Genomic DNA, 71,771 nt, shown 5'->3' on the forward strand with positions numbered 1-71,771 from the left:
CAGTGGGCTTGTGTCTGAATTAGAGAAGAAGAGTGTTGTGATAACTCTCAGAAAGCACTGTCAATGTTCCTTTCAATCTGTCCCTAAATGAACACTTTTATCTTTGATCTTACAGCTTGGGTTGTTATTACCCTCAAGCTCTTTATAAACTTCTACATTTCCACTCTTCAGTCTAGGAATGTACACACAAGCACACTCAATCATTTTCATAAAACATTCGTGGAGCACCTATTGTGGGCTGGACACCTGCTGCAGTAGTGAAGTGCTAGATGCCCTGTTGAATAAAAGAAGCACGGTTGTGATAGGCAGTTAGGGAGGGTAAGAGTCAAGCCTCACTCCTGGACATCTGCTCTGAGACACCGGGCAGGTAGAAGTGCTGTTTACTAAGATGGAACAACCTGGGGAAGGACTGGTTTGAGAGAAAACGAAAAGTTCAGTTTTATACTCATATGTTGGAGATGCTTCTGAGACATGTAGAGCTGTCAGGTGGGCAGTTAGATGTCCAACATGGGGCTCAGAGGAGAGAGGTCTGGACAGAGGATATCCATGGAAGGGTTGCCAGCATGTAGACTGGGGTTTCCCCGGTGGCTCAAGTGATAAAGAATCAGCCTGCAATTCAGAAGACCTGGGTTTGATCCCTGAGTCACAAAGATCCCCTGGAGAAGGGCATGGCAACCCACTCCAGTATTCTTTATTTTATTTAATTTATTTATTTTAATTGGAGGCTAATTACTTTATAATATTGTAGTGGTTTTTGCCATATATTGACATGAATCAGCCATGGGTGTACACGTGTTCCCCATCCTGAACCCTTCTCCCTCCTCCTTCCCCATCCCATCTGTCAGGGTCATCCCAGTGCACCAGCCCTGAGCACCCTGTCTCATGCATCAAACCTGGACTGGTGATCTATTTGACATATGATAATATACATGTTTCAATGCTATTCTCTCAAATCATCCCATCCTTGTCTTCTCAAACAGAGTCCAGGGCCAAATAACTAAACAGACATTTCTCCAAAGAAGACATACAGATGGCTAACAAACACATGAAAAGATGCTCAACATCACTCATTATCAGAGAAATGCAAATCAAAACCACAATGAGGTACCATTTCACGCCAGTCAGAATGGCTGTTATCAAAAAGTCTACAAACAATAAATGCTGCAGAGGGTGTGGAAAAAAGAAAACTTCTTACACTGTTGGAATGAAAACTAGTACAGCCACTATGGAAAACAGTGTGAAGATTTCTTAAAAAACTGGAAATAGAACTGCCATATGACCCAGCAATCCCACTGCTGGGCATACACACTGAGGAAACCAGAATTGAAAGAGACACATGCACCCCAATGTTCATCGCAGCACTGTTTACAATAGCCGGACATGGAAGCAATCTAGATATCCATCGGCAGATGAATGGATAAGAAAGCTGTGATACATATACACAATGGAATATTATTCAGCTATTAAAAAGAATGCATTTGAATCAGTTCTAATGATGTGGATGAAACTGGAGCCTATTATACAGAGTGAAGTAAGCCAGAAAGAAAAACACCAATACAGTATATTACACATATATATGGAATTTAGAAAAATGGTAACAATGACCCTATATACAAGACAGCAAAAGAGACACAGACATAAAGCCCACTCCAGTATTCTTGCCTGGAGAATTCCATGGACAGAGGAGTGTGGTGGGCTACAGTCCAATGAGTAGCAAAAAGTCAGACACAACTGAGCAGCTAACACTTTCACTTTCTTTTTTTAGCATGTAGATGGCATTTAATACCACAAGTCTGAGCAGAAAGCAAACACAGGGAAGAGAAGAGGGTCCAGCTGAGTGATAAGGACCCCAGCACTTCAAGGACAGGCAGAGAGAAGAGGAGTAGGGATGAGGACTGTAATGGGGCAGCTAGGGAGATAGGAAGAAAACCAGAGATGAGGGTGGAAAATGTTGGTGTCTGCTTGTCATTCCCTCCGAGCAGCCATCTCCCCCGCCCTCCGCTGATGAAACTCTGCTTTGCTTGGGTCTTGGGGGTCATGCCCTTCATGAGAGGCAGGTCTCCTCCCCAGTTTTGTTGGGTGAGGAGCGGGGGCAGGTGTGAATCGTGAGGCCTAAGACATCCATGGTAATCACTGTCTTTGCTGGTTTGGGTTTAGTCATGAGCATGTGATACAACAATCAGGTGTGAGTGAAAGTCCCCTGGGTGGCTTTGGGTAGAGTTCCCATGCTTTTGAAAAGTGAAGGAAAGGAGAAAACAGAGTTCCTCTCCTGCCTCACATGTGGCCTCTGGATGGAGACTCTGCAGCCATCTTGCAACCAGGACAAAGGTGAGCCCCAAAGCCCAAACAATGAAGATGCAAAGAATATTTGTGTTAAGTGACATCTTTGAATTATTGGATTGACCAAATTTGGAGCTCTCCTTAGCAACAGATTTATTTTTCAAGATAATCATTTTTCTAAAGGTTTAGGCATGGTGAGTCTTCCATGACCTGTGTGTAGCTCTAAGCATCCTAGATAGTACTCATGGTTTCACACGACAGAGCAAGGTGACTCGTGCCCTCTAGTAGTATGATTATGCCAAGGGCTTGAGGGTGATATTCAGATCAGAACTTAATGGTTTCTTCCACCTTATTTGGGGGGAATAGCAATTTGCCAATCTTTTATGTGTAGTCTTTGTCACTCAATGCTAATTTAATATTATGCTTACAGTTTATTTCTTTCAACAGTCAAAAACCAAATTCTTCTGCCAAGCTAAAAGCATATTTTATCTCAGTCATCTCAGAAGAAATGGATCACTTTTAATTATGACATGTTATCCACACTTGGTCAGTAGGAAGGATGCTGAGAATAACTGAGCTGGAAATAGTCTAGAGTTTATTTACCACCTAACTTGGAAAAGATTCAGAATAGGGCAACACAAGGAAGGAAGAAATAGATACCGAAGGGTCAGGACAACAAGAAATGAGACAGAGATTTAAATACAAATAAAGTCCCCGAAGTCAAAATGTTTGATGACACTTAGTACCTTAATTAACCAGATTTTAAAATAATGACTGTAGATCTTCAAATGGTTTGGGCTGTCCTTTAAGCTCTTTGAATAGTGTTCTTTTTATTCAATTAATGCTTCTGAAAGAGCTTTAATTTTACATTAATCAAAAGCCCTCATGATATTCTCAGGATTTACTCAAATTCAAGGGTTTGTTTTTTTTTTTTTTTAAGTGCAATTAAGTTATCAAGGCAGAGAAGAAAAGTCCCTGCCTCTGATTGCAGGGACAAAATTCCATAGCAACAGTCAGTTGACTAAGCCTGGGGCACTGCTGCATCCCATGTTCATGCCAGGCCACGGGCGGGCATGTGGTCAGGCTCCACAATGAATGGGACCAACTTCCCTTTACCTTCCTTCCGAAGAGCAAAACCTGCTTCCTTGACAATGTAATTCAGTTCAGTTCAGTTCAGTTGCTCAGTCGTGTCCGACTCTTTGAGACCCCATGAATCGCAGCACGCCAGGCCTCCCGGTCCATCACCAACTCCCAGAATTCACTCAGACTCATGTCCATAGAGTCGGTGATGCCATCCAGCCATCTCATCCTCTGTCGTCCCCTTCTCCTCCTGCCCCCAATACCCATTTTTACCACAAACAGCTCTCTACCTGTACTCCCAAGCAGAATTCTAGAAAATTCTACAATATTTTAAAAAAGAGAAAAGCAAAGAACGAAGAGAATGTTTTCTTACCTGTCAGCATGAGATGTTCCTAACCTTCCCAAAGCAGTACCTGCTCTTTGTCTTCTCCAGCTCATGGTATCAGGCGGCCAAACCTGTCAGGGACTCCTGTACTGATTAGAATGATGTCTGCTTGGCCCCCAAGGGCAATTACTGATGATCAGTGGGATGCCAGGTGAAGAAAATCCTGCTACTTTCTTGCTGGGAGCAGCCAGTGCTGATGAGCTGCACCCGCGGTGCCGGCTTGCGCCTCACTGCCTGGATTTGTAACTGGAGTACCTGGGTACGTTCCTCCTCTCTCCCCTCCTCCCCGGGTGGGGAGACATGAAGCTGGGAGGTGGGGTGGGGAGACAATACCAGAGAGTGAACAAAGAGGAAAATAACTCCAATATTAAAAATATTGTCTTATCATCTTGCATGCTAAGTCACTTCAGTGGTGTCTGACTCTTTGAGACCCCATGGATTGTAGCCTGACAGGCTCCTCTGTCCATGGGATTCTCTAGGCAAGGATACTGGAGTGGGTTCCCATGCCATCCTCCAGGGGATCTTCCCCACCCAGGGATCGAAACTGCATCTTTTATATCTCATGTATTGCAGGTGGATTCACCACCACTGAGCCACCTGGGAAGCCCCTTATCATCTTGCCATTAATAGTAATTATATGTGGGTGCATTCCACAGTCCAAAATGGAACCCTTGATTACCCAATCTCACGCCCCCTCCAACTGCTCTATCTCAGATAACAGCTCCATTTTTTCCAGCTGTTTAAGGGAAAAACCCTTGGAGTCATCTCCTCCCCTACCCCTCCCAAACACACATCCAGTCCACCAACAAATCTTACTGATTCTACGTTTGAAGTGTCTCCAGATTCCAGCTACTCCTCACTTCCTCCACCAACACCTCTAAGTCCAAACCACCATGTTTCTCACCTGGACCTTGGCTATACATCCTGACTGGTCTCCCTGTTTTCATTTCTGCCCTGTTGTTCAGTTGCTAAGTTGTGTCTGACTCTTTGCAACCCCATGGACTGCAGCACACCAGGCTTCCCTGTCTTTCACTATCTCCTGGAGTTAGCTCAAGTGCATGTCCATCGAGTTTGTGATGCCATCCAATCATCTCATCCTCTGTCATCCCCTTCTCCTCCTGCCCTCAGTCTTTCCCAGCATCAGGGTCTTTATCAATGAGTCAGCTCTTTGCATCAGGTGGCCACAATATTGGAGCTTCAGCTTCAGCATCAGTCCTTCCAATGAATATTCAGGACTGATTTCCTTTAGGATGGACTGGTTTGATCTCCTTGCAGTCCAAAGGACTCCCAGGAGACTTCTCCAGCATCACAGGTCAAAAGCATCAATTCTTCGTCACTCAGCCTACCCAGTACAAAATATTCTATGTAGAGAGTGATCTTTTAAAAACAGAAATTGGACAATGTTAACCCTCGGCTCAAATATCTGTCATGCTTTTCATATCATCCAAAGTAAAAGTCATAACCTCAGGCTTCCCTGACCTGCCCTTCTCCCTGTCTGACCTCATCTCCTACTGCTCTCCCCTCGCTCCCCCAGGGCCACCTTGACCTTCTCTTAGAACACAAAGCATTTCTGCCCTTGCTCCCTCTCACCGGAAATCCTTTCTCCATACAGCCACAAGCTTCTCACCTGCTCCCTCACTTCTGTCACGAGCAGGTTCAGTGCAGTGTTGAGGCCTTCCTGACCACCCTCATTAAAACAGCAGCTCTCATGCCTCTCTATCCTCAGCTGGCTGTATTTTTCTTCCTACTCCTGAGTTCAACACCATATTATATATTTACATGGTGTATTGTATATATGGGAGACCAGGGTGGCTTAGATGCTAAAGAATCTGCCTGCAGTGCAGGAGATCAAGCTTCAATCCCTGGTCAGGAAGCTCCTGCAACCCACTCCAGTACTCTTGTCTGGAGAATCTCATGAACAGAGGAGCCTGGCGGGCTGCAGTTCATGGGGTCACAAAGAATCGGACATGACTGAGTGACTTTCACTTTTCATTATACATATATGAAACCCACTATATTATTTTTAAAACATTTATTTATTTGGCTGTGCCAGGTCTAGTTCCTGGACCAAGGATCAAACTCCTGTCCCCTGTACTGGGAACACAGAATACTAACCATTGGACAGCCAAGGAAGTCCTGTCTTCAGTTTAAAGTAATATTATTTTTCTACTCTTCTATTTGTGAAAGCATTTTTTTAATGAAACAGAACAAGTTTAAACTTATGTATAGAACAGCTTTTTCAAGAGGTTAAAAACAAAGAATGGATGTTTTGGGAAAGCATGGAAATCTGCCATATATACTTTTTTGGATTGGGGGTGTGTGTGTGTGTGTGTGTGTGTGTAGCTGGGGGCGGGTAGTGAGGTTTGCAGGAGGTTAGAAAGAATCAAAAGAGCCATCAGGGGATACCAGAAGAGAAAAAATTTCAGAATCATTTTCTGTGTTGAAACACTGCTCTCTTTGAAATACAATAGTGAAGGTAATGATGCTACATAATTAACTCACATCATGTACGTTGACTGATCTGTCTTGACAATCTGCTCTGAAAAAAGGAACCATATTAAAGCTCTCTTTCACATCCTTTGACACATTAGAATAAGCAGTGGCCGCTGGCCTCATGAGAACTTTTGTAATGTTCAAGGTTTAAAACGCCTTCGCAGATTTTAAAATACAAGAGGACCACAACCACTCTCTCCTGTCTTAAAAAAAACAATCTCTATTTAAGCACATGTGTCAGTGGTGATCAGATTTAATATTTTTAGGAGGGAAAATGGATTCTACCAAGCTTTTCATTTTAAGGGTTTCAGAGAAGTTTCATCTAAATAAATACTGTGCCCCTATCAGTTACCTCTGTGTGTGTGTGTGTGTGTGTCTGTGTGCGTGAGTGCGTGTGTGTCTGTGTGTGTGCGTGTGCTCAGTCATGTCTGACTTTTCATGACCCCAAGAACTATAGCCCGACAGTCTCCTCTGTCCATGGAATTTCCCAGGCAAGAATACTGGAGTGGGTTGCCTTTTCCTTCTCCAGGGGATCTTCCCAACCCAGGGATGGAACTTGAGTCTCTTGCATCTCCTGCATTGGCAGGCAGAATCTTTATCACTAGCGCTATGTTAGCTATTGCGATACTAATCTCAGTGGCATGCAGCAGAAAGCGCTTATCTCTCACTTTGTGGGTCACAAGGGTAGATCAGCTAGGGTAATTGTATTAGTCCATTTGGGCTGCTATGACTAAACACCGTAAACTGGGTAGTTCTTAAGCAACAAACATTTGTTTCTCATAGTTCTGGAGGCTGGAAATGCCAAGATCACAGCATGAACAGGTCTGGTGTTTGGTGAGCACTTTCTGCTTCAGATAGCCATCTTTTCTCTGTGTGTCCTGTGTGGCAGAAAGGAGCTCGCTGGGGTCTCTTTTATAAGGGCACTAATCCCAATCATGAGGGCTCTGCCTTAAGATCCAGTCACCTTCAAAGGTCCTACCTCCTAATACCATCACTTTGGGGATTAGGATTTCAACATAAGAATCTTTGTTATTGTTGTCATTCGGTTGCTCAATAATGTCTGACTCTGTGACCCTGTGGACTACAGCACGCCAGGCTTCCCTGTCCATCACCAACTCCCAGAGCTTGCTCAAACTCATGTGCATTGAGTCAGTTATGCCATCCAACTATCTCATCCTCTGTTATCCCCTTTTCCTCCTGCCTTCAATCTTTCCCAGCATCAGGGTCTTTTCTAATGAGTCGGCTCTTAGCATCAGGTGGCCAAAGTATTGGAGTTTCAGCTTCAGCATCAGTCCTTCAATGAATATTCAGAATTGATTCCCTTTAGGATTGACTGGTTTGATCTCCTTGCTGTCCAAGGGACTCTCAAGAGTCTTGCCCAACACCACAGTTCAGAAGCATCAATTCTTCAGCACTCAGCCTTCTTTATGGTCCAACTTTCACATCCATACAGGACTACTGGAAAAACTAAAGCTTTGACTAGATGGACGTTTGTCGGCAAGGTAACATCTCTGCTTTTTTAATATGCTATGTTTGTCATAGCTTTTCTAAGGAGCAAGTGTCTTTTAATTTTGTGGTGGCAATCATTTTCAGAAGAATCTTGGGAAGATGCAAACAGACCATATCAGCAGCTCTCCTCCCCACACCTCTCATCCTCCTCCTGGGACCAGTGGGCAGCCAGAACTTAGGTCTGCTAACATCTCTTTGGTTAAAGCAAGTCACATGACTAAATTCACAAAGTCTGGAGAAACACCTCCCATCTTTAGTAGGAGGGGTTGCAAAGTTACATAGCCAAGAATGGGAGACAGAGAGACATGAAGAAATGGGGGGTGATACTTCAGTTTACCATGGTGCCCAAAGAAAAAGTCTATCAAATAGTGCATTCCAATGCTGTGCTTAAGTAGCATTTGTGGCTCTAGGATGGCAGTCACTTACCCGTTCTGCGGTTCTGGAGGATGTAGGATGCTTTCCTGTCTCCAGTCACATGGATGGCAACCCATCTGGTTGTTGGCCAGCAGGTTGTCTGCTGCAGGCAATGGAGGTGATATAGGCTTTTCTTGCCTGTGCTGCCCTTAGACTACCAAAACTATCTCCGAAGAAGTAAAGGGAGGTTTGGGAGAAGGGTCGATTAGGCACAGATAGGGGATATTCTAGGCTGGCGAAACTATTCTGTATGATACTATAATAAGCACATGATACTATGCTTTTGTAAAAGCCCATAGAATGTCACAGCATAATGAGTCAACTTTAATATCTATAAATTTAAAAAAATCATTTACAAAGTCAAGGATCAAGAAATCACTAGCACGCCAGTGGTTAGGACTCTGCACTTTCACTGCTGAGGGCCCAGGTTCAATCCCTGGTTGGGGAACTAAGATTCCATAAGCCAGGCAACTTGGCCAAAAAAATAAAAACAAGAGGTCAGTGATCCCATTTGGGATTCCCAGGGGCTGGAGCCCTCTTCAATCTTTCCCAGCATCAGGGTTTTTTCTAATGAGTCAGCTCTTCACATCAGGTGGCCAAAGTATTGGAGTTTCAGCTTCAGCATCAGTCCTTCAATGAATCTTCAGAATTGATTCCCTTTAGGATTGACTGGTTTGATCTCCTTGCAGTCCAAGGGACTCTCAAGAGTCTTGCCCAACACCACAGTTCAGAAGCATCAGTTCTTCGGCATTCAGCCTTCATCTTTTTTTTTTTTTAAATCCAACTTTCACATCCATACATGACTACTGGAAAAACTAAAGCTTTGACTAGACAGACCTTTGTGGAAAGGAGGACAGTGGAAAGCTGTAGATCCAGCTATAACACATCTGGAGAGATGAAACCCTCAGCCTCAGGCGAAGCTTTGTTAGCACAGTCTGAGCAAGTGGGTTAACATAAAACCAAACCATGTTCACAGGGATACACAACTTGTACTAGCATAAATTTATTGACTATTCCGGAACACAGAAGCGAGAACAAGAGAGCCCATGCTGTCAGGAGCCAACGACACTCTCTCCATGCAAGATCTGACTCCCTGTCCTTGACCTCTTTTGTCTGACAGACCCTCTGCCCCGTGTCCCCAGCTGACTATGCTTCAGCCACTCTGCCTCTGACTCTTTCCAGAACACTTCAAGAAACATGTCAAGATATTTCTTACTTGGATGGCTTGCTGTTCCCCAAGCCTGGAAAGCTATTGCTCATCTTTTGGCATGGCTGGCCCTTCCTCTTCTTAATGGGTCAGCTTAAACCAGGCCTCCTTACAGGAGCCTTGGACTATCACAACACTGCTTACACTGTGTGTGTGTGCATGCGTGCTTAGTTGCCCAGTCGTGTGTGTGACTTTTCTGTGACCCCATGGACTGTCGCCTGCCAGGCTCCTCTGTCCATGGAATTCTCCAGGCAAGATTACTGGAGCCGGTTGCCATTTTCTTCTCCAGGGGATCTTCCTGAGCCAGGACTCAAACCCAGGTCTCCTGCATTGCTGACAGATTCTTTACCATCTGAGTGGCCAGGGAAGCCCCATGCTGTGTGTAGCACTTACACTTTGTAATTCTCCTGTTCACTTTCACTTGTTTCTGATCTGTCCCTCTCTCCACGATGCAAGCTCCATGCACGTCTTTTCACTACTAGTTATCCCCAAGACCTACAGCACTGCCTGGCACATAAAAGGTGTTCAATAAATATTCACTGAAAAAGGGGCTCTTCAGTGTTTAATATTTGGTTCAAGATCCTGACGGAATATGGGCCATGCTCTGGAGAGTACTGGGAGGACAGGAAGTCCCACTGCACACACTAAACTGAGACAGAATCCATATGAAATTACTCGTGGGCCACAGCCACAGTCCCCAGTGCTCCAAGAAAGACATAAACAGGAAAAAAAAAAAGAAAAAAGAGAGAGAGAAATTTGGAATTAAGTAAATGCACAGAAAAAACAAACCCAGCATGAATGGCAACATGAATATAAATTAACACATAATTCAAGGTCAAAACCATTAACATGGTCAAAGAAGAATAACATGTAATAGGAAAATGAAGAAGCTCTGTGTAAGTCATAAGCACTGATAAACAACATAGGAGACAAAAATGTGTAGCAAAAATCCCAGAAATACTAGGAGACATTGATGAAAACACTTCTATTGTGGAATGTTTTTAAGATTTTTGCCTCAGAATATGACAGTTAAAATATACAATTAAGACAAAGAAGTGGCTTAAAAATACAATTAACTCTACATTTTTTCTTCTGCTATTCATGTAATACACAAATCATTCTTATACTTGGCATAAAAAATGTTTGCTAATTTTCCAAAAGCAGAGATTTGTTTTTTAACTTTCAAATTCAAAATCAACAATAATGAATTTTTTAATCCCCTAATTATTGAAAAATTAAGAAACCTCTTCCACATAATTCCTGGTTCAAAGAGGAAACCAGAACTGAAGACACAAAGTAAGTATCCAAAAGAGAATGGTGAAAAAACATTATATCAAAACCCACTGGATACAGTTAAAATTGGGTGGGAATAGATTGGGAGGCAAGGGATGATTTTCAGCCTTAAATGATTTTATTGTTTAAAAATAAAACAAACAAAATTACACCAAGTCATGATGAAATTATAATTCAGAACAATTTGGATCTTATTTTTTCTTGATTATTGAGAAAAGAACTCAGTTACTTTCAGATGTTCTTCATTTGAACTATTTTTCTTTTTTATCCGTCCTTTGGCCCACATCACAGTAGGAGCGAATAAAGTGATCAAGAATCTGCCTTTCTGAAAATTATGAAGAAAAACGGGATGAAATTTTCCACTTAACTATTTCAGGGCTAAATAGAGAAATTTCTAAGGCGACAAATACCTGACAATAGTACTCTAAATATGAATTCAATGAGACCAAAAGAATCACGATAATCAAAGCTATTATGTCTAATAGCTAAAAAGACTCTTCAATATTCAACATCTCTTGAATGTAATTATTGACTAAAAAGAGCAAACAATATTCAAGGGATCAGCAAGACTTCCTGGAAAAAGCATGGATTGTGGAATGAAATAGACTTAGGCTTTTGTTCTGTGCAGCCACTCTAGTATTCTTGCCTGGAAACTTCCCTGGACAGAGGAGTCTGGCAGGTTACAGCCCATGGGGTTGCAAAGAATCAGACATGACTGAGCACACATTTGTCATCTCTATTTATTCATTGCCTCATCTCTGAATCAAGGTACTGACACTTACCTAGCACAGTTGTTGGAATGGATGAAGAGTGCTATATGTGAAGCACCTAGACAGTGCTTGTTCTGCGTGATGCGATGAGAAATAAAACAATAGAAACTATTGCTCCAAAAGTTTCATGAAAGCCAGGGTTGCTTTTCTGCCCACCAGTACTGGTAGGCTTTGCAGTCTTTGAGTGATAACTGACCATGGGAGGCCCCTCTCTCCCCTGCCTCCATTTCCTCATCTGGAAATTGAAGGAGTCTTGTCTGTTTATGAACATCTAAGGTCCCCTAATACTAACTACATATTTTTAAATTGTACATGATGGAGCTATAAAGCTTTGTCACTCCTAGAAATTACCATCTGTGCAGCCAAAACTCAGAGAAAGAAAGAACGCAAGTGATGTTTGCCTGTCCTTGTGCTCAGTGTGACAAATGCCGCCTGAGGGCTAGAGATCAGGGTGTGTGTGTGTGTGTGTGTGTGTGTGTGCACGTACCTGAGTTACTCTCCACCTAAGTTTGCATTTGTTTTTGTGATCTCACATTTAACTTTGAATGTTTTATAATGTACGTAACATGTTAGTTTGGTGATATAGGAATATGTGTCCTAGAAAGTGACCCAACCAGTCCTGAATGACATTTATCTCTTTGAGGATGAGGTACATGAAGATTTGCATGTACCCTAAGAAGACTGTCACACACACACACAAAAGCACCAAACAGGAAATAAAGATTACACAAACTAAAACAAAGCTATGAGGGAGTACAGACTTCCACTGGAGAAATCAATTAACCATAAGAAAAAGAGACGTCGCCCTGGAGCAGTTCAACCACAGCAAAGTGAGATCAGAAGTAAGTGAAAAGCTAGATGTTTTCTTTTTAATAAATGGGGATATATTCACTGGGGCTTCTTCGAATAAAAATTTATTTTCAATGGGTTGAGGTTTACACAAAACTATATATGTTGCATGCATGCTCAGTCGTGTCTGGCACTTTGTGACCCCACTGACTGTAGCTCTCCAGGCTCCTTTGTCCATGGGATTCTCCAGACAAGAATACTGGAGTGGGTTGCCATGCCCTCCTCCAGGGGGATCTTTCTGACCAAGGGATCAAACCTGCATCTCTTGCATCTCCTGCAATAGCAGGTGGATTCTTTACCACTGTGCCACCTTTTTGTAGTCACATACATATATATTGAACACCACGGGCTAGAAGTTGGGAAAGTTTCTATTTGGTGGAACGCCATGTATTATTATGACCCGTAATTTATGGAATAGTAACTTGAGACCTCATCTTACCTTTGTAGGAAACACCCTGAAGGTACTCTGTGACTTGAGAGGGGCTGAATGAGTTCAGAATTGTCAAGAAATCCAGGTAGGCTTTCCCATAATCACTTTGGTAGATGGACTGCTTCTTTGTGCGCTCTTGGCTCCTCATGTGGCTGAACAGCACAGAAGGGACTAGAGAGATGCAAGGGAAGGAAAGACAAGAAGCTGTCACTGGGCAGAGAATCCCAGCCTTTATTTGTGGGACTCGCCAGGTCCCACAAATGTGTTGTGGAATGTATTGAGGAACTCGGAATAAGAACAGTCTACAAAATTGTTTTAAAAAGTTACAGGTGTACTCACCTAGACCTTGAGAAGCAATGGGTAGGCTCGAGTAGCATCCATATTTGAAACTAAAATCCTGTAACTCAGGAATTTTAGCTGGAATTTGGTAATTCCGTCGAAATTCTGTGTCTGCTGATCGGGGAACTAACTTTTTCCATTCTAGAAACATCTGAGAACGCTGTTTATCCTTCTGATCTGGGGCAGAGGTACAAATGGAAGGCAATAATTACTCCTTGTAAGGTATTTCTAAATAGCATCATATTTTCATTCCATTTTGCTTGGCAGTAGCTTCCAATTTATCACACTCAGAACCCTCTCTTCTTGCATTTAGAGGTATGGTCAATGTATTTTTTATGGACATTTCAACCAAGAAATAATTTTCTGCTTTATCAGGCACAGGAAGCATAGGCTAAAATGATCAGAAGTAGTTTCTAATGAATATACTGTTCATCAGTTAGGAGTGTTCTTTGTTTCTGCTTCATGGACTCAGACAGCACACCTCACTCCAGTAGTCCTGCCTAGGCTCTGGGGCTGGGGTTAGGAAGCAGAGTGAGATATTTTAGATAGGGCTATGGTTGCCATATAAAATATAGGAGTTCAGTTAAATTTGTTGTAGTTGCTATTTTGGTTGCTGCACAAGGCCCTTGCAATGGAAATGTGGAGTTAAATTTGAATTTCAGATAATGAATAATTTTTTGTGTCTGTATAAGTACTCATTTTTTACCTGTTATTAGGACTTCCCTGGTAGCTCAGATGGTAAAGAATCTGCCTGCAAATGCAGTATTTTTGCCTGGGAAATCCTATAGACAGAGGAGCCTGGCAGGCTTCAATCCATTGGATCACAAAGAGTCAGACACAAGGGAGACACTAATGCAATATCATTATTCAGTTTTAATTGAGCATCTTGTATTTTTATTTGCCCAATCTAGCAACCTTAGATGGGCAGTACACATCATCCCCATTACCTAGAAAAGAACCACTCAAAAAAGGACCTTACTGATGGATGGTTAGGCCAGATCATTGTTATTCGTGGGTCATAATAGTATTATTTTTGGAAATAACTCTGCTAAGAAATATTCACTAATATGATCATTAAAACCTCTGACGCACTAGCTAAAGCCAAGTTCCACAAGCATTACCAGATTAATGAAGTAGAGAATCACGTCATCTTACTTAGAATGAGCTCACCCCTAATTCTCGCTACAAAATGTTGGTTCAGAGGCACATCACACAACACCAGCTTTAATCAGAACAAAAATATTAAAAATAGGAGTATCATGAGCAATGTCACAACAGTGGTAATTACTACTGACACTAACCTTGATTCTTCTTCCAAAATAGTTTTTCAATAGGTCTTCTCAAAATAGACTCCAATGTACATTGTATATCAAGCAATATGTGATGTCACCAACTGGCACCCAAGAGCAGTTTAATATTGATTTTTTAAAGAATGATCTCCATCCAGAACAGCACAGTGGGAAAGGGTTTCACTACATGGTGCCTCTTAATTTAGATGTTGCAGGGAGAGAGGACATGGGTACTCAATGGCCCTCATAATGACCTCATAAACTGCCTGAGGAGAAGACAAGGTTATAGAGAGGGGAAAACTCTAGGGCTCCAAAATCAGGACACTCCTTAAGATATTTTGGACAACTGTCTGGTATTGTTGCTAGTAAGTGCCATCTATATAACTTGGTTTTTGTGAATTACTAATAGCTTTATTAGTAAACAAATTCCCATTTGTTGCAGATGTCTAGCCCTTTTTCCTAGCTACAACTCAAAAGCAAATGCTTTCAGTTTCTACATGTGCTCTGTGCCAAAGTTAGAGATAATAAAGTCATTGTTCTACCTTAAGACAACCTCAAATGAGTGTGATGAGAAAGAGATAGACAGGAGACACAGATACAGAATGTAGTATCTTGAAACTGTAACAAATGGAGATAATACATCAGAATTACCTAGGAAGGTAATGCCAAAATATACCTGCTGAACCTCATCCCAGACATTGAGAATTTCTAGATGTGGGAGGGACCCAGGCACTTATACTGTGAACAAACTTCCCATATGCTTAAGAATCACTGACTCAGAGCTTTGGATACGGTGCTACAGAAGCCCAGAGGGAGGGGCTTCTCTGGTGGCCCAGTGGTTAAGGCTTCACCTTCCAATGCAGGGAATGCAGGTTCGATCCCTAGTCAAGAAACTAAGATCCCACATGCCTCATGGCCATAAAAAAAACAAAACACAAAAAACAGAAGCAATATTGTAACAAATTCAATAGACTTTAAAAATGGTCTGCATGAAAAATCTTTAAAAAATGAAAAAGAAAAGAAACCCAGAGGTGGAAGGAAGACAAGAATCAAAAGGCAGATACAGCAGGAGGGGACTTGGGTAAACCTATGGCTGATACATGTTGATGTTTGGTAGAAACCAACACGATACTGTAAAGCAATTATACTTCAATTAAAAATAAAGAAAGGCAGACACAGCAGAAGGTGTGTTTTGACGAATGGTCAGCACTGAAGCTAAAATGCACGGTGCATTCATCAAATGCAGTCTAGTTGGTGTGAATGTGAAGAATGCAGGGTAGGGAGGAGCAGTAGCTGAGGGTGAAGCAGGAGGGGAAGGTTAGGATCCACACTGTGAAGGGTCTTGAGAGACTTGTCCATATAGAGCAACTGGAGATGAAGACCCAGAAATGACAAAAATCAGGCTCTGGATTTACTCTGAGTTCCTTTGAAGAGAAAGAGTAAGTCTTCATTGATCCTTAGTACATATCACCATAATAGACCTCATTAAATATTTACTAAATTGAGTGAACAAAAGAGAAAAAAGAAACGTAATCGCTATGTATTAGTAATTAATCTGAACCACACTCTAGTGACTGCCTACATGATATATGCTTACAGTAACTCTTAGTTCTTAATCCTTAACTAATGGTTTTATAGTCTTTGTAAATTTCCTATAAATGAGTTCCTTCGGCACTATTGGGAGAAATTCCTGATATACAAGGATCTGAGGAACACCATGTGAGTGCTGAAGTGCAGCCATAGTGTTGAAGTCCCAACAGAGAAGATAACCTGACCCAATGCCAACCCCACCCCGAGGGACTATCCCTGCGCCTCAGTAGACCAGTTCCCCCTGGTTTCCTTTTCCAGTTGGTAAAGGTGATAGGGCTTCCCTGGTGGCTCAGTTGGTAAAGAATGCACATGCAATGCAGGAGACCCAGCTGCAATCCATGGGTGAGGAAGTTCTCTGGAGAAGGAAATGAATACCCACTTCAGTATTCTCGCCTGGAGAATTCTATGGACAGAGGAGTCTGGTGGGCTACAGTCCATGGGGTCACAAAGAGTCAGATACGACTGAGCAACTAACACTTTCACACTTCCACAAAGGTGAGACCAGAGTAGTTATAGCCCAAAGGGAGAAACTTCCCCTTTGAGATAGTCCATGGAATTGCAAAGAGTCAGACACGACTGAGCAACTAAGCACAGCACATGATGTTTGATCCCTAGGTGGGGAAGATCCTCTGGAGAAGGAACTAACTACCCACTTGAGTATTCTTGTCCGGTGAATTCTATGGGCAGAGGAGTCTGGCAGCTTACAGTCCATGCAGTTGCACAGAGTTGGACATGACTGAGGCAACTTAGCACACACAGCACATGATGGCTGCAGAAAGGCCCCTGTAAATCTACAGCAAGGACTGTTCAAAACTACTAAGACCAAGGGCACTCAATCTATAGCCAGGTGAAAGCTAGTTCTGTTCTGATTCATCAAAGCCAAGTTCTCAAGCCTGAATGTGTAAACAAGCCCCTTTTACTGCTTCTCACTCATTGGCCTTAATTCAATAATGAGGATTCAAAGAAAGACACAGTCTCTGTGTTTCAGAAGCTTAAAGTATTAGAGAAACAGATACATAAAAGGGAATCACAATATTATTTGATAAATGCTGTGGAAGAGGAAAGAACAGGAGCTATAAAAACATGGGAGGGGCACTGATCCAAATCTGGAGGATCAGAGAAGACTCCTGGGAGAGAAATGAAGTTTACATTTAGACTTCAATTACGGACAGAGATAGGGCTTCCCGGGTGGCTCAGTAGTAAAGAAACTGCCTGCCAATGCAAGAGCCGCAGGACACATGGCTTTGATCCCTGGGTCAGGAAGATCCCCTAGAGGAGGAAATGGCAACCCACTCCAGTATTCTTGCCTGGGAAATCACATAGACAGAGGGGCCTGGGGGGCTACAGTCCATAAGGTCACAAAGAGTCAGACACGAATGGGTGACTGAGCACACATGGACAGATAGGCTAAAAATAAAAGGAGGGAAAGGTCTTCACACAGAAGAGGCAGAGGGCAAAGGGCACAAGGTTACAGGAGGCATTGTAAAACTGGAGGGTAGGGGGCTGTCATGGGGGCTGGAGGACGCTGAGCGGGTGGGCAAGGACCAGATTATACAGATTATACTCACCTTAAGGCACTTAGCTTTTATCCTGGGGATAACGGTGGGGAGGGGGATATAACTGAAGGGTTTTAAGCTGGAAAGTGATGTCAATTGGCACATCTGGAAACTTACTATGACCCTAGTATGGACATGGACTTGAGGAGACAAAGTTGGAGAGGGGAGTGGATTAGAGGTCATCCAAGAGATAGATGATGATAGCCCAAATTAAGGCAGGGGCCGTGGGGAGGGAAAGAAGCAGATGGAGGTGAGAGATTTAGGAGGGAGTCTCGACAGGTCTGGGGTATTTATCCACACATGGGGAAATGGTAATTTGTGCTTGCAGAGAGCACAACTCTAATTGGAAGCTCAAAGACATCTTTTAAGAAGGCTGACATTTCAGATGTTTTTCCATGACCCTTTATCTGCAAGTATGGAGGTCTTTTGATTCTGTTCCCATCCAGCTTCAGAAAGTAAACTTCCCAAAGATTCTCTCCATCACTCAACAAATATTTACAGGGAATGAGGCTACATGCTGTACTAGGCCCTGAGTGAATAAGAGCTTCGGGGGTTGTACTGAGTTGTGGAGGAAAGAGCAAAGCACAAACAACAGGAAACAAGAATCAGTCAACAAATGACTGCAGATGCAAAGGCGACAGGCAAACAAGATGACAGAAGGCCTCTTCAGATAAATCTAGGAAAAAGGTCTCACAGGCAAGGAGACATTTAAGCTGGAGTCGAGAGAGTGGCAAAATGAAACCGCGCCTTTCAGGCAGAGGGGACAGGCTGAGTGCTGACCGAAGGTGGGCAAGAGGTTGCAATCTTAAAGGAACTGAAAAAAGGTGCATGTCGTTGGAGACTAGTGAATGAGAGGGCTGGAGTGAAGAGGAAAGCAAGGGCCAGGCCAGGCTTGCAGGGCCTTGTGAACCAAGAGAAGGAAGTGGAACATGGATTTTATTCAAAGTACAAAGGAAGACAGTGAAAAGAAGCAGCAGAAGTATTTGATCCAGTTTAGACTGTGAAAGAGCCTCTGGCTGCCATGTGGCGATGGAATTGCAGGGGTCGATAGATGATACACAAAGTTCAGTGTTAGGGGAAGAAGAAGGTGATGACTTGGAACCCTAATGAGGCCTCTACTTGATCCCCCAATACACAAAATCAGGGGCCCAAGGAAGGACTTGAGGAAGAGATACAAATGCAGAAATCCTCAGGATGATGGAGAGTTGCTTTTATAAAGGAACCAGGAACCCTAAGGAACTCTGTTAGAGGTAAAGTAGAAAAAAAGACCAAAAAAAAAAAAAGAGAGACAAAGAAGTAGGGGAAACCAGGAGAGTGCGGTGTCACAGAAGTTCAAAGGCCGCTTGCTCCTTCTTGTTTCAAGCAGCCACCGACATTTCATGCTGCCAGATTATTGGGCACGTTGACAAGAGTAGCTTCAATGACCAGATGGGGGCAGAGACCAGATTGGAAGGGTTTGGAAGTAAAAGAATTAGCAGTGCTTCCTATGAAACCCCAGTGGATGGTGACCATGCAAATGACTCCTCCCTCCCCACACTTGACCAGACTGAGAGCAGATTGGAGAGGTTAACACATTTTTAGAAGATGGAAACCAAATAGAGATGCAGCAACTGAGTTAGCAAAGTAGAGAAAGCTGAAATGAAGGGACTGCAGAAGGGGTTAACAAAATTAACCCACACAGCAAATCCATGTGAGCTAATCCACACAGCAAAACTTCAGCAGGCTCAAAGTCAGAGGGAATTGGTTCAGTGGAAGGCTGGTATGGAGGCTCAGGGCAGAAAACGGGTGATCTTGGTCAAAACTTGGATACAGAGTGGTTAGAATTCCCTGGATCACCTTCTTAACCTCATGGTAGTCACATGATTACCCTTCCTAGACAGGTTCTTGGAGCAAAACTGAACCAAAGAAGCTCTGGATTCAGGGACACCAGGCACAGCAGAAGGTGATGTACTGAGATGTTGGACCAGGTAAAAATGGATTTAGTGAGTGTGACAGGCACATAGAAAACTAAGCATTTGAAAAGAATTAATTATTAAATATCAATAACCTCAGATATGCAGATGACACCACCCTTATGGCAGAAAGTGAAGAGGAACTCAAAAGCCTCTTGATGAAAGTGAAAAAGGAGAGTGAAAAAGTTGGCTTAAAGCTCAACATTCAGAAAATGAAGATCATGGCACCTGGTCCCATCACTTCATGGCAAATAGATGGGGAAACAGTGGAAACAGTGTCAGACTGTATTTTGGGGGGCTCTAAAATCACTGCAGATGGTGACTGCAGCCATGAAATTAAAAGATGCTTACTCCTTGGAAGGAAAGTTATGACCAACCTAGATAGCATATTCAAAAGCAGAGACATTACTTTGCCAACAAAGGTCCGTCTAGTCAAGGCTATGGTTTTTCCAGTGGTCATGTATGGATGTGAGAGTTGGACTGTGAAGAAAGCTGAGTGCCGAAGAATTGATGCTTTTGAACTGTAGTGCTGGAGAAGACTCTTGAGAGTCCCTTGGACTGCAAGGAGATGCAACCAGTCCATTCTGAAGGAGATCAGCCCTGGGATTTCTTTGGAAGGAATGATGCTAAAGCTGAAACTCCAGTACTTTGGGCACCTCATGTGAAGAGTTGACTCATTGGAAAAGACTCTGATGCTGGGAGGGATTGGGGGCAGGAGGAAAAGGGGATGACAGAGGATAAGATGGCTGGATGGCATCACCGACTCAATGGACGTGAGTTTGAGTGAACTCCGGGAGTTGGTGATGGACAGGGAGCCTGGCGTGCTGCGATTCATGGGGTCGCAAAGAGTCGGACATGACTGAGTGACTGAACTGAACTGAACTGAATGGTAAAAAAAGCAAAAGAGAACTAAAAGGAAATATACCCATAAAATATCATTTGGCTCAGCAGTGTTCGTTGTTGCTGCTATTTAGTCTCTAAGTCGTGTCCAACTCTTTGTGACCCCATGGACTATAGTCTGCCAGGCTCCTCTGTCCATGGGATTTCCAGGCAAGGATACTAGAGTGGGCTGCCATTTCCTTCTCCAGGGGATTCTCCTGACTCAGGGATCAAACTCGTGCCTCCTGCTTTGGCAGATGGATTCTTTACCACTGAGCCACCAGGGAAGCCCAAGCAGTGTTAACATAATTATAATATATCATATGATCATAATTATAATATAAATACTAGCAATTGCATTAACTCCAAATTTGTAATATAATTATATTGAGAGGATGGATGGAGGGGACATGAGAAAGAATTGTAGGAGGACCACTTCCTCAGTTACTATAACTGAAGTCAATCATAATGCCTAAGACTGATGAATCAGAAAGAGTAGTGCGAGGATATGATTTTAAAATACGGAGGATCCCATAAGAATAAATAGTTGAAAGGATGGAAATTGATAGTCAGTGGGAGTAGAACCAAGAGTGGATGGGGGAGGGGTCAGGGAATTGCTATTTCACTGTGAACCTGTAGGTAACTATTAGATTTCACTCTATGCATATATCAGTTTAATAAAAGGAATTTTAACGTAAGAGTTTTTAAAATGGTAAACCAGCAGTAAATAATTGAAGACAGCAGGCTTAACTCGACCCCATCATCTTCTCCTGGCTCGTCCTTGTCCTTTGGACACAAGAAGCCTTTCCTGACCTCTTCCTCCAGTGTTAGGCTGATGTCCTACTGTGCACCCACAGCACCCTGCATTTCCCACAACATGCACCTTTTTATAGGTGCTCACTAGGTCAACTCTTGTTTGCAAAATTGCCTTTCTCCACGTCTATACTGTGAGTGTCTTGAGGGAAGAGACCACATCTGTGTTGCTCACCATGGAGACTCCGGTGCCTAACATTTTACCAGGGAAAGGAGAAAAATGAACGTTTACCCTTCGATCGGTCCACAAAATCTCTCTTTGTGATGGAAATAAACTGATTTCCTATTGCCTTCCGAACTTCTTCCATTGATGCAGCAATTTTCCAAGGAAAGTAGCTCTTTAATGAGGTTGTTGATTGAGGTAGTGTCCAGAGAAAGAAGTCCTATGGATACAAACACAATTTTCAAGAAAATCGACAGGGTTTCACTTTATGGAATGAAGAACACATGTGTTTTTGTATGTATGTGCTAAGTCGCTTCAGTTGTGTCCAACTTTTGTGACCCCATGGATTGTAGCCCGCCAGGCTCCTCTGTCCATAGGATTCTCTGGGCAAGAATACTGGAGTGGGTTGCCATTTCCTCTTCCAGGGGATCTTCCCAACCCAGGGATTGAACCCAGGTCTCTTACATCTCCTGCATTGGCAGGTGGGTTCTTTACCACTGGTGCCACCTGGGAAGTGTTTTTGTAAAACACATTCTTTTGAGTTCTTTACACCCAGCTACCACATTGAAGTTGCAGTGTCTTGCAGCACCATCATCTGACCCAGCTATAACATGGAGCTTTGTCATTTCTTTCATTTTTCATGTGGAAGACAAGAAAATATGACTGGGAGAAGTAATCATATTCTAAATATATTTTATAGGTATATAAGGTTTCCAGATGCATAGAATGTGGGATGTGAAGCAAAACAATGGGCCAAAAATGCAGAGAGGCCTCAGAAGAGTAAATAATGCAATAGACTCTCAACTTAGGTGATGGGAGAGTCTACAGGCTGGCAGAGGAAGACTCATTGGCTTAGACAGCACAGGACCCTCCCACTCTGGCTGTCATTGGTTGAGACAGCACAGGACACCCTGCCACCCTGGCTGCCATTTGTTGAGAGCCTTCAATAACACTTAAAGGGAAAATAAGTGCGGTCCAGTATGTATGTGTATATCATATGTATACATATACAGTGTAATATTGTAACTCTTTGGCATTAATTATAAATCTTAAGGAAAATACTCAAGAGGTAAATAGATTATATGTGGGTGCCATGAGGAACCAAATTAAATGGGGCATGTGTGTGTGTTCTAATGACTCCAAAGTCTACATCTAAAGCTCACCTTTTCCATTCAAGTCATAGATTTGTGCATTCAACTGCCTATTGGACATATTCTCACCCAACATGTCTTCAACTGAGCTCACATTTCCCCTAAAACCTTCCCCATTAAACCTGGTCCTCCTGAAAGTTCCAGTTCAGTAAATAGCATCAGCATAGACCCAGCCATCCAAGTGAAAAACAGAAACAGCATCCTTCATTCACTGCCCACCTTGTCTTTTACATCATTTCAGTCATCAAATCCTGACCTTAAATTCTACTGACCTGACCATCAAATTCTACTACCTTATTACCCATTGAACATGTCCAGGTGGCTCCATCCCAGGTGGCACCATGCTATGTGGAAACCCAATAAATGAAATCCTTTGCTACAATTGAGCTTTGCCTTTTATGATGCGAGAAGGGTACATAGTACCTAGAAAACAGAGAGAAGGTCAGCTACTTTCATTTAGTGGAGAAGGAATTCTAGCTGGCTCTTTTTAAACTAAGCCTATGAGTTACCTTGGTGGACAAGAGCAGAGCATTCTGGATAATCAAAATAGTATAAGTTGTGATGGTTTGAGAATGCATATACCAAATACAAATACTTGTACATGCCTGTTCATAGCAATTTTGTTCATAATAGCCAAAAGGTCAAAGTCACTCAGTCATGTCTGACTCTTTGTGACCCCATGGACTATGTAGTCCATGGAATTCTCCAAGCCAGAATACTGGAGTGGGTAGCCGTTCCCTTCTCCAGGGGATATTCCCAACCTCGGGATCGAACCCAGGTCTCCCACATTCCAGGCAGATTGTTTAGCAGCTGAGCCATCAGGGAAGACAAGAATACTGGAGTGGGTAGCCTATCCCTTCTCCAGCAGATCTTCCTGATTCAAGAATCGAGCCGAGGTCTCCTGCAGTGCAGGCAGAGTCTGCAGCCAAAAGGTGGCAACAACCCAAATGCCAATCAATAGATAAATGGATAAACAAATTGTGGTATATACATACAATAGACTATTATTCAACCACAAAAAGGAATGAAGTGCTGATAGATGCTACAATGTGAGTGAACTTTGAAAATGATGTTTTTAAACAATGCTAAGTGTGAAGCCAGACACAAAAGTCACATATGGTATGAGTCCACATATAAAATATCTAGAATATCATCCATAGAGACAGAAAGCAGATTGATAGTTGCCAGAGACTAGCGGAGAGAGAAATAGGAAGTAATTTCTTAATGAGTACAGGGTTTCCTCTTGGGATTATGAAAATATTTTGAAATGTGATAGAGATGGTGGTTGTATAACATTATGAATACCAATTGCCAGTGATTTGTTTACATGAAAATGGTTAATTTCATGCTACATGAATTCTACTTTAATTAAAAAATATTTCTTATTTAGGGGGATAAGGGAGAAGTAGTTATAAATAATTGTGAGAAAGTGAGCAAAAAATAGTTTAAGAAGGACCATAGCTGTAGATGATGAAGGATCTTTGGGATATATCCAAACTCTCATTCTTATGGATTATGGATATAATATTAAAGTCAAAAGATATGTAGATAGTATCTTACCTGACTAGGGTAAGATCTGTGGTTCTTGATTCCTCTTGAAGTCCCAACATTGATCAAATCCTCTTTAGAATATGGTTTCCAGACATACTCATCATTGTACTGTGTTTGATTAGGAATAGGATCACCAAGTGAATATGTATATCCTAGCCTTCTGGTACTTTTCTGACTATAAGAAAAGAGTAGAAACCAAACTAAGATTTACATAACAAATTTCACAACAGTACACGTGTCAAATAATTTTTCAAAGATTGGCTAGCTTAAGGCTTGATGCCAGAAATAATTCAATATCTAGGTTTCCCTGAAACAAAGCAATCCTGTATCTTAGGATGGCCCTTAACAAAAGTATGGGAGTCCTAATATGAAATTTAAAAGAATAATCTGAAATTCATTAAAGTTTTAAATTAATTTTTTTTTTAAAGAACTGAGTACTCTTCTGTATAAACAAGTAGTTCAGTGTAACCAGATACTTGGTAAAGAAAAGTTTCTATGAAAAGTATTCCAGTTAATAAAAGGAAGAAATATAAGAATTAGGATACCAATGGTTTTCAAGTCCCTACTGAAATAATGAAATGATCAGCAGTTGCCACTGCGAATATACACACAAAAAACCATCTATTGAATATTTTTGTTAAAATACCCAACCTGAATCAGATGAAGTCTTTGGAATATCAGATTACAGGAAATACATGAAAAAGAGGATGTTTTTAAATGACATGATGAGGGTGGAGTCAGAAAAAATCCAGAAGAATAACTTGCTTCTTTGACAAAGAAATTCTCAAAAAAAAAAAAAAAGAAAGAAAGAAAAGTAGAGGAACCTGTAGATTAAGTGAATAAAGATAATACAATGCATAGACCTTGTCTGGATTCAATTTCTAGCCAACTTTTTTTTTTTAATTATGAGACAATTGGGGGAAATTTTATTGCTGATTGGCTATTTGATATTAAGGAATTGTTTTAGGTGATATAATGGTATTGTTACATATTTTTAAAGAGTCTTTATCTTTCAGAGAGACATAAAAAACATATTTAGAATTGTGTGTGTGTTGGTCACTCAGTTGTGTCCAACTATCTGCAACCCCATGGACTGTAGCTCACCAGGCTCCTCTGTCTTTGGGATTCTCTAGACAAGAATACTGGAGTGTGCTCCCATTCCCTTCTCCAGGGTATCTTCCTGACCCAGGGATCAAACCTGGGTCTCCTGCATTGCAGGCAGACTCTTCACCATCTGAGCTATCAGGGAAGCCCAAATATTTAGAATTAGCATGATATAATGCCTGGATTTTGCTTCAGTATTATTGAGTGGGAAGGCTAAGTGGAAGATATACATTAAAAATGTCCATGTGTTGTTGATTATTATAGCTGGATGATAATTGGGAATTTGTTGTATATTCCTTTTTCTATGTCTAAAATACTTCATGTTGACTTAAGAAAAAAAAAAAAAAAGAGGGATGGGTTAGATTCAGGTTATGTTTGCAAGAAACCAAACATCTGGAAAGTGGGATCCATCTGGATGCTGGACTGTTTCACTTGTCATTCAGATGAGCAGATGCAAGCGTAACTGTGGTCCTAAATCAAACCAAAGTCATCAAAGGTACATGAAGATTTTTGCAAAGGGAACACAGCACAGATTACTTTAAAGGAATCGATTTGCACATCTGCATTTCTCAGTATACTCTTTCCTAATGTGTCTCCCCAAGTACAAATCTGCATATCTATGTGGGTCTTTCTCGCATCGCCCATCTCTTGCTCCCTGCATTCTTCTTCATCACTATACTTCGGGGTGTAAGCTGCCAACCATGAGAAGGGTGCCTGGCAAAGGGAAACTTCATTATAGTGCTTTCAGGGAACCCTCTTGTAACCCAAATTCCATACACTTACCCAGGACTTGCTGTTCTAGGTCAAGAGTAAAGGGTGGGACTGTAACCAGAGTATTCTGGCCTGTGTGGGGATGTCCTGAATGTAGGTATGCTGTAGATGGTATGGCTGAGAGTAACAGCTAGTTTTCCCTTTCCTAACAACTATCAAATGTTCATCCCTCTCTAAGGAGAGCTTCTAAGAGAGCAGAGAATATAGATTGCTGAAAATGGCTCTTTCACTCACATCTTTAAATGTAAGCATTTTTCCAGCTTTTAAAAAAGTCCCTAGGATATGTCGATAGCAGGAAAGAAGAGCATCTCTGTGAAGATGAAACAGTACAGGATGGCAATGCTGATTCTTTTCAGTGTAACTGGAATCTGTCTGAGACTATCACATTTTTAAAGATTTACTGTATAAAACTGGTACATGAAAATCTTGTGATCTTTTTTCAGATTTTTTTTATTCATCATTCAATAAGATACTTAAATCTACTTTTTTAACCCATATGTATTATAAAACATTTACTTCAATATAGCCAATCCTCATTTTATTTTATTATGTAAAATATTTAATACATGAAAGTATATGCTAGCTTGTCATACTATTAATTTTACATGTATGCTGCTGCTACTGCTAAGTCACTTCAGTCATGTCTGACTCTGTGCGACCCCATAGACGGCAACCCACCAGGCTCCCCCGTCCCTGGGATTCTCCAGGCAAGAACACTGGAGTGGGTTGCCATTTCCTCCTCCAATGCATGAAAGTGAAAAGTGAAAGTGAAGTCGCTCAGTGGTGTCTGACTCTTAGCAACCCCATGGACTACAGCCCACCAGGCCCTCCATCCATGGGATTTTCCAGGCAAGAGTACTGGAGTGGGGTGCCATTGCCTTCTCCTTTACATGTATAACTATATGCTAACCTATATAACTTTTTCTTTCATTAAATGCATAGTAAATATTTGGTATCTAAAGAAATCAATTAAATTGTTTCTGATTTTTATGCATGGTATTATTTAATTATTTGCCGAAGTCAAGCACCAGAGTTCTGCACACATAAGAACATATTTAACTAAGAAACCTCATTTTTTTTCATACTCCTCACTTCAAAGATAGCTTACATATATAGCTACACATTTCACTGTATTATTTTTATTACTTGGATATAATTAATCATATTAGACTTAAATCACTTTACACTTCCCTTGTCTACTTTTAATAATCTTCACTAAAATATGCATTCCATAATTTATCAGTAGTTTTCATAATATTTCTCAAAACATATTTTAACATTTACTTGAACTATAAGTGTAGCCAGGTTTTATTTTGACAGGAAGTAAACCTAATTTCACTTGCTGGTTGGACAATGACTGATTTTACCAGCTAGGTAAGCCTGGTGTAAATTACATGAGTTAAATCTTCAGCTCAAAGTTTTGGATAAAAATAGATTTAAAGTATGTAATGATAAAAAAAAATTATATTGGAAAACATTTACTGAAATTAATGTTCCTATTTTCCAAGTCCTTTTTGAGTATATAATATGAAATAAGTTTCTTCCAAGTGAAGGAGTAACAGACGTAATTTAATAATCATTTGTTAAGACATGCCTTTTCACGTCTCAGAAAATGAGATAGGGAATAACTCAATAACTGGATGACAAATCATCTAATTATTTGCTTTCAATAAAAGTGAAGGAGTACCCAACCAAGCTGTCAGCCAATCAATCATTAAAAATCACCTGTGATTTTGCCATAAAACCCATTAAGAGTTCAGAGTATTGAATGGCAATGCTTCACTAAAACTCCTTTCATTCACATCTACTTAATTATGAGAACAAGGCTTCTCAATATGAGCATTTATAAATAAAAAAAAAGTAAGCAGGAAAAATTGATGCTGAGTGTGGTCTTATTCCAAAAATAATAACACTCAAATATGGAGACATAAAGTAATTGAAAACAAAACATCCCCATTTATCTCATTAAGAGGCAATTCCAAAAAATTTACTTTTTGTGTTTAGTAATTATCAACAATTTGTAATGTGTTGATTGCTTTCAGCAATTCTGTACTAAAAATAATGTGATAACTCAATACTCGGAGTCATATAACATGTTTAAAAATTAATTTCAATTAATATACTGAAACAGTTGCAAAGAGGCATAATGGAGTGATCAATAAATTGCCTTCAAACACAAAATATATTAGAGCAGGGTAAAATTCTATGGAGGAAGTAGACTGGGAGTAAGAGTTCAAGAAGGAAAGAGAACGAAATAAATAATCTATTAAAGAAGAGCTTGTTTGTATATATTTTTTAAAGGGTCAGAGAGTATCAATTTGCTAAGATGGTTAGATTACTCACTGGTTATATGTAAAGAAACAATTTAATGGTCTTGTTTTAAAATGTCAATATTCAGGATGGGTTGGAAGTTTTATGTTTTACAGCTATTTTAATTTATGATGAGAACTTTCCTGTGAACTTTAAAAAGACGTGAATTTGAAGACCACTAATCTAGACTCCATAAGTACCCATTTGGTTCTGGCTTTCATCCCAAATGTTTCCTCTTCAGACAACCGTTACTGTCAGATGGTAAATCTCCCCGTAGGGGACATAATGTGACTCAGTGGGATAGCAAGTAACTCGGAAATCAAGAGCCTTGCAGCCCTGTGCTTTATGGAAGTCTGTCATAAATATTAGGCTGGGGGAAAATGAACAGAAATCTCGGGGGTAACTTCTTCATGCTAGCCAGGAGACTAGTGTGTTCAACTTGTCCTCAGAACAAACACGTTAGTCAGGAGTCGTCATTGCCACTTTGCCAACCTTAAAACTTTTAGCCGAAGTAAAACTGGGCTTGTTACTTGTTTAAGGTAGCAGAGAAAATAAGGGCTAATTAGAACAGGGAGCTGAGGTTCAGCTCAGAACCCAGTCTGGCCAGTATTCCATTGGACTTCGCAACAACATGCATTTCTAAGGTGAAAAGATCCTCTACATTGGAACAATCTACAGAATAAATATGGGCAAGGGAGGGTCCTCCATGCTGATTTCCTATTAACCACTGATGCAATGAAAGACGGCAGCCCCACCCTTGCTCACCCACCAGCGAGCTTAGAGGGGCAGCTGATGGAGAGAAATTCCCACCACCCTCGGTTCTGGAGCTGGGGAGAAGCTGCAAGGCAATATTGCTTTAGGAACCAATAGTTGGAGGGGTGAAGGTAAAGGTAAGCGGACCTTGACCTTGTTCGACCTTCTGAGACTACAGTTGGCTGGAAGTGCTAACAATTCCTCACTTGTCCATTCATTCAGTTGTTATTGCCTACCTCCTATAAACCAGGTAACAGACTCAATTCATGCTCCATGTTTGGGTAACACAATTATATTAACTATATACTGACTCTGTTGTAAAGCATGACACACAGTGGCTTTATGAAGGATCCATGTATTAAATTTCTCAATCTCCCTATAGGGGCTTGGGATGCTGTTTTAAGGTGAAAACCCTCTCTGATGCTCGGAGGAGACCTATGTGTGCATTGGGTCTTATCTGAATGCATTTTCTATAAGCCTTCTCTGATTACTCTTTATCAGTTTTGGACTCTGAATAATAAAAGGCAGGTGAACAAGTTTAAGTGTGTACATCAATGTGGCACGAACAGGGATGTACCGAAACAAAGCAGGTGCTGTTCCTGTCTTAGATGTGAATGCAGTCCTCATCGTGGTGGCATAAGAATCCCAACTGGTATCACCTGCTAAGAGCACAATAAACTGGTTTTAAATGTGGCAGACAGCATATTTTGATCAAATGTTATTTCAATACTTAAAGCAATTTTGTAAGAGACAAACATTTTGAGTGGTAAAGTAGAGTCTAAAGGAATGAAGGCCAACTTGTGAGCTCCATCAGGGAAGAAGGGAAGCTCAATTTAATCACCTGTTTCCCCCCAAATAAAAATGTGTTCAGCCGTGTCTGATCCTTTGAGACCTCATGAACTGTAGCCCGCCAGACTCCTCTGTCCATAGGATTTCCTAGGCAAGAATACTGGAGTAGTTTGCTATTTCCATCTCCGGGGATCTTCCCGACCTAGGGATCCAACCCATGTCTCCCACGTTGGCAGGCAGTTACTTTACCACCCAGCCACCTGGGAAGCCCTCCTTTAAGTTACTCGAATAAGTCTATTGTTTTCCTTGAGAATTCACATAGGCTGTTTTCAAGAATTTGAGCAATACATCAAAATATAAAGGGAGTTCATCTGAAATTCTATCATCTTAATGCACTCAGTATCACTGTTTTAATATCTGACTTTTCATGCATCATATTGGATACATCTGTAAATGCATGAACTGATTTTACACAAAGAGGGTCATAGTTTGCAAGTCAGGTTCTCTCCTGGAGCCCTTCTCCGTACTCCTTCCTGCTCATGCTGTCCTCACCCTCCACCCATCCCTCCTCCCAGGTTAACAGTTGTGCCTGTTTCTTTCCAGACTTTCAGACCAGCAGATATAACCATATACAGATTGATATATATGTACAACTATTTGGTAACAAACTGGTTTGTAAAATATTTTATTTTTTAAATTTCCCCTATTCTTTATTTATTTTTAATCTTTTGGCTATATGACATGGCATGCAGGATCTAGTTCCCTGGCCAGGAATCAAACCCATGCCTCCTGCCTTGGAAGTGTGGAGTCTTAACCACTGGACTTCGAGGGAAATCCCAATGTATTGGGCTTTAATCCTATTTTGTTTTACAAAAACAGCCTCATCCTACACAAAGTAACCTTCGTGTATCTCTTCTATCTGTCACTTAATAGCATGATATGAAAATCCCTCGTCTACTGCAGCTCCAATTCATTCTTTGTAATGACTGTGCAAGATTGTATGGTATGGTGAAGTCACTCAGTTGTGTCCCACTCTTTGCAACCCCATGGACTGTAGCCCACCAAGCTCCTCTGTCCATGGGATTTTCCAGGCAAGAATACTGGAGTGGGTTGCCATTTCCTTCTCCAGGGGATCTTCGTGACCCAGGGATCGAGCTAGGGTCTTCCACATTGCAGGCAGACTCTTTACCAGCTGAGCCACCAGGGAATCCCATTGTATGGTATAGATGTTCTGTAAAGCTGTGAGAGTGGGTGAGCTCAGCAAGGGACGGAGTGTCATTAGAAGAGCTGATGTCCGAAGGCTGAAACCCAGGCCTGAACAATATCAAGAGGTTTGGGAGATGAGGAGCAGCTGGAGAAGGAGGCTGAGAAGAGCATGAGATTAGCAGAGAACCAGGAGGCTGTGGATGGTGGAAGGAAAAAAGAGGTTCCGGGAGGAGGGAGGGACCACCTACAAGGCAAATGCCCCTGGCAGACCCGGGAGAGTGTGGACAGAGAATTCACTGCTGTGTTTAGTCACTTAGTCATGTCTGATTCTTTTCAACCCTATGTACTATAGCCTGTCAGGCTCCTCTGTCCATGGGATTCTCCACGCAAGAATACTGAAGTGGGTTGCCATGCCCTCCTCCAGGAGATCTTCCCAACCCAGATATCAAAGCCAGGTCTCCTGCATTGGCAGACCCTAGAACTGATCTGCCCAACCTCTCATTGCCAACAGAGTACCACCAAATTACTTGGGAATATAGTTTTAAATTTTAATTCAGTGGTCATTTGCTCCTTCATATCTTGGCAGTTACCTGTGGCTTTTTACATTTCGCTAACACTGGGGTGAGATGATCTCTTCACATTTGGCGAGTTTCACCTCCACCTGAGACTCCCCTAGTCTAATGAAAGGCTTAGCCCCTGCCTGTCATGCTCTGTCCCTCTGCTTGCAGACTCCTGTCTACTCTCCGATCCTGTCATACTAGAAATGACATTATCCTTTGATTCTTCTGCTTTAGTGGGGATCACTTTACACTTTAAAGCATTTTATTCCAATTGCAGAATTAATGCTCTTTGTTGAGAGAATTTCAAGCATAGACAAGTGGGGAGAAACTGTGAGGCGGTGTTGCCCTCTAAAGAACCATCACTGAGCCTTAAGCTCTGAATTTGACAGAGAAATCAGGAAGTTTTTTCTAAGCAAGCAACACCAACCTAGGCCCCATCACTCTTGGCAGACGCAAGGAAGGATGTGGGGTGAGGAACATCCTGGATTCTCTGTTGGACCCTAAATGCAATTTCAACATCCTCATAAGAGAGAGGCAGAGGGAGGTTGAGGAGGCCATTGTGAGCATGCAGGCTGAGACTGGAGTGATGGGGCCACAGGTCAAGAGTGCCGACAGCCACCAGAAGCTGGAAGACGCAAGGCAGGACTCTTCCCGGAAGCCACCAGAGGGGGTGCAGCCATGTCAATAGCTTGATTTCAGGCTTCTGGTCTCCAAAATGTAAGAAAATAAATTTCAGTTGTTTTCAGCGACCCGTTCATGTTAATTTATGATAGCCTTTGGAACGAATACAGCACTTAAGAGCCCAGTCGATAATAATAGTTCGATAGCAATCAGCCCACGGTGGTCATCATCGACCTCATCCTATTTTGAGACCAGACCTGGGCAGTGATACATCAGACCCACCTTTTGGAGGGTGACCCTTCCAGCAATGGAGGATGGAGCAGCATGGAGTGACTGTTAGAGACTTGGGACTGGGTGTGAAGGGGCAAACTCCCTGGGGGAGAGGCACTTTGGAGGCAGAATCAACGAGACCTGGTGATGCCCTTGAGGTGTCGGTGCCCTCCCCTCTACTTTGAGCAGCTGGGATCCTCCTCACTGCACTTTCGTGTCTAGGAGGACAAGGAGTGTAATTTTGTACATGAGTCTGAGGCTCTCCTGTGACATCCAATGGCATGTGGTAGACAGATGAATATTTTGGTCTGAGATTGAGGAGGAGTTTATGAGCTAAAGATTAGAGAGCCATGAATTGGTACTTGAAGCCCTGTGGCAGGATGTGGCCACTTAGAGTATGTAAACCAAGAGGGATACACCTTGGAGGATCGCAACATTCCCAGACAAGAGCGGGGAGCGCAGACAGTGAAAGAAACCAAGATAGCGTGGCTAGATAGGGAGATGAGATTCAAGGGGAATGCGAAGGGGGAGATCCTGGTGAGGAGCACCCCCCCACACACACAAACATGCACCTTCCTCTGCCTCTCCTGTTTGCCTGGACACCACAGAGAAACTCGGCATTGTAAATATTTTTGTATTAATTTTTTTTCGTCTGCTATTTGTAATTTACAAACGGATGAATGGGATGAAAGTATACATTTCATTCATTCTCCCGGGACTGCAATCCTAGGGAATTTACAGTTGAACAATCCCCACTGTTCTGGAGCCACCAGGGAACCACAATTACCCAGCTAGAGGGCTGCAGTGGGTTATTATTGCCATGAGAAAGGCCAGGATGGAGCTACTACACAGTAATCATGCCACCAGCATCACAGCTAGAGTGGCTCTCCCTCCACCGACACAAAAAGCTGAGTTAGTAAACCCGCGGCATTTGCATGCAGAATTAGTATCAAAAGCACTGCCTCTGTTAGATACAAGATCCCTTTGAAAGAAAGGGAAGCGAAGATTAGAAGCGAGCACCAAAGACTCTAGTTCCCAGCCTCTGCTGCCTATGCGCCTGGGGGTCGCGTCTCTGCATTCTTCAGCCCTGCCCCCCTTTCCGGGCTGTTTCTCAGATCCTGCCTGGGGTCAGGGTTCCCCTTGGGTCTGCTCTCTTCAGAGCTCCCCACCACCGTTCCGTCTTTGTCTTTAGCCTTGTTCTCCCAAAGGCGTCAGTCCTCCCTTTCCCTTGTACCCTCCTGGGCATTTCACGGGGCGTTTAAAGAACTGAGCATTTTAGGGAGGGGTTTGGCAGGAGTTAGGGCGAAGGGCTGGGGAGAGGCAAGGTCATGAAGGCCCTTTCATTCTCCTTGAATTCCCAGCCTCTATTTAAATTGAGTTCCATCCAAAAGAGCGCGGCATCTTGAAGACCTAGGCAGCCTTCGCCCTAGGTACCCCAGCTCCAGGAGAGACCCCGCCCCCGAACTTCGCCGGGCCAGGTGGCAGGGTCCACAGGCTTACTTGGCCGTCTCTTGTTGCCATATTGAGAAGGGCACGCATCTTCGGGCCCAGGCTCTGCCATTCTTGCTCCAAGAGGCCGTCGTCGCGGGGCGCTTTCCACCAGCTCGACTGGGTGCTGTGGTGGATGCTGTTTTGTGACGCGTCGCCATGGAGACGCAGGAGACTCCCGACAGCTCATCCCTGGTGCACCGAGGTGCTGAGCGCTTCACCGGGCCGGCTGAGGACACTGTGCGATGGTAAAAAGATGTGTTTATAGTGCCATGGATACCTTACTTTTGTGTATTTGTGTAATTCATGCAATGAGCTTTCCTGAGCACTGTCATACATTTGGGGAGAGGAGCAAAAGGGGATTAGACTGAAAAGAAAGTAATATTGTCCGACTTTACCTGCAGATGTTCATCTTTGCGCAGTTTTCCGCTTAAGCGAATGAAGGCTAAATTGTCAGGGATCTTGCAGGATCTGAGCAAGAGGAAGTAGGAATCAAGCAAGAAGACAAAATCACAAGTCATGTGTGTCAGTGGAACTAGAGCCAGACTCTCTGAGATAGCTCCAGGCTATCAAACGGGTGACCCCAGCACAGGAATTAGGGGACAGTGGGAAGGTGGAAAGTGTGGTTGGAAAGAGGACTGAGCAGGGATGTGCGGGACCCCATTCTCCTCACCAGGCCATGTTCCTGGCACCAAAAACTGTGTTTTGTACTTGTTGATGTAACTGTTCTTCTGTCCCCACAGATTGGACTGTGTCCCTCTCCCCCAGGTATGTTAGCATTTTCACAGAATGTAGAGGGTTTTATATTATTGGCAGCTACCTGGTAATCTGGTACATACTAGCTGTTTAGTAATATTGAATGTCTCCAAGTTAGGATACAGCTATTACCTACTTCCTTAGCTGGTAAAGAATCTGCCTGCAATGAGGGAGATCTGTGTTCTATCCCTGGGTTGGGAAGATCCCCTGGAGAAGGGAAAGGCTACCCACTCCAGTATTCCGGCCTGGAGAACTCCATGGACTGTGTAGTCCATGGGGTGGAAAGGAGTTGGGCATGACTGAGTGACTTTCACTACCATTACCCACTTAGGGCTTCCCAGGTGGCGCTAGTGGTAAAGAACCTGACTGCCAATACAGGAGATGCCAAAGGCTCGGGTTCAATCCCTGGGTCAGGAAGATCCCCTGGAGAAGGGAATGGCTACCCACTCCAATATTGTTGCCTGGAGGAGTCCATGGATGGAGGAGCCTGGAAGGCTACAATCCAGGGGTCGCAAAGAGTCAGATGTGACTGAAGTGACTTCGCATGGGTTACCCACTTCGGTGCAAAGAGAAAACAGTATATAGGCACTGGAGACTGCCAGCTCCACGTTTAAAAAGCAATTTACGACAATCCCTTATCCTTTCAAGGAGTTATTCTAACACAGATCTTAGATAAACATGTTTACATGCAAGTGCTAAAAAAGTTCTTCATTTTTAGCCTAAAAATGAAGTGCTAAATAAGAATTTTCTGAGAGTAGAGTCCCATCCATGTAATGGAATGACTGTAACACATTTAGACTCTGAAATTTGTGGCAATGAATGCGGGACACACAGACTTCTATGTTATTAGAAGGAATCATCTAAATTAAGATTTAGTAGTGAAGTCTAAATTAAGCAAGTAACACCCAATAACAGATTACTGTCTGGAAATAGTAGCGCTCATTAGCATAGTATAATTTAAAAGAGGTATATTTTAAAAATAGAGCAGTGAGTATATAGAATTTTAAAAGTGAATTTTTATTAATATCTTATGTTTGACTTCTCCGGGCAGGCTGTGAAATGGGCAAGGGGTGGGGTGGGTTGGGTACACACTGAACTGAGAGCCAGAAGATCTGTCAGTTTTTACCTGGGGGCCTTGGGCACAAAGCAGATACAGTTCCAAGTCTCAGCTGTCTTATCTGTAAAGTGAATATACGAGCACCCACCTCACTGGGCTGTAAAAACGAATAATTCTAACGATACTTTATAAATCATAAAGCCATACACACCTATGGTATTGCTCTTTTGTCTTATTGCTCTTCTGATCTTCATTCCTTTTTGTAGTCTTTCATTTCTGCTTCAAAATGGATGGTTCTTACAGGTCCATTTCATTGTGAGCAGTACAGTGCTCTTCTTGCCTTTGAATTTGGGTTCCTTGAGGCAACTAGAGACTTCCCTGGTGGCTCAGACGGTAAAGCGTCTGCCAACAATGCGGGAGACCCTGATTCAAACCCTGGATCGGGAAGATCTCCTGGAGAAGGAAATGTAACCCATTCCAGTATTCTTGCCTGGAGAATCCCATGGACGGAGGAGCCAGGTAGGCTACAGTCCATGAGGTCACAAAGAGTCGGACATGACTGAGCGACTTCACTTTCACTTTCACTTGAGGCAACTCCATTCAAGGATTAAGTAGAAATGTTTCCCTTTCTTCTTTCCCTTAACAGATACTAAGCACCGGAAGTGAGCCGTATGATGTATGTTAGAGGCATTAAGGGTTATTACTGGAGCTTTGGGATAGGTGGGTGGGTGGGAGGCAGTGAAAGCAACCTAAAAGGATTGACTGAGCTGAGCTCCCTTGGAGAGTAAGATCAAACCAGTCCATCCTAAAGGAAATCAACCCTGAATATTCACTGGAAGGACTAATGCTGAGGCTGAAGCTCCAATACTTTGGCCACCTGATGGGAAAAGCCAACTCACTGGAAAAGACCCTGGTGCTAGGAAAGAGTGAAGGCAGGAGGAGAAGGGGCAACAGAGGATGAGATGGTTGGATGGCACCACTGATTCAATGGACATGAGTCTGAGCAAACTCCAGGAGACAGGGAAGCCTGGTGTGCTGCGGTCCATGGTGTTGCAAAGAGTTAGACACGATTGAGCGACTGAACAAGCTTCCAAAGGCACTCAGAAGGCAACCAGGTGAAGAGGGAGTGGCGCCCAAAGGCTGAGTGAGGCCCCAGAAGCGGGGACCGGCCTGTGTCCTTCAAAACCCCTGAGAACCTGGTGTTGCCGTTCTATGAAAGAGGAGGGGGAGAGCCTAGCAGAAGGCCCAGCAGCCACTCTGGGAAACTTGGGCTCCACCTGAATGTGAGTAGAATGCACTGAAGTGGATTAGGCAACAGTGTGAAGGATCAGTTTAAGTAAATCCTCTTTTCCAGGAGTAAGAGAGGCAAGGTTCCATATCCCCTGCCAAAGTGAGTCAATCACACAGAAACTAAGACACTGAGTCTTCCAATACGCCTTTGAAAGAGTTTTGAATTGATCAAAACCAAATGGGGGCTTCCCAAGTGGCTCTAGTGGTAAAGAACCCACCTACCAATGCGGGAGACATAAGAGAGGCAAGTTCGTTCCCTGGGTCAGAAAGATCCCCTGGAGAAGGAAATGGCAACCCGCTCTGGTACTCTTCCCTAGAGAATCCCACGGACAGAGGATTCTCCCTGGCTGCAGTCCATGGAGTCATAGAGTCAGACACGACTGAAGCAACTTGGCACACACACAAAACCAGTTGAGAGTAGCTGCATCGAATGGGTTAAATGTTAATTGGTTGTTCCCAATTTAAATGATTACAATCAATTTCTGTCTGCCACGCGCATGGACAGAAGAAGCATAAGATGAAGAAGTAAGGACGGGGGTGGGTGGTGGAGGGAGGAGACAGCAAGGAAAGAACACTTGAATTTTGCCCGTTTAAGAGAAGAGAGTCTAGTGGGGGAAGAAGGAATGGGTCAGGTAGAGGGTTATTACCTGAAAGGAGAGAAGAGTAACCAAGTTCATAGGCCAAGGCTAAGGAGCCACGAGAGAGAACTTGACCCTCCAGGGAGGGTGGATGGGGCCCCAGCCTGGAGGAAGTAGATGTGCCAGGAAGTGGTCCCCAAACTGAGCATGTCTGCCACCACCTGGGCATCTGGTGAGGACACAGGTTCTGAGTCAGTAAGTCAGGGCAGAGGGTGGGGAGAGGGTAAGATTCTGCTTTTCTAACAAGACCCGCAGGTGATTCACGACATTTGAGATGGATAGATCTAGAGCCATGTCCCGGGACCAGCAGCCTTTGGCATCACCTGGGAGCTTGTTAGAAACGCAGACGTCTGCTCAGGCTCCATCCAGACCTCCTGGATCAGGATCTGCAGCCTCACCCTCAAGAGATTCCAGGGCACATTCCAGCCTGAGGAGCTCTGCTTTGGTTGACAGGAGATGCAAGCTTGGAGAGGGAGTGGGAAAGTTGGTGGGAGACTCGGCTGGTGGCTGCTTCCAAAAGCCCAGAAAAGGTCACAGATATTCTTCAGCGATGCCAAGTGCTTTGGGTACCAATATGATGAGTGGGGTTTTTCTGACTTGCTTGTTATATTTGGGCAAAAGACTTCCAGTTACTATGTGGTATGCAGTGCTTTTATTTTTATTCAAGTCTCTTTATGTAAAATATATATATATATACTGCCATTTCTCTTTTAGCTGATTGATTACCTTGTAAAACATTTCTTCAATTTCTGTGATGGACTCTGTGTTATTAAGGGTTCTCTAGAGAAAAAGAACCAATAGTGTGTGTGTGTACAGACAGAGAGACTTAGTTTAAGGAATTGGCTCCCACACTTGTGGGGCCTGGCAATTCCTAAATCTGAAAAGTAGGCCAGCAGGCCAGAGGCCCAGGATGGCCTGGGGCAGAACGAGGTCCAGGTCTTCCTGAGGTCACCTGGTTCCTATCTGCCACCAAGAGGGGTTGTGGTTAAGCAATCCAAGAATGACTGCTATCCTTCCATTGAAAAATCCAGAAAAGAAAACCCCATACTAGTCTCTCTTAGGACAGTCCAGTTTAACAGGGTAAATTCTAAGCTCTGCTTCTAACTTGCCACTCACCAAACTCACATTTTATTCAAATAAAGCCGTAACAGCAAGTTCAGACCTTTGATTCTATTAAAACCTTGTCAATAGTACATACATGTCACCTCCCTCCTGGGCCATCTCTGTTGTCTTCTGATTCTTGAGTTTTTGTCTTCTCTGAACTCTTAAGAGTAATTATTCATGCCTTACACTGTTGGTTCTCTCAAGTTTATTCAAGCCATGAGTATCAAGTGTGAACATTCATTTAAAATCTGTTGGACCAGCATTTATCCTTCCAAATGAATGTTCTCTTCTTCAAAGTAATCATTTATTATAATGACACTGCTATTGCTTAAAGCATCTTTGAAATGCGTTAGAAACTCTGTTCAGAAATTGATGCACATTCTTTTGAATTTCTTAAATATGGGTATAACTTTGCTCTTTGAAGATAGAGTACTTGAAACAGAAGACGTTTGAGCTGATAATTAAGGTAAGCAATCGAGTTAGGCAGTGTTATCCTTTGGCCGAAATTCAAACTCTAACCATGAGGTAATAAGAGAAAAATTCCCTCCTGTAGATAATGTCCGGATTTGCATTCTTTTGGAACAAATTAATAGCTTCCAAGGTGACTCTGTCACTGAGCTCTTCTGTAATCTGTCACTTGGATAAATCAATCATTACATGTTTATTTTAAAACTAAATTTTACACTTACCGTCATTAATTTTATCACCAAAACTGGATCATAAGCATTTTAGATGCTTTCAATTTTGAATGTGTCCCTGAGCACTGATACTATTGTTCTTACTAGCTGAGCACCTGTCTGTTACAAGACTGGACACTCCTTGAAAGCAAGGGCCATGTTTTAGGCACCATTACTCACCAGCCCTCAGCTTCCCTGGTGGCTCAGATGGTAAAGAATCCACCTATAATGTGGGAGACCTGGGTTCAATCCCTAGGACAGGAAGACTCCCTCGAGGAGGGCATGGCAACCCCCTCCAGTATTCTTGCCCCGAGAATTCCATGGACAGAGGAGCCTGGCAGGCTAAGTCCATGGGGTTTCAGAGAGTCAAACACGACTGACCAGCTAAGCACACACACATATTTCCTTAGAGGCTGTGGATAGAACTTTGCTAAATGAATATCGAATGAGTGAACGCACTTGGTTCCGAGTCAACTGATAACAAATTTTAATGATAAAAGAAAACTTTTAGATCTTTAGTCCATTCCTGGAGTGATGACTGATGGCTTTTCAAAAAATGGACTTTGTCAATTTTTGTGAATAGAGTTTCTATTCCCTTTGGGAAGTATATACTATTGGATATCCACCTAAGGTTTATTTGCTCTGGTATAAAACTTATTTGATTGTTAATACTCTTCATTTTGCACTGAATTTGAATAATAAACATTTATCATTTTCTGTTATTAAGGAAGATTCCCATTTTCTGAAACATCAGCATCACTTTTTTTCCTCCAAATACTTCATAGACTTGTTATTCAAAAAAGGCTCTTCTTTTTAAAAATTTTTGTTTATTTATTTTTGGGTGTGCCCTGCAGCATGCGTGATCCTTGTTACCTGACCAGAGATCAAACCTGCACCCCCTGCATTGGAAGCACAGAGTCTTAACCACTGGACCACTGGGGAAGTCCCCCAAAAGGCTCTTCCTGAGAAAGTTATAAAACCACAATTCTTACTGTAAGTTAGTAAGTTACAAGGCCAACATACCACCTGCATAGCATGATGGAATGGTCACACACATTGGTCACAAATTTAATCAATTCTATGTTGAATGCTAAGGAAACATTTAATTGCACGAATATGGCACATACCATTTCAAATTCAAACGAAAGGACAATCTGTGGTGCTATCAAAATGCATCATACAGGAACATTCTTTAAAAGGATAAGAAAATTATACTCAGGACCCACAAATGTTTCTCATTAGAAGCCTATGTAGCAATTCATTCATGCAGGTTTTTATATGTAGATAGGATGATTTTTTTTTCTTTTTGAAGAACTCCACTGTAGCTATGAGATGAAAAATGTTATTGATGTGACTACAATGTATTATGGTAATATATAGCTTTCTTCTATTTTGCTTTTAGTGTTAGGATTGCTAAAAGCTTATAAAATACCCAGCTGACACTATGTGCTTTTATTAGAGAGGACACGGCCACATACATTATCCTTCTCCCGTCATGTGTGGTATCGCATCACCTGGCCTCTCTCTGCACAGGCCACTTTTTTAAAAGGGAGGCCACGGGAGTTCAGATTTCAGGCAGCGGGGGCAGGCTTGCAATCCTACCAGCCTGGCCGGTCCTCCATCAAGCCTCACCTCCGCTGTTTGTCTTAAGGTTTCATCCCACCAGCAGGATGAAAGACAGACTTGACTTCTGGATAAAGATGTCCTGGACTTTTTGCTCAGCCAGGTTTGCAAGACAGTGGCACTGCTAACCTCACACTTGCTGGGTTTAGGTTCAGACAGGGATGTCCCCAAGCAGAGGGCCAAATCTGGAAATAGGAAGCATCTTGGGGCAAACCCTGGGTAGGATGGCTTCGCCTGGGAAGCCCCCAGGATGCCAGGGTATGTGGTGCCAGGGTATGCCAGGGTATGATGCCTGCTGCTTCCCTCTGGCTCTTTGCAGAAGTGTTCAAAGGAGAGGAACCCTCCAGCCGTGGGGCCAAAGCCTCCCATCCTGAAGTCAGCTGCATCAGACTGCCAAGGCATCGCTCTTGGAAATGCAAGGAAGGGGCTTGTCAGAGGAGAGGGTCTGGAGGTACCCGCCTCCCCACTCTCTCACGTCCCCTTAGCCCTCGATGCTGGCACAGGCCTGGGGTGTAGGAGGAACTGTGGAATATCCAGCCCAATCAGATAAATGGGTTTGGTGTCTCCTCAGATTCCAGAACGCATGGAAATGGCAATTCTACCACAAGAGGCTCCATCAGAGATGATCTGGGTGACAGACTGCAGTTAAAAACTTCATCTATTGAACCTGAAAAAAAAGTAAAAAGGGCCTGCATTATTACCATCTCTGGTAAACCAAAACCCAACAGTACTTAAAACCCACACAACATCCAATGTAACCATTTCAACGTAAACAGAGAATCCTGGCTTCCCCAGAAAAACTCAAAAGACAGAAACATGCTACTTGCTGTTCACCAAGAGGACGCGGATGGTCACCTGCCTCTCCGTAAAGTGGGCATGCAGGTACCGTTTCTCACTTGATGACAGAAGGCCCACAGGTGGGGACCAGATGCCAAGGACAAAGGTCAGTTTCTGAGAAGGAGACTCTAACTGATCACCAGGGCAGAGCCAGTGGAGATGCCTGCCTGGCCACTGATGTGGCTAGACCACCTGAGGTGCATAATTATGGCTCAGATGAGCCTTGAGGAATCCTCCCTCCCCCGCTCTGGAGTAGAAGGGGGCCTCAGGGCTGGGTCAGAGTAAACTTGCAAGGAAGCACTGCCCAACTTCACATGCCCCTCGGTGTCCCCTGGATAACCAGTGGATGCAGCCTGCAGGACAGAGAGTGAGCGATGGTGAAACAGAGAAAGCCTGCCCAGGCTGCCCTGGCCAGGGGGTGAGGCTGGAGGGTGTCCAAGGGAGGATCGGGCATCTGGTATGGGCACAACCAGGCAAGGTAACCTTCCCCAAAAGGATGAGCATATAAACCCCGCTCCCCACCACCACACATGGCTGCGATGGGACAGAACATAAAGGCATCTTTGTAAGAAACACCCAGAAAGAGAACATAAAGCAATACGGAGGGGGAGAAGGGGAGGAGCAGGGAAGGCAGGAGGGAGGGAGCGACACAGAGACAGAGGGAAGCTGCTTCCAGGATAAGAAATAACCGGGAGTAAGCGACTGATCTGATCTGATCTGATCTGAAGCTTCCCTGGTGGCTCAAATGGTAAACAATCCACCTGCAGTGCAGGAGACCTGGGTTCAATCCCTGCGTCAGGAAGATCCTGGAGAAGGGAATGGCAACCCACTCCAGTATTCCTGCCTGGAGAATTCCACGGACAGAGGAGCCTGGCAGGCTACAGTCTTCAGGGTTGCAAAGAGTTAGACGTGACTAAACAATTAATACACACTTCAAGCATTTTTGCTAGAAACATTGGAAGAAAGCAACTGTCAGGGAAAACAATTAGTGAAGCATCTGTATTCTTAAAAAAAATTTTTTTTAACTGCAGGTTCATAGAAACTGGTGGATTTTTTGGCTTGAGTGTTTTTCTTTGTTGGCAATTAGCTGCAAGAGTCCTGGTTCAAGGAAGTTGCCTTTCAGCACAGACTAGCCTGGGACAGAGGGCAGGCTCAGCAGAAGACAAATCCAGACAAGACTTGACTGGTGTCACTGCCTTAGCCACACCACCTGAAAAGTCTTGCCAAATCCTGGGGAGGAGCTACTGGATAGAAAATCCAGAACGCACCAGATATGACCGGCAGTTTGTTAAGAGAAGAAGTCTCAAGGGTTACTCTTTAGTAGTCTTAGAAACCCTGGAGAACATTCCAAATATATTTTTTATAGTTTTATTGATTTTATTTATTTTCTGGCTGTGCTAAGTCTTTGTTGCTGCATGGGCCTTTCTCTAGTGGTAAGTGCGGGCTACTCTCTAGTTATGATGGGAGGGCGTCTCATTGTAGTGGTTTCTCTTGTTGCCGAGCACAGGCTCAATATTGCGGCGCAAGGGCTTACTCTGAGGTATGTGGGATCTTCCCAGACCAGGAATGGAGCCCGTGCCTCCTGCATTGGCAGGCAGATTCTTTATCACTGAGCCACCAGGGAAGCCCTCAAACATTTTTAAAGATGGATGTCTCGACCATGTGTCTTCCTCCCCTAACCAACACGTTTCCCTAACATTCTGTTGCCCTGAATATGCACATCAGGAAAACATCATTCTTCTTTAGTTAAATTATTATTAAAAATACTTCAATGAGCATTAACATGCATTTATGTTAACAATATATTTTAAAATTATTTTCTGAGTATGCTGCACAGTGAAACCACTGAGAGAAAACCTTAAGAAGCCTAAAAGGAAAAGTCATTATATTCTTTTTAAAAAAATTTATTGGAGTGCAGTTGATTTACAGTGTTGTGTTAGTTTACTATATTTCTTTTTGGTAGTAAATGTTTCTCACTTCTTACTTTCTGAAAAATGTGATATTATATTTCCCCTTTATCAAGAGACCTTTCCTTTTCCATTACTTGATTCTTTTCTCCCGTGATATTATTCTACCCTTCAACTATCGTTCTGGGGGAACTTGAGAACTTTTTTTAAAAGGTCAGATTTATTTTTTCATTTAAAAAAATTTTCTGGCCCCTCCACATGGCATGTGGGATCTTAGTCCCCTGATCAGGGACTGAACCTCTCTCCCTGCAGCGGAAGTGCAGAATCTTAATCACTGGACCACCAGAGAAGCCCCTACTTGAGAGTTTTTAACATACCTCTAGAAGTTACGCTGAATTTTCGATCGGAAAAACTGCTCCTTCGGATTAAAGGTTCACTCATTTTTTCCAGAAATAATTTAATGGTCTCCTTCTTTTCTGGGCTTGTACTTGACAAATTTAGAACTTTTCCATTCACTTTTACAGTGGAATTGCTGAGCCCAAACCAATAGAAGAAATCAAACAATGCATCGGCTTTGAATTCATACGCAAAGCTCAAATCTTCTCCGTTAACAACCTTGTTTCCTGGAGGGAAAAAATTCTTTACTGCCTCTTGAAAATCAAACTGAAAGAGAAAGAAGCATTTAATTAATTACATGGATATAACTATAACATTATATTATAGACATACATTACCATACAATTATATTATAGAATTAACAGCTGTCCAAATGTCCAAAATATCACACCCTTTATTTCTCTTTCTGACATAATTTTAAATAGGTGTCTTTATTTAAAAACAAACAAACAAATCTTTACCTTTGCATAAGTTCCATCAAGTTCAAGGTAAAGACCTTGAACTGCTTGGTCAAACTGATATTTATTCTTACCCCATTTCTCAGAAGTTGCTAGAAACTAAGTTCACCTTATTGGTAGTGATAATGCAGCAATAGAAAATGTCAGTCTGGATTCAGTTAAGTGAGAGTTAAGCTTTAGGGACTCCATCCTGGCTTGCAATGTCCAGACCCCCTTCTGTGTTGGCAGCCCTGGATTAACACAGGCCAACTCACCTGGAGCCGGTAGCTTTCTCCAATCACTGAGGAAATGACCATGTCCATCCCCTGCTCTATCTGTCTTCTTATCTTGGGGTGCCTTGTGTTCACAAGAAACGCATATGTCCTTTCTAGAAATGAGGAAGCACAAGTCAAAAACAAGGGCGCTCTTGTGACCTAGACCTACTTCTTAGAGAATTGTCGGCTTTCCGGTCACCAGCAAGCCAAATGACATCAAGGGCTCAGATGCGCTAACAAGCATTCCTTGTTACACTGTGATCTGTTCCTGGCCCCTCCTGCAGAGAAGGGCATCTTGACTTTGAACTATGAAGCGAGCAGGGGATCTAAATGACTCCGAACAAGATGAGCAGAGAATCAGCTCTATGAATCTGAATGAGGATGGGCGTGTTTGAGGAAGTCTCTTTGGAATTTGTAGGCCCATTCTTACTCTCTTGGACTCATTTTTAAATAAGAACATTTTAGAAGTAAGTTTAAGAAATTCTAACGCTATCACAGAACTTATGCTCGTGACTCTCCACATATCACTTTGAGCAGGAGGAAGATGGGCAAATGGAGATATTTTCATATAGGAATTTGAGCTAATTTAGTTGCTATCAGTTTGATTTCCTGGAAGAAACAATAAAGGGATATCTTTGAAATTTGAAGGCCACAGCATGAAACATGAAAGCATCTACAAGCATTTTTCTTTTCTTTAAAATTAATTTTTATTTAAGAATAATTGCTTAATAGTGTTATGTTAGTTTCTATTGTACAGCAAAGTCAGTCAACTACACGTATATATATCTCCCCTCTTTTTTGGATTTCCTTCCCATTTAGGCCACCACAGAACACTGAGTAGAATTCCCTGAGCTATACAGTAGGTTCTCATTAGTTATCTATTTTATACATAATATCAAGAGTATATATACGTCCATCCCAATCTCCCAATTCATGCCACCCTCCCTTTCGCCGCTTGGTGTCCAGACCAAGCTTTGCAAATAACATTTATTTCCTTTATCCCAGTTTTCTCATCTGTGAGAGACAGAGAGAGAAAACTAGGAGTCTCATCTGTAAGAACCCACCTGCAATGCTGAAGACCTGGCTTCAATCCCTGGGTTGGGAAGATCCCCTGGAGAAGGGAAAGGCTACCCACTCCAGCATTCTGTCCTGCAGAATTCCATGGACTGTATAGTCCATGGAGTCGCAAAGAGTCGGACACGACTGAAGTGACTTAGCAGCAGCAGAAGCAGGGTGACTTTCACTATCACTATCTCATCTATAAAATGGGGGTGGTATAAGTACCACATAGGCAGGATGACCAGGCATCCTAGTTATGCCTGAGTCAGTTCTAGTTTATACCTTTGTCCCAGCATAATTATTACAATTTCTGTTTTCAGGTTCAAAAATGTTCTCCTTTGGATGACATGCCCCACGGGGTTTTTGCCCAATTATTGACATTAGCTCATTCCTCACAGGAGTATTTGATACAGGGTAGGCACCCCACTCCAGTACTTTTGCCTGGAAAATCCCATGGATGGAGAAGCCTGGTAGGCTGCAGTCCATGGGGTTGCTAGAGTTCGACACCCCTGAGCGACTTCACTTTCACTTTCATGCATTGGAGAAGGAAATGGCAACCCACTCCAGTGTGCTTGCCTGGAGAATCCCAGGGATGGGGGAGCCTGGTGGGCTGCCGTCTATGGGGTCGCACAGAGTCGGACACGACTGAAGTGACTTAGCAGCAGCAGCAGACAGTATGATATATCATCATCATCATCACTCCAGTCATTTTTGCAACCCCTTCAGGCTCAGAGATCACTTCCTGCCAAGACAGGAAGTACAAAAGAAAACTCAGAGACAGATGGCTTCTGCCGCAGGGTCATTTAGAGGTATGCTCTGCAGGCCTCTGCTGATGGCCTAACCCATCTAGCTTCCAGCCTTGCACAAGCTGACACCCTCTCTGCTTTCTCCACATCCAACTTCTGCCTCATCAACAGGCCACAGTCCACAGCCCAGAAAGGCAGAACCAAACCCAAACTTTATACACCTACCTTTCAAGGAGTCTTTCTTGGTCTGTACATGAACAAAGAAGAGCATTGGTTTGCTCAATATAGTTTCCCTGTAGTCTTTATAATCGCAGTAGTTGGTCAGTTCCACATATCTGTGAAAAAAGCAGAGATGATTACAAATGCTATGTAGCCTTCCACTGAAGTCAGGACAGGCATGTACTAGACACATGTCTGCTATATCCACAGACCCTCCAAGGGAAGTCCTCTAAAATGTATTCTTCGGGAGGCAGCCATATCTTATATCAAATAAGTAATTCCCCCTCCCCTGGTTGACAGACAGATCAACATGCCACCCAAAGGTGGCCTGGGGCTGGGGGGAGCCTGGCACCAGCATTCAGCTCTCAGGGGCAGCCTTTACCAGATGATGACCACTACCATCTGTTTGGGCTGTAAGATAGCAGTGTGTGTGTGTGTGTGTGTGTGTGTGTGCGCACGAGTGTGCACTAAGTCATGTCTGACTCTCTGTGACCCCATGGATTGTAGCCCACCAGGCTCCTTTATCTGTGGGATTTTCCAGGCAAAAATACCCAAGTGGGTTGCCATGCCCTTCTCCAGGGTATCTTCCCGATCCAAGGATCAAACCCTCATCTCTTGTGTTGGCAACTGGATTCTTTACCACTAGCCACCTGGGAAGCCCCTAAGATAGTGCTACCAGAGCACTATGTACCCCTGAATTGAGAATGAATTATACTTCATAAGTGGGCTTCTCAAGGTCTTCTCCAGTGCAGTCATCCTAACTGATGGATCTGAAATTTTCCTTTCCTTCTCTTGTTCTCTTCCCTTTTCTAATCCTGAGATAAACCCAGCCCCCTCCAGAGATGCAATATTCACATGAATTACTTCACATCTCCCCCGATTGTAAGCTTGTACAGTTTTAAAAAACTAATGCAGGATTTCTGCCCAGGGCCCTATTCAATTTAGCCTCCTTGGTCTTAGTTCATTATTTCAACCCAGGAAGATCTTTTTGCTTTTTCACTGTGTCTTCCAGCATGTCAGTTTCCTCTCCCTACTCTACACATTTTCCAAGCCACCTTTCTGTGTCTCTACCTGCATTGTTGATTTAAAAGAAGAAAGATGTAAATTGGCTTCTTTCAAGAAGATGGCTAATTTTCTAGCCAAACCCAAGTTCAGAAGCGGCGTGGACACGGGTGGGCTGAGAGGTACCCAGCGGGCTGGGGGATGCATCTGCCCTGAGCCCTCTTCAAGACAGGGCGGCCTCCCCACTGATGGGCATCGCTGTGAGGTCTGCGTGGGGTGAATGGGGGGCTTTTGCTATAGGGCTGTGTGTTGGCTTCTACTCCCAGGCAGAGACCACTCCTGCATTTCTGGTTTGTGGTCCTTCCAGAATCTGACCTGAAAAATCACGGTCTTGGGGACCACCTGCAGCTGGGGAGCTCTGGCCAACACAGTCCGCAGCCTCCTTCCCCATCAACCTGCTTAGAGGGGCTGGAGCTGGAGACCCAGACCAAAGCCTGGGTCAAGAGCAGTGGGAGAATTTATCTACCCCCAAGTCAGAAAACACAGCTTCCACTCGTCTGCCTCCAGCTCCGTCTCTTAGAAATCTGTGTCATCATCTTTTTTTCTGGGATTGTCAGATCCGATATTGAGAGCTTTTAAAACCTGACCCCCGATGGAGCACCTGCAATGCTTCCTGCCTATTTCACCAGGCTTTTAATGCGGCCTCCACCTCCCAACCCTGGGCATGGGGGTGGGGATGGTGGTTAGGGGGCTGCTCCCGTGATGGGTGAGGGGGACACAGGCTGGTGCATCCAGGCAATGAGGGGTGGGGGGGCTGGTGTCCCTGTTCAGGGGTGTGGGTGCGAGGGGACAGGAGTTGGGGAGAGGAGGGTTGGGGTGGAGAAGGGGGGAGCCATGGAATGGACTGGGTGAGAGAACACAGATGCAGACTGGGATCTGCATGGCTTTTCCTCCATGCCTCCCCTCCTGCCCCCCACCGCCCCCCACACCCCGCCCCCGCCGCCACCCTTCCTGGGCAGAACAGGGTGGAGTGAGCATGGGTAAGTGGGCCCCTGAAAGGAAATGTCACCGTTCTTCTTTGTCCCAGCTGACCAACTGCCAAAAGGTCCTGGAGAAAGGAAGCAAAGGAAAAGGAAGGAAGAAGGGAATGACCCTTTGCTGGGTTCCTTCTCTCTCATTCATTCATTCACTAAGCCTGGGTGCTGACCTGTGCCTTACGCGGCTGAGGCGCTCAGGGCCCAGAAGTAGGGGTGGGGTCACAGGACAGCAGTACAGGGGTCCCCCTGTGCTCCCCACCCCCTCTGCCATCCATCTATTTGGCTGTCAAGGACCTAACAAAGGCAGGTGAGAGTGACCAGGGAAGCAAGTGAGGAGAGGCCAGCCAGTGAGGTCTGTGATTTCAGGGGGTGTGAGACAGGGTAGAGAAAGAGGAGCAAAAGCTTATAGCAAAAGAAGCAAAGACCAAGTCTGATTGGAGTAAACGTCAGAGAGACAGATGCACGATGCTGGGCCGGGAGTACCACCTGTGATCCATCCAAAGCAATTTTCACACTCTCCCCACCTTGATTATTATGAAGTGAATTCATAGTTACTGCTACTGCTGCTAAGTCGCTTCAGTCGTGTCCGACTCTGTGCGACCCCATAGACGGCAGCCCGCCAGGCTCCCCCGTCCCTGGGATTCTCCGGGCAAGAACACTAGAGTGGGTTGCCATTTCCTTCTCCAATGCATGAAAGTGAAAAGTCAAATTGAAGTCGCTCAGTCATGTCCGACTCTTCACGACCCCATGGACTGCAGCCTACCAGGCTCCTCCGTCCATGGGATTTTCCAGGCAAGAGTACTGGAGTGGGGTGCCATTGCCTTCTCCGATAGTCAGTTAAGCACTTAATATTTCCCTCAAGGTGATTCCTCTGCTCTCAATAGCCATAGTCTTACAGTCACTCTCTAGGGCGTGCGTGCGTGTGCGTGCGTGCGTGCGTGCATAATACACTGAGAAAGCCTTCAGTCTGGACTTACCCAAATGACAGTGCTCCACTTGCCTCTGCCTAAAATCGATTGTCTCATTGGAGGTATCGTTGGCAGGGAAAAGATAAAAATCTCAACTTGGAAACAATCACCGGTTGGGAAAATAATTGGTTTCCTCCAGAATTCCGCGGAAGAGGCTTTTTCTGAATGCTACAGTACCCTGATCAGAGTCGAGGGACTTGGAGGAGGGAGGGGAAGGGGGGTCTTCTGGAGAGTCACATGTTGAGTTAAATGCATAACTTAAACATGAGTCACTTCTTCTGGAGCCTGAATTTAATAAGATATCCTGAATAATAAGACGACTCTCAACATCATTTAATCTTCCTTTGATGATTTAGAGGCACTTTTAGGATCTTACCCGGGCTGTCAACACATCACAGAGCAGTGCCAGTTATCGCTGTGCCACAGATGTGAGAAAATGCTGCTCACGCGAGAGCTCTGATAACAGAATTTACAGACGAGATTGTGGCAAGATCCCTGCTTAACGCTCTATTGAAACCAGGTTGCAAAGAAGAAATATCCCCTTACATTCATCCATTCCCAGCCTCCCAGATATGGTCCAATTGTTAAACACCTCAGAATCACAGTGGAATAAATAAATGGGAACATCCCTTTTGAATTCAGACATATGCACAGACACTGCCCTTCAGAGGCCTGCTGGTATGAAATTTGGATATGCAAGTCACTAAGATACAAAAAAGACTGAGGACCTAATTGTTAAATCTCACAGGTCTTCAAGTACTGGACATTCAACTAACAGTTTTAAAATGAGCCTGACTAGACTACCTTAGTCTGATGAGACTAGCTATCTTATCTTTCATTATGCATATTTCTGAACTGCTAATGCAGATATTGCTCCTGTGTCCTGGATATTTATTATATTTGCTGAAGTTATCCCTAGGGAAGAGAAGCAGTTGACGAGAGCTGCTTTAAACTCTGATTTCTTCAGTGCTTTTATCCTGGCCCCAGAATGCTCCTAGGTTGGAACTTTCTACACCTGGCTTTCATCCACTGTGATGGGAAAGCATGGTGGTGGTGGTGGTTTAGTTGCTAAGTCATGTCCTACTCTTGCAACGCTATGGACTGTATGTAGCCCGCCAGGCTCCTCTGTCCTTGGGATTCTCCAGGCAAGAATACTGGAGTGCATTGCCATTTCCTTCTCCAGGGGATCCTCCCAACCCAGGGGTTGAACCCAGGTTTCCTGCATTGCAGGCAGATTCTTTACCAACTGAGCTATGAGGGAAGCCGCAGTGGAAAGCATAGTGATTCAAAATAAGAAGATTTAATTTGTATCCTGATTAACTGGCTATGTGAACTCAGTCCCAGAGCCACAGCTCATCATGACCTTGAGTGAGTTACTTAACCCATCTGACCCGGTCCCCTCATCTATAAAAGGGATATAACAGAATCACCGTCCATTTGATGATGTAATGAAGTGCCAATAACATAGACATACAGTCGTGGGCTCATAGTAGATGCTCAACAAACATTATTAGTGTCTTTAATTCTGTCCAACTCCACTGACCCTAGGGTGAAATTCTGTAAGCTTCTGATGCCCAGCCAGGGGTGTGTTCATTCAAGTTACCAGGAAAAGAGGACTATATATAAGTATCTGAAAAATAAATAAGTAAGAGTTTCTCCTTCCTTGATCCAATTTCTTTCCTCATCTTTTTAGTTTGGAAAGCTAAAGGGAACTGCTTAATGAAGGCAATATCTGAAAGATGGGACCAAGAAAGAACATAGAATTTTTGCTTCTAGCAAATCAGGGGTAGCTAAGATCACCCACCCCAAAGATATCTATTCTTCTCCAGTTTCCTTCAGATTTTACATCATCTTGGAATGATTCAAAAGTCACTCCAAATTTTCCCGGCCCCTGAATATTTAAACTGGCTTCCCTCATGGCTCAGCAGTAAAGAATCCGCCTGCTAATGTAGGAGACTTGGGTTCAATCCCTGGGTCGGGAAGATCCCCTGGAAAAGGAAACAGCAAACCACTCCAGTGTTCTTGCCTGGTGAATCCCATGGACAGAGGAGCCTGGTGGGCTACAGTCCATGGGATCACAAAGATTTGATCACAACTTAGCAACTAAACAACAACTGACAATTTGTTGTTAATACTCAAAGACAAATAGAAATTCAAACACACGCTCACATCTGTGTGTGTGTGTTCATTTCTAAAATATGTAGGGAGGAATAGAGAAAAAGAGGAATATATTGGATAGTCCTTGTGTAAAAGGCCCAGAAATTGCTAATATCTTCCACAATTCTTTGCTGTGACTAAGCAAAAGCTTTCAAGGACATTCTTTCCAGTGTCAACTTATTAGTTTTATGCAAAACCTCCCCTACACACTCAAAACAGTTTCTTTGGTTCATCATCTCACCTTCTTCTTCCACCCGACTCTTGTGAAATAAACAAAAATTTCCGATTCATCACTCTAATGTCTGTGGCTCTAATCATTGATATGCATGTTCAATCATTCATTTCTGCAATAAACAGTGACTAAGCAAATATTAGGACAAACCTAGACAGTGTGTTAAAAAGCAAAGACATCACTTTGACAACAAAGGTCCGTACAGTCAAGGCTATGGTCTTTCCAGTAGTCATGTACAGATGTGAGAGCTGGACAGTAAAGAAGGCAGAGTGCCAAAGAACTGATGCTTCTGAACTGTGGTGCTGGAGAAGACTCTTGAGAGTCCCTTGGACAGCAAGCAGACTAAAGCAGTCAGTCTTAAAGGAAATCAACCCTGAATACTCTTGGAAGGACTGATCCTGAGGCTGAAGCTCCGATACTTGATGCAAAGAGCTGACTCATTGGAAAAGATCCTGATGCTGGGAAAGACTGACAGCAGAAGAAGAGGGCAACAGATGAGATTGTTGGATGGCATCACCAATTCAATGGACATGAGTTTGAGCAAACTCCAGGAGATGGTGAGGGACAATGAAGCCTGGCATACCACAGTCCACAGGGTTGAGAAGAGTTGCACACAACTTGGTGACTGAACAACAAAGCACCTACTATGTGCTTGGCACTGGGGCCCTAACAAAGAAAATAGTCTTGCTTTCTAGAAGCATTCAGAAGCCCTTAGGAGAGGGCTAAAAAAAGGTACCATTTCAATATGAAAGGATTCACAACTAAGACCTCATTGCTTATAATCTGATTATTGGACCTACAGCAGTGACATCACAGGGGAGCTTGTAAAACTGCAGAATTCTGGGTCCCTCTCCAGTTGTATCTGATCTAAAATCTGTGTTTTAACAAGCTCCTCAGGAGACTTGCAAGCTTATTAAAAGTTTGAGAAGCTTTGGCCTAGGACACAACCCCTGTTATTCAGAGGCTTACAAACTAATTCATCATTCAAACACACACAGACCAGAGGAATGCACAGTGCCCTGCTTATTGTGTCCACAGGGCTATGTCCTAGCGATGTAAATAAGAAGCAGCAAAGTCAAGAGCCTGGAGTTAGAATCATTTACTGAGCTGAGTCAGGTATAGCAGAAGGGTTGTTCTGTCAGGCCAAATAGACTGCCAATGGGTGGGCAGAAGCAGGAGATGGGAACCCCGGTCGGGGCAGGGAGTCATGGCTTAGCTAAGCCTTGGGGACTGTGGGTAGCTGCATCCAGGCCTGCAGGTGTGTGTTTGCAAGGACTGGAGTGTGGCTGGAAGGACAAAGCGAGGCTCCCAAGGAAGAAAGCAGCAACAGCTCGTGGCATTTTTTTTTTTTTAATTGCACCCGATCTTAAAAAGTATTGCAGGATGCATACCCTTAGTTGAGGCACGTGGGATCTAGTTCTCTGACCAGGGATCGAACCCAGGCCCCCTGCATTGGGAGCTCAGAGTCTTAGTCACTGGAGCACCAGGGAAGTTCTGTGGCTCATGGCTTTTGAATCACCCCATCTGGGTTTGATTTCTGCCTCTGTGACTTCAGCAAGTATTTTAACCTTGTTGAGATGCATATTCTCACCTATAAAATCTGGCTGACAAGAGGTGCCCCATGAGGAGGCTGAAAGATTAAATAGCATGTGAAGCATTTGGCATTGGGGCTGCTTGATGAGAACATAAGCTGACATTGGTCCCGTGATGAAGATGTGCCATTGACTATCTTGAGGGCTTAACAGATTTTAATTCTGAACAACTTATAAAGTTGTTGGCATTATTATTCCCAGTTTACATTTGAGGAGACTGAGTCAGAGAGATGAAGTCACTTTCCCCAGTCATTCAGCTAGTAAGCAGCGGGACTGGGGTACAAACCAAGGCAGCCTGGCCCCAGCACTCATGCTTGTCCACACTTTGTTGCTGTTGTTCAGTCGCTCAGTTGTGTCTGACTCTTTGTGACACTATGGACTGCAGCACACCAGGCTGCCCTGTCCTTCACTATCTCCTGGAGTTTGCTGAAACTCACATCCACTGAGTCAGTGATGCCATCTAACCATCTCATCCTCTATCACCCCCTTCTCCTCCTGCCTTCAATCTTTCCCAGCATCAGGGTCTTTTCTAATGAGCAGGCTCTTTGCATCAGGTGTCCACACTTACCCTAAACTGAATTCCATAAAAACCATAGTTCAACACATGAGAGGTTATTACTTCATCAATACCACTATGTGTCCTGTTTAAGGGGCTGCTATCCTGGGCAGGTCATTAAATCCAAGACTCAGACCTGGGGCCAGAGCAGAGGATTGGTCGTGTCAGGAGCCCACTGAGCACAACAGTAAGGGTGGCCAGGCTCCATGCGGAGATGCTTCTGAGAAGTGGGCCTGGGCCGCAGACAGAGCCCAGGCACCTCCCACCCACCGTGGATGGAGCTGACACTCCCCCCAGTGACAATCTAAGTATGATCCAACCCTGACGCATCCTCCCCTGAGTCTTTATGCCCATGAGTCTCCTCCCTGCCTCCCCTGCACTTCCTGCCCCAGGCGGCTCACCTCAAGGGGGTTGAGACCATCACTCAGCTAAGAGATGCTCAGATCTGAGCAGAAGCAGGTCACAGCACTAGTTTCAGCGGCTTCCTTCATACCCCTGGACTTACTTTCTCTTTTAGGCTGATTATATATGTACTGGCTGATGTAATCCCAGTCATTTATTTAAGGTTCGGGAAATCTATGAGTGCGCTGCTGTGTCCCAGAGGAAGCCAGAATTATTCCAGGTTGGAAGCAGCTAGCTGACAGCCTGGGCTGTAGAGTTAGAAAACTCTGCTGAGAGGCCCTGGCCCTGCAGTTCACCGGCATCTCACCCGGGGAAATTACTTAATCTGAGTCCTAATTTTCTCATCTGTAAAAATGAGAAACAAACAATGGCACCAACTTTGCCAGCTTTTGTGAGACAATAGCTGTGAAATACTTTGCACCAATGCTGAGACTCAAGTAAACATTAAAGAAAAATGTATTTGCTTTTTTTCCAATCAGCCTCTTACATGCTAGAGGACCACTGAAAATAAGGGATTAGAGCTCCTCTTTGTCAAATGTTGGCCATTACATCCCACTAACAGGCTGCATTATAGGAAAAAAAAAAAGAAGGGAAAGCTGTGTGTATGAGTGTGTGATAGTTAATGGTAATTTACACCTGGTACCCTGAGCAAATTTCATTTGTAACATGGGTGGGAATTCTGAGCTTGATTCTGGGATCTTTAGAAGTGTGCTAGAACTTACTGGGAAAGAGTAAATCATGCAAATTCCTCTTCAGTTAAGTTGGCTAGAGATCACCGAAGGAAGGAAGAAAGGAAGAAGTGAACAATAGCTCAAGAGCAACTATTTTGAGACAGGAAGCTGCATCTATCTTCAAACCAAAAACAACTGGGTAAATCTCTGCCAGTTTGAGAAACAGCAACTTCAGACACCTGAATTTTGACTGTGCCTCTCACTCCTGATCCATGAGGACAAAACCTCTCACTGTCGCCCACAACTGTCTTCCCCTTCTTTCTAGAAGGCTCCCTCTGTTCAGACCAGGTTCCCTCCCAGTCCTCTTTCAGGACTGCACACCCACCTGCCACGGTCTGTCCCCCAAGAGGAAGGCAGGTTGTTCCACCTCCCGAATTATTCTCAGATACACCTTGCCATTCCCAGGTACAAAAGCCCTTGCGCTATTGCTTAGCCCATAAGAACCTTGTATTTGCTGATTCTTCTTTGCACCCTGGTCTCTGTTACCTCGTCATTGTTTATTCTGGACTCCAAACTGCCGGGGGAACCACTGCTGTTCAATTTTCCCTTATGGAGGAGGTGTTCAAAGCAAGAGTTTAACAACCAGATTTCAATACCAGTTCAAGTTTTGCAGTGCTGTTGGCTGAGATCAGGGGAGCAAGGACTGCCTGAGACCTAACCTGTAGCTTCAATTAACTCTGGACATTTTTATTTTTCATACTCTGTTCTCAAATACAATGCTTATCTTCTTTTTTAAAATCTCTGCAAATCTGATTTCTAGCTCAGTTCCTACCACCATCCCCTGCTTATGGCTTGGAATTTTCAATTCGCTCAGAAAGGGAGAGATTTTTGCTGGGGAATCCTGTATCAGGCGCTCAGTGAAAGCCCTCACTATCTTTTGAGTGGAAAAGCAAGGTGTTCCCCAGCAGCTTTGAAGAAGGCATTTTAAATATCTCCTTTGGTTTGCTTGCCCGTTGACTTTATTCCACCCATAGGGTGCCCGGGGCTGCTGTCTCTCCCTGGAGCAAAGGCTTTCTAGCTTAATAGATGTCTGCGCATTCATCTCAGAATCAACCTGTCCCGCTTCCTGATACCCAGCTCCACAGCACAAACGCAAGCTCCCCACCCCGCAGGTGAAACTGGAGGCACCGGGTAACCTCTGGAAGCAAGAGACCCCAGCAGATCCCAGGGTGAAACTCGTCCTCCTTTGCCCTCCCAAAAAGCCCGCCTCAGATGGGCTTCAATCCTGCTGCTTTCAAGTCCCCTAGGAAGTGCTTCAGGGACTTTTCCACGGCACTTAAACATTCAGTGACCCTCCATCAAGTTGTTTTGGCCCCAGCTCTGCTCCTGGAAGCCACACTGCACTCATCTTCCCAGAATGGAACTGCCCATCGACAGCCAACTGCCCGCTCGACAGCCCACATGGTCCCTGGGTTGGACTTCACAGGCTTTGGTTCCTTCTCAGACACGGTTTATTATTTCTTTTTTGAAAAGGCAGTGAGGCTAAAGAAGGGAAACTGTAAACTTCCGCTTGCTCTCACCGGGTCTCCCCTCTGGATCCAGCTGATAGCGCAGAAGAGAACAACCTCTCCCCGCCCCTCCCCCACAGGCTAAAGCGAGGGTGTGAGTCTCTGCTTAGCAAGGGTGTGCCTCTAGTTTGAGCTCATTTGACCGGGTTAAGGAGCCAGAAAGGAAGAATCATCAGCCAGTTCCGCGCTCCGCTCCCTGGCCACCCCCTACCATCCTTATGGGCGGCTTGGACAGCTGTGAAATGTCGGTGCAAAGAGCAGAAAAAGCCAGGGCAGGGGGAGCTCCGCACCTCTGGGTGATGTTAACAATGAGAAAAATCTATAAGTGTGATGGGGGGTGGGGGTCCAGGCTGGATCTCTGGAAGTGAGGCATGGGGATGGGGATGGGGGTGGGCAGCGTGGAGGCCTCGGCGGGAACTAGGAGGCGGGCCGGGGTGCGCGGCGAGGCCACCCACCTCCTCATGTAGCTGCTCAGGCGGTAGAGCTGCCCGTCGAGGCGCACGAAACCGTCTCCGAAGACGTTGAAGCCCCCGCGCGCGGAGGCGGGATCCGCGGGCGCGGGCACCACAAGCTGGTCGCCGCGCAGCTGTAAAGCGCCGGGCTGCAGCCGCAGCAGCTGGCCCAGGGGCAGCAGGGCCAGCTCGCAGTCGCACGTCCACAGACTGCGCAGCTCCCCCGACGAGATGGACGTCAGGCTCGGCCTGGCCGCGGGCGCGCTCTCCAGCCCCTCCATGGCCGGGCTCGTGCTCTCGCTGTTGATGGCCCCCGGGGAGGCGCCGGCGCCCCGACTCGGTCCGCCAGGGACCCCGGGACGCCGCTCAGGTTCCCGCCGGCGAGGAGCGCAGAACTGCGGCTACTGCGCCGAGAAAACGGCCCCGGCGCCGCGCGGCCCTTTTATCCCGCGCCGCGCCCCTCCCGGCCCTAGGGCACGACCCCAGACGCTCCGGGCGGGCGCGTCACAGCATCTCAGGACTTGGCACGCTCCCTCCCGGCCGCGCCCGCTCGCGGCCAAGGGTTTACTCATCGCCCTGGGGTCCGCCGCTCCACGCCTGGGGCTGGGCCCGCCCCTGCCTGGACACTGTGTCGGCGAAGGGGGTGGGGGTAGGGACACACACTGCCAGGGGACACTGCCACGGGGACAGTGCCAGGAGGTAGGGAAGCGTCCACCGAGGCTGCGGGGTCAGGCCCGAGGTGGGAGCCAGGGCATGCAGCTGCCCAAGGCACCACACCTCCGCGCACGGGTTGGAGCGAGGCATGCATCCCTCTCCCGGCTCCCCACCTGGGGTCCTGGGTCCTGGGGCAGTGCCGGATCTCTGATCTCTACTCCCAAGTCCCGCCCCCAAGCAGGAGTCAGATGCCAACCACCGTCTCCTATCCTTGCTGTTTTTTCCCTTCTAGATTATTCCGTGAATCTCCCCTGCTCAGCCTTTGCTTCGCCTGGATTCCCTTCTATGTGGAAATCCCACTGGTCATCGTGTCACTTTCCCACAATGGCTTCGTGAATCCCCCGTGGATTCCATCGCTTTGTTCTGCTTGCTTCTCTGGCACGGCAGACCACGGGGAGCAGTGTGTCCAGAGCAGGGGTGGAGGTGGGGAACCGAAGGGACCCAGAGGTCCTCTCCTCCCCTGCCTCCGCAGAGGCTGAGCCCTTCGAGTCCTGGAACATCTCCGGGTGTTCAATCGGGAGATATTTGAGAGTTAGGTGTGGCTCGTTTTGTGCAAGACATGAAAGGAGGGCTTTCCCATTCGGTTTAATTGTACAACGATTTCCAAAACATCTACTAGCGGACAGGAAGAAACCTAAATTCTGAGAAAAGTAGAATGAATAAACATAAGCCCTGCCCTTTCCTAGCGTGTGTGTGTCCTACAGTCGAATCCGACTCTTCGGAACCCTGTGGACTGTAGCCCACCAGGCTCCTCTGTCCATGGGATTCTCTAGGCAAGAATACTGGAGTGGGTTGCCATTTCCTTCTCCAGGGGATCTTCTGGACCCAGGGATCCAACCCTCATTTCTTAGTCTCCTGCATTGGCAGGCAGGTTCTTTACCACTAGCCTCAACTTACTCTCTAATAGAGAGGTGGACAAGCAAGCATTCCAGCGATCCTAGGACACTGAATGAAAATCTCTGTTGAGGATAAGCCTGAATTTATGGGAGGAGAGTCCAGTCTAGTGCTGAGATGCTGGGAAGACTTCCTAAGTACTGTAATTTAGGACTGACTCTCAGCCATTTCCCAAAGTTTGAGTAGAACTTAGAGTATATCTTTAACTTGTCTTTGTGTGCCCCCACCAGGACCCTGCATAGGTTTAATCATGTGAAATGAGGTCTTTCTGTCACATTTCATTGAATCTTAGAATATAAATAAGCTCCATTCACTCCTTCCTCCAGACAAGAGGCCCTATAATCTGTCCTTATGGCTGTGTCTTCCTGAGCAAATCTAATTTGTCCAGCAGGCATTGATACCGAATCAATCTTCTGCAGGAGGAAGGGGGCATCTGCCTGGGAAACAAGCACCTGAGGGTGTTCTTTCACAGGGTGAAGCCTGGGGATCACTGCACAGGAGGTAGGTATGGAGGAGGCTGAGGCTGTTAGTTGAGACCCAGAGCCTGGGATTGTGTTCACAGACAGGGAGGTGGCACCAGGAGTAGACCCACCACACCCTACTCAGGTGTTCATTCATTCTCACCCCAAACACTGCTGTAGTTACTGCTGCCCACCAGGCACCAAAAAAAAAAGGACTTGATGAAGGTGAGAGCTGTACTAGATGTATGGACCAAGGATGAGGGCAAGATCAAGAGAGGGGTTGATTCTACCTGGCAGGACCCAGGAAGGGTTCTCAGAGGAGGTGACCAAAGGGCTGGACTTTGAATACAGGATCAGAGCATCATTAATAAGAAGTTAGAAGATCCTGGACCAACCGTATGCAAAGGAGAAATTAGGGGGAGAGTAGAAAATTGTGTGACCAAAGAAGGTGATACCTATTTAGGGTGCTGTTTTTGTTATTCAGTTGTTGTGTCTGACTTTTTGTGACCCCATGGACTGTAGCCCACCCGGCTCCTCTGTCCATGGGGATTTCCAGGCAAGAAAACTGGAGTGGGTTGCCATTGTCGCCTCCAGGATTTAGGGTGAGAAGGTGAGTTTTGTAAGGCATGAGACCAGAAAGGGAAGGTGGAGCCAGAAAACAATAGGTTGTCTGAATTGTCTAAGAATTAGGATTCTTAGGGTACTGAGGAGCCTTTGAGTGCTTTGAAGGAGGGAAGTGGCATAATTATGCCTGAGTTTAAATAGATGCTTCCGGTTATGACCACACAGAAGAGGTTTTGAAACAGGAAGATTGGAGGCAAAGAGACCAGGAGATTGATGCAGTAGTCTAGGTAAGATTTAATGAAGGTCTGACACAGCAGCTGTGAGAATAGAAATGCCAGGATTAGCTGGGGACATTTTTTAACTAGAGTCAGCAGGATTTCATGAGCTAATCTACAGAAGACAAAAGTGCGAGACAAAGGAATAGAAAGATGCTTTTAGTTTCTCACTTGGGTACCTCGAGGGTGATAACAGTAATGAGGTCAGAGGTTGTGGGAGAAGGAGCAGATTTGGGAGGGAATCCCATCAGTACGTACAGTTGTGAGAGCTGGACAGTAAAGAGGGCGGAGCACCGAAGAATCGATGCCTTCGAACTATGATGCTAGAGAAGACTCCTGAGAGTCCCTTGGACAGCAGGAAGATCAAACCAGTCAATTTGAAGGGAAATCAACCCTGAATACTCTTTGGAAGGACTGATGCTGAAGCTGAAACTCCAGTATTTTGGTCATCTAACGCAAGCAGCTGTCTCATTGGAAAAGTCCCTGATGCTAGGAAAGAATGAGGGCAGAAGGAGAAAGGGGCATCAGAGGATGAGATGGCTGGATGGCATCACCGATGCAATGGACCTGAACTTGGGCAAACTTTGGGAGATGGTGAGAAACAGGGAGGCCTGGCGTGCTGCAGACCATGGGGTGGCAAAGAGTCAGACACAACTGGGTAGCCGAACAACAGCAGCAGTAACTGATGAGTACAGGAGGAAACATCCTTACTGGGGCTACGTATGGAACAGCCACCTAGACAAGTCCAGTAAGCAGTTAGCAGGGGGATCTGGAGTTTTGGAGAGAAGACATTGTTAATGATTGAAATCTGAAAGCCATTAGCTCAAGGACAGGGATCAAAACCGCAACAGTGGTTAGGAACATCTACCAATAAGTGAGAAGGTAGGAATTTGAACCCAAGCCTTTAGCTCACTTCCACAAATGTGTGTTGAGCACCTGCTATGTTCCAGGGCCAGCAGTTTGCTGACGATTCCAAGGTGAATAAATAGAGGAGGGCTCTTTCCTCCAGTCATAGAGAAACATAGGGATCGGCACAGCTCATTTTCTGCCACCATGTCCAGACTTGTTGCTGAAGCCGAGTTATTTATTTTGCTTGTAGCAGGTCTCTGATGCAGCAACAGCAATAACAACTCCAAAAGTTGCTTTCCCAATTATCAGGTCAATGAGAGCATGTCTAGGGCAGAGCTCCATCCAGCCCTACATGGACCAAGTTCAGTACTACCGATCACCCTTTAACTTTTACTCTCTATGAATGGTTTGGCTTTGTTGAGAGGCGAAGTGTTTTGTGTCAGAGTTGTATGCATTTGGTTAAGATGAACATAGCAGCTCTCCCAGCTTCCCAAATGGTTCAGTGGTAAAGAATCTGCCTGCAATTCAGGACACCTGGGTTCAATCCCTAGGTCAGGAACATCCCCTGGAGAAGGAAATAGCACCCACTCCAGTATTCTTGCCTGGGAAATCCCATGGACAGAGAAGCCTGGCAGGTTACAGCCCAGGGAGTCCATCAAAATGTGTTGCAGTAAAATATCAACAATTTATTACCTGAAAAGAAGAATTCAATGAGATTTTTTTTGTTTTTCCATAGTTCTCTGATTTTCCAATTTTTTGTATTTTCCAAACGAGTATATATTGTTTTGCACAGAAAAATGATGTGGAACACAATAAAAATATTTTAAAGAGACTTTCCTGATGTGTTATATAGAGGCTTCATTTCATGCATTTTCAGTAAAACACCTGCATTTCTTAATGGATAATTTACGCACTATCAGAAACTCAGTGCTGACCCTTATTGGCCCTGTCGTCTTCACCTCTCTGGTGCTTGACTCCCTCATTCTTAAAATCCATGCAAGGCAGGAGAAGGCAGAACAGTCATGTGACTCCTAGCTCAGCTGTTGCCGCCTTATCATCTGGATTCCAGTTCCATGTCCAGCCATGAGCATCTGGCTCCTCTCTGCTCCAGTTTCCTCCTGTGTAAATGGTGGGACTTTGTGAGGGTTCGATGAACTACCGCCAAGTCTTCTCAACAGTGCCTGGCCTTCAATAAGTGCCCTTTAGGAGTTTGCTTTATGCCTGTAAGAGGAGACTTCTGTAAGAGTCACATGAGATGCTGTCACTGCATCTGTTAGCAGAGCACGGATGGTCATGCCAGCTCCCTGTCGTCTGCTGGTCTTCCTCCCGCTACTCGGGCCACTCCTTTTCCGGAGTCCCAGGGTTCTGTCCCTGGCCACCTTCTCTTTACCTGGGTGACCTGCTTCAAATCCTGGCTCCAAATCCTCAGCCCCAACTTCACTGATGATTCTCGAATCTCTAGTTCCAGACCAGACTCGTTTTCAGATTCTCTGACGAACATCCCCAACTCCTTGCTAAACTCTCCCGGGGGTTTTCTACTGGCACTTCTAACTCATCACCTTCCTCCCCTGCTCCAGACCTGCTCTTTCTCCCATGTTCTTCATTCCAGGAAGCATCACCATCCTTCGGTTCAAGACTTCAGAGTCATCCCACCCTCTTGCTTCCTTCCTTCCCACACACCCTCCCACACTGTCCCTCTGCCCCGTCCTCCCCGCCGACTGGCTGCCTCCGCCTGCAGGCTCTGCTGCAAATCCCAGGAGTCTCCTGCTTTCTCCCCAGGCCTGCTGCAGTTGTTCACTTCACTTTGCATCACTCTCCCCTGGACTAGTTGAGTAACTGCCACACTGGCCTCAGCCTCCATTCCGCCTCCACCTTATGGCATTCAGATGAATTGTGTTGCTTCCCCTGCATTAGGGAGGGGCCCCCATTCAATGGGACTGGTGTCCCCCAGAAGGATGGCTGTGTGAGGACAGAGCAAGAGGGTAACATCTATAAGCCCAAGAGAGAACACAGGAGGTAACTAAACTGCCGACACCTTGACCTTGGACTAAAGAACTGTGGGAAAAACCAATGTCTGTTGTTTCAGCTCCCCCTGTCCGTGCGATCTTGTAGGACAACCCGAGCAGACTGAGACCCCACCTCAACCTCAGGTCTGGGCCCCCTGCTCTAGGCTGGTGGGGTTGAGCTTGCTGCTCCCCAGAGCACAGGCTGGCTTTCCATCAATGCTGAGCTCAGGCTTAACCATCACCTCCTCAGGGCAGGTTACATGGGCTTCCTCCTCATCCCCAGGACAAATGATACCCACTGTGCGTGCCCCTAGGCCAGGCATTGTGCTACTGATTTCCTTGTCTGTGTCTTCCACTAAACCCATGAGAGAGAGAGGAAAAAACCCAAAAAAACTGTATCCAATGCCTTTTTCATTCCTAGCACAGTGTGGTTTCACAGAACACATCCAATTTATTTTTATTGAATGAATGAATAAGTGAATGAAAGTCAGCATCATGTCATTATACATAAAGTTCTCAGAATGGTACCTGACTCTGAATACGTGCTATTGAGTGTTTGCTCAATAAATGGACAAAAAATTGCTGAACATGCTTTGAATCACTTTTGCTTCTATTGTAGCTGTTGAAGTCTTATGAGAGCTAAACTAAGAACATATGGGAAAATAAAAGCCCAGATTTGCAAAGAGATTTACTCATGCAAAGCGGTTCAAACTCGTAGTTATTGCACTGATTCTTGACAACTTTAGTCATGGCTGAGCCAGAATGGAAAATTTTACCTCCTTCACTGTGTGCTGACCTCACTGGGCTCTGACTGTGTTCATCTCTGAGCTCACTGTCTGCCCAAATAAACACTCCCTTTCCACGGCAGAGTTCACAGGCAAGCCTACCCAGGCCAGTTGGTTCATCCCGTTACGTTCTTTGGAGCTTTGGTTAAAACCTCTTTAATTGCTGGTGGGGCACTCAGTGATGTGGGCAACGAGGCAAATGTGGGTTAGGATGTTGTAGCAGCCGGAAGCATCTAGCACAGGAGAGAGGCTGGAGGGAGATGACTGGGGAAGAGCACTGTGTTGATGAGAACCAAGTGTGGGAACAAAGGGCCAATTCAATTCTACAGACGCTGACTGAAGGCTTGCCTGGGTTAGGTGCTTGGGAGGCAAAGACGCCTAAGACCTGTTCCCTGCTTCCAGGGACCTGGAACCAAGCCAATTCTGAGTAGTCAAAGCCTAAAATATTTACATCCGAAGTGGGAATATAATGCTGTACATATGCAGCTTACGTAATGTTGTAAACCAGCATTACCTCAATTAAAAAGAAATATTTATTTTTAGAAAATAATAAAATATTTACTGCCTGGCCCTTTACAGAGAACACATGCCAGTCCCTGCTTGGGGTCCAGACTGGGGTCTGGAGTGAGTTTCCCTCACCAGGGCACCTCCCTCTCCTGGAGGCAACTCTATGCCCCCCACCTCTCCCACAATCTCTCCAGAGCTACCCCCCACCCCTCAGCCATGGAAAAGACTCCAGACCACTAGAGAATAAAAGCTAGCCCCCAAACCCAAACCCTCAACCCCCCAAACACTTCTCTCAAATTAAAAAAAGTAACCTGACTTCATGGCCACTTTCGCCTTCTTTGGTAGTTCGGTCCACTCATTCATTCACCCAGTCATTCATTCTTCCCATAAACACGGCTTGAGCCCCTTGGCCCTGGTGCTTTCTAGGGTAGGGGAGAGAGTGAGAAGTAGACCTTCACCCTCCACAGAGTCAATAGTTACCTCCAGTCTTAGACCCTGATCTGAATGGTCAAGGCACAGACTTGGCACTTGGGTAGACCTGGGTTAAGACCCTGATTCGGACCCTTGTGAACTCTGCCTGCGTGAAAGTGACTAAACCAGCCAGCCCTGAGAAAGTGAAAGAGTGGAGTCGCTTTAACCCCTTCTCATTTCTGTGCATAGCCCTTTGCACGGGGCGGCAGGAGTGGGAGGTGGGGGATGGCATGGGGTGGGAAGTGGGGTGGGGGCGTGGTGGGGTGGGGTGCTGGAGAGGCGCACAAGCCCCACCCCAGAGAACTGTCATCTCCATCTCCAGAGACCGGAGAATCCAGCCAGCCACACCTCCACGTTGATAAAGCCAACACAGATTTAGAGAAAACAACCCCGGGTGTGTTTTCCCTTTTTAAAAAATTTAATACCGGGAAACACTGCACTATTTCCAGGCCCCTTGGTATTTGTTACAATCTCAAGAGCCAAAATGATTTGAGTCAACAACAAAAAATGAGAATTTTCCTCTCACCACTCACCTCTGGGATTCTGAGAAAATGCGGAGCAGAAATAATAAGGATCTTGGCAATGCCGGGCTGACAGCTGTGGGAAGAGGGACCCAGCCGCCGGTCCCAACGTCAGGCCTCTGGAATGCTGGGCCTAGTGCAGTAATCCTTTTCTAAGAAGAAGGGAAAAAAAAGAAGGCCCAGCACAGAATGTTCAGAAAGAAGTGAAATTTAACAAACAACAACAAAAAAAACAAGACATTTTGTGTCTTTGGGAGGCTTTACAATCAATGGCTTAGCAGAGGCGGGGGGTTAGGAAAGCTGAGCCGCACCCCCTTCCTTAATCCTGTTTTGACCTGTAAATTACCAGAACAGCCCAAGGAGGGGGAGAATGGCTACTTCCTTATCACTTTGGACAACTCCACAGCTTTGAAAAACTTGTAATTCCATTACCAGTAAGCGATGTGTGCTAAACGCAGAAAAATCAGAAGACATTGATCTGATTTTTAAAATTAATCCGCGGAAGTCTCCCCTCTGGAATTTCCCCCATCCAGAGGTAAGCACTGGTCAATGTGTGATGCCTTTCTTTCTCCCGTGTAAAGGGAGTGTGTAAAACACACTTTTTCACCCAGTGTAGCTGCACGGGTAGTTAAGACCAGGCTCCCTGAGGCCCCACGACCTGGTCTGGAATCAGGCTCTGCCCTCACCAGCTATGTGGCTTCAGGCGTGTGCTCCCCTCTTTCTGCCTCAGTTTCCTCATTCTCTGCCTCAGTTTCCTCTTTCGTGAAGCAGAGTTCTTTACAGCACCCACTTGACAGGGTTGTACTGAGGACTGCATGTGGTGTGTGTGCTCAGTCGCTTCAGTCGTTTCTGACTCTTTGCAACACTATGGATTGTATCCCGCCACGCTCCTCTGTCCATGGGATTCTCCAGGCAAGAATACTGGAGTAGGTTGCCATGCCCTCCTCCTGGGGATCTTCTCCACCCAGGGATTGAACCCACATCTCCTGCATCTCCTGATTTGCAGGCAGATTCTTTACCCACTGAGCCACCTGGAAAACCCATGGCGAGGCTTAAATGAGTTATTATATGTAAAGAATTAAGACAGAAACTAGCACTGTTGTGTGTGCGTGTATTCCTTAATATATACACGCATTTATCTTAAATAAAATAACATCAAACTATTCATGGTATTTGGTAGCCCTTCTTTTTATGGGTTAATTATAATGACAATATTATAATTATTTTCAGTATTTTAAGTTGTTTCTCATTTCTCACTATTATTAAAAAAAAAAGGTACTGCCAAGTTTTTGCACTTAAGTCTTTGGCAACTTGTCTAATATTGCCTAGAATTCATTGCTTGAAACTGAGTCAGATGCTATGCCTTTTTAAAAGGATTTTGATACATAATGCTGAATTATTCTACAACAGGTTTTATCACTTTAAATTCCCAGTAGCATAGTATGAAGGTGACTTTTTTCCTAAATTCTTGAAAGTACTGGATATTTTCATCCTATTCCATTTTTTTTTCCCCATAAGGTTGGGGAGTCTTATTGTTTTAATTTTTATTTATTTTGTTAACAGGAAGGTTAAACATTTTTGTTTATATTTATTGGCTACTTCATTTTTCCCTTGGAAATTTGCTATTTATGTCCATGTTAACATATGTATTCTTATTGGTTTGTAGCCACTCTTTATATATTCAAAATGTTCCTTATATTTTTAAGTTTATTATCTGTCTTTCAGATCAGATCAGATCAGATCAGTCGCTCAGTCATATCTGACTCTTTGCGACCCCATGAATCGCAGCACGCCAGGCCTCCCTGTCCATCACCAACTCCCGGAGTTCACTGAGACTCACGTCCATCGAGTCAGTGATGCCATCCAGCCATCTCATCCTCTGTTGTCCCCTTCCCAAAGCATATCCAAGTATATTTTTTATCATTGAGAAGTTTTTTGTGTGCATGTATATTTTAAGTACTCAAATCCAGCAATATTTTCCACTATGATTTTTGTCCTAAAAGTCATTGTTATAAATCCTTCTCTACTATCATCTCTCAAGTTACAACAATCTATTTTCTCCCAAAATACTTAAAATTTCATTTTTACATTTGAAAATTAAGTTTATATCAAGCAACTTGCAGCTAATATGTATGGTTTCTCCTGCAGATTCAGTGATTAGATAGACCGATCATCATCCAATGTGCTTGATTGTTTTGAACATCAGTGTTCTCTTCCAAAAACTGAAAATGATGAAATAGCCTCTGCTTGTGATTGAGATTGTATGTATTTTGAAAAGTATTAAGTGACACAGTGGTGTACATAATTATAACTGAATTCAACTTGAAGATGCGAAAGGCGTGAGACACAGAAGAAAGGTTTGAGAATTTCTCTCAAGACTTTGAGAAGTGAGACTTCTTCAACTCTAAGATTCCCTAATTCTGAATGACCAATAAGCTTACAAAAGCCCAGAGCAGGGAGGCATTTGGGATTTTATAGCATAAATATATGGCTTAAATATGTGAATTGACACTTTATGCCTTTAGATATCACAGAACTGACTTTATATGCTGTCTAAAAGCAAACAAACAAAATTCAAGTTTTATAATTTAAAGAATTAGAATTAGTTATTATTACATGGGCTTCCGTGGTGGCTCCGATGGTAAAGAATCTGCCTGCAATGCAAGAGACCCAGGTTCCATCCCTGGGTCGGGAAGATGCTCCGAGAAGGAAATGGCAGCCTACTCCAGTATCTTGCCTGGAAACTCCCATGGACGGGGGAGCCTGGTGGACTATAGTCCATGGGGTCACAAAGAGTCAGACATGACTGAGTGACTAACACTTTTCACTTTCTTATTATTACATATTTCAGCTAAAAAGAACAAAACAAAACACCAAAAAACCCAAAAAACTTCCATTTGATTCTCCATAAACCTCATGGCAAATTTATTAGTGTTATGTAAGACTGTCACTTTTGTTGCTCAATATTTGCAAACTCTCACCTTGTTATTTTTCTCTAAATCAGAATATGTATGCTCAGCCGCTCAGTCATGTCTGACTCTTGGCGACCCCATGGACTGCAGCCTGCCAGGCCCCTCTGTCCATGGAATTCTCCAGGCAAGAATATTAGCCATTTCCTTCTCCAAATCAGAATAGTGCAGATAAGGGATAGGTCAGAAGTGGTTGGTGGGGCCATCCCTTTCAGCCTCCGTGTTCTGGGCTCTGTTCAGAGCCTCCACCCATACCTGGTAACTTTGCACCAGGATTCATCCCCAGAGAAAGGGGGAGGGAGTAGTGTGGGAGGAGTGGGGGAGGGGGAACCCACAGCTACCCACCCTTCTGCTTTATCCTTGGTCCTTAACAGGAATAAATCATGCCATTGACAGCTGACGTGGACTCAGCTTCAGAGACACATTACCCAAGGGGAAACAGCACAAGTTCACGAGTAAACAGTTACAAAACTGTTTTCAGCGTTTCTGAAGGGCTTCCGAGAACCCAGTGAATAATCCTCAGTCATCCATCTATTTTATTGTTCGTTTGCTCAGGTTCCTGCAGAACACTACCAGAAACATGAGGCACTTCGGGTGGTTTTCAAGGATGTGAACTAAGGCTCTCTCTTTTTCTCAGATGGAGGTAGTAAATTTAGCAGTAAGAGGTACACGAGAGCTGTGTTGCACCCTCATTATGCAGCTGTGATTGAATTTGGGGTAAGAAATTTTGGTGCTTTGGAAAGTACCACACGTTCTTCATTTGCTTTTTCCTTTCTGTGCTATTGAACACTTTTCTGAAATCTTTTTCTGATAAGAAAAGCAAGAAGTGTGACAACACTTTTTTAATGAGCCCGAGTTTGTCCTCCTTGTATAAAAAGTACAAAAAAAAAAAAAAAAAAAACAAAAAAACCAGCTACCATTTCCTGCATGCCTGGTATACACCAGTAAGGAGTCTGCCTGCAATGCAGGAGACCGGGGTTTGATCTCTGGGTTAGGAAGATCCCCTGGAGAATGAAATGGCAACCCACTCCAATATTCTTACCTGGAAAATCCCATGGACAGAGGAGCCTGGCAGGCTACAGTTCATGGGGTTGCAAACAGTCGGACATGACTGAGCGAGTTCACTTCACTTCACATCTGACTGCCACACACCCTGTTAAGGCAAATATTATCACTGTTTTCTAGGTGAGGAAAGGAATTTCAGAAGGATTAAGTAACCAGCCTGAATTGTCAGGGGATTTGAACCCAATCTCCCTCTAAAGGGTTTTCTCTTCCCACTCACTACTTAGGGCTGACTTTCCTAAACTTGACCTACAAAATGGCATTTAACAGACAGCTTTCTCTTTTCTCCACTCTCATGCAGGACAGGAAAAGGGGGAAAAAACCTTGCTGAGTCTTTAAATCATGAAATGATTTTCATCATCGATTCTGTGATTTAATGCTCTGAGGTTTCTATTAGATATTAAGGAATTACATTTCTTGGTTGTGTCTTTTTTCTGTTCCACATTCTGTCCTTGGGGAATCACAGTTCAGGCTGTTTTCCTGACTACTTGGTGAATGCCTCATTTCCGCAGGGTAATCTTCCTTCTACTTTCTTGTTACTCTAAAATCTAACAGAGTTTCAAATCCATGTATTGCCTTCTCCCATTAAGTATGGACTGCTGATATACTGTGACATACACTAAAATAGGAAAAGTCCATCTTCATGGTTCCCCGGAAAGTTGTATGAACGGACATTCTAACAAACTGTCAGAAAGAGACTCAGACTTTGAGGAGACTGTAATTCAGTATTTGTGAAATCTTCAGCTGCACAGAGCTCTTACAACATACAACCACTGACGTTTCTTTCTACCCGAGAGGTATGCACTCCTGAGTTCAGTGAGGCAGAAACCATGGATATGAGCTACAGAAAAGAGATTTTAAAACACAAAGATTCCTCTCTAGCAAATCATTGCAGGCTTTTAAATAATCTCTTAACAATTTGAAATTTTTGAAAAAGAATAAGAAAGACTTCAACGATTTTATCTTTTTTTTCACGTGGGAGATGCTGGCACAAAGAGTATTTCATTTGAACATGTAGCCTCATGACTGGTACATAGTAGGCATTTGATAAATATTTGTTGGGGAAAAGGAATGCATAATTAAAACAAAGATTATTACTCTTTTTTAAAATTTATTTTTAATTGAAGGATAATTGCTTTACAATATTGTGTTGGTTTCTGCTGTACAATCAACATGGTTCAGCCATAGGTATATATGTCCCCTCCCTCTTGAGCCTCCCTCCCACCCCCCCCCATATCACCCTTGAACAAAGATTATTACTCTTTATACTATTTCAGTTTTGTTCTTCAATTTATTTATTCAACATTTATTCTACCCAGTTGACAAGTATGGTAAAAGATGCTGAGAACACAGCACACTGCCTGTCCTCACATAAGGTTTTAACTTAACCATCTGTTTAACCTCGGGCAATGCCTTCGTGGTCCTTTTCTTCATATAAGATGAGAAGAATTACAGCTTCTCTGAATATGCTGTGAGAATGAAGCAGGATAAGATGATTCGTAAACTGTTTAGTTGTCTATTAATATATCATCAATAAACGCTATCAGAATGCAAGTAACAGAAGATTTCACTCAAAATGGCTTAAACCATCAAGGAAATTTGTTAGCTCAAGTAACTGAAAATATTAGAGGTAATATCAGCTTCACACAAGGTTTGATCCAGTAGCTCAACAATGTCACATCCAGTTTCTTTCCAGTTCTTCACTTTGCCCTTTTTCGTTCAGATTCTAAGGCTTACTCCCCTGATGGTCTCCCGTAGGTTCCAGCAGCTCTCAGGCATGGTACTGCCTCATTCTGGTTCAAAGAGAAGAGAAAGCATCCCTGCCCAGCCTTTCCAAAAAATAAAAATCAGCTTCATTCTGATTGGGCCTCCTTGTGTCACATGCCCACTCTGTGTCCAGAGGGATGGAAGGCACTGATTGGCTAAACTTAGACTGCTCGCCCCAAACCTGAAGCTGGATGTGAAATTGGCTTACTCCGAACTTCACGGATTCCCCCGGTAAAAGAGAGAATGAAAATGGAGGGAAATGGATGATGAATATGCAGCCAACTAACTGCTCTGCTAGCTGAATGTGAAGCAAGAGTCAGTCAACAATGCTGCTTGAAATCCATTTTATAGTCCCAGGTGAACTAAAAAAAACCCAATATTTGGAAAAAACGAGAGGCACGAA

The 71,771-nt window shown here is 44.2% G+C and overlaps 2 protein-coding genes across 2 annotated transcripts; both read right to left on the reverse strand.

The window, feature by feature from the left end:
• Positions 1-10,849: 10,849 nt before the first annotated feature.
• Positions 10,850-33,978, reverse strand: TEX26 (testis expressed 26). The gene is made up of 7 exons (XM_055541832.1): positions 33,878-33,978; positions 29,509-29,593; positions 24,003-24,168; positions 21,361-21,511; positions 13,050-13,226; positions 12,720-12,881; positions 10,850-10,986 (listed from the first exon to the last, which is right to left on the reverse strand). Exons 1-7 carry the CDS (start codon positions 33,936-33,938, stop codon positions 10,913-10,915), a joined length of 876 nt encoding a protein of 291 aa, XP_055397807.1. The 5' UTR covers positions 33,939-33,978; the 3' UTR covers positions 10,850-10,912.
• Positions 33,979-40,463: 6,485 nt separating this feature from the next.
• On the reverse strand, positions 40,464-57,981 carry MEDAG (mesenteric estrogen dependent adipogenesis). Its single transcript, XM_055542440.1, has 5 exons — positions 57,527-57,981; positions 46,893-47,002; positions 44,863-44,975; positions 44,132-44,417; positions 40,464-41,677 (listed from the first exon to the last, which is right to left on the reverse strand). Exons 1-5 carry the CDS (start codon positions 57,802-57,804, stop codon positions 41,553-41,555), a joined length of 912 nt encoding a protein of 303 aa, XP_055398415.1. The 5' UTR covers positions 57,805-57,981; the 3' UTR covers positions 40,464-41,552.
• Positions 57,982-71,771: the final 13,790 nt, after the last annotated feature.

Source organism: Bubalus kerabau, chromosome 12 (genome assembly GCF_029407905.1).
Source record: "Bubalus kerabau isolate K-KA32 ecotype Philippines breed swamp buffalo chromosome 12, PCC_UOA_SB_1v2, whole genome shotgun sequence".
Classification (NCBI taxonomy): domain Eukaryota; kingdom Metazoa; phylum Chordata; class Mammalia; order Artiodactyla; family Bovidae; genus Bubalus; species Bubalus kerabau.

What these genes read in the sequence shown, in the direction of transcription:
- TEX26 (XM_055541832.1), bottom strand. Translation starts at nt 33,938, where the DNA reads ATGGCAGAGCCTGGGCCCGAAGATGCGTGCCCTTCTCAATATGGCAAC. An exon ending in ACAGATCTTACCCTAGTCAG is followed by an intron (nt 21,512 to 24,002) that starts GTAAGATACTAT and finishes TTGTATCCATAG; the next exon opens with GACTTCTTTCTCTGGACACT. An exon ending in TCAGGGTGTTTCCTACAAAG is followed by an intron (nt 10,987 to 12,719) that starts GTAAGATGAGGT and finishes CATAATTTTCAG; the next exon opens with AAAGGCAGATTCTTGATCAC.
- MEDAG (XM_055542440.1), bottom strand. Translation starts at nt 57,804, where the DNA reads ATGGAGGGGCTGGAGAGCGCGCCCGCGGCCAGGCCGAGCCTGACGTCC. An exon ending in CAAGAAAGACTCCTTGAAAG is followed by an intron (nt 44,976 to 46,892) that starts GTAGGTGTATAA and finishes CCTCATTTCTAG; the next exon opens with AAAGGACATATGCGTTTCTT. An exon ending in GAGAAAGCTACCGGCTCCAG is followed by an intron (nt 44,418 to 44,862) that starts GTGAGTTGGCCT and finishes TTTCTCTTTCAG; the next exon opens with TTTGATTTTCAAGAGGCAGT.